This window comes from Vipera berus (genome assembly GCF_964194415.1).
Source record: "Vipera berus genome assembly, chromosome: 14".
Taxonomy (NCBI): Eukaryota; Metazoa; Chordata; class Lepidosauria; order Squamata; family Viperidae; genus Vipera; species Vipera berus.
The window spans coordinates 12,122,972-12,193,195 of NC_138217.1; the positions used below are offsets into that span (position 1 = coordinate 12,122,972).

General features: G+C 44.9%; 4 protein-coding genes across 5 annotated transcripts in view; 3 read left to right on the forward strand and 1 right to left on the reverse strand.

The window, feature by feature from the left end:
• Positions 1-2,003, forward strand: part of LOC308674405 (uncharacterized protein) — a gene marked incomplete at its 3' end in the record, with an annotated part of 13,147 nt that extends 11,144 nt beyond the window's left edge. The window contains exons 14-15 of the mRNA XM_081338833.1: positions 39-105; positions 1,704-2,003. Of these exons, the coding sequence (XP_081194959.1) occupies positions 39-105; positions 1,704-2,003 (367 nt within the window). The remainder of the gene's footprint in view (positions 1-38; positions 106-1,703) is intronic.
• Positions 2,004-4,164: 2,161 nt separating this feature from the next.
• Positions 4,165-8,667, forward strand: LOC308674626 (uncharacterized protein). The gene is made up of 4 exons (XM_081339272.1): positions 4,165-4,666; positions 5,413-5,539; positions 6,225-6,338; positions 6,838-8,667. The coding sequence occupies exons 1-4, from the start codon at positions 4,643-4,645 to the stop codon at positions 8,307-8,309; spliced, it is 1,737 nt and encodes a 578-aa protein (XP_081195398.1). The 5' UTR covers positions 4,165-4,642; the 3' UTR covers positions 8,310-8,667.
• A 14,308-nt stretch (positions 8,668-22,975) lies between these two features.
• On the forward strand, positions 22,976-24,258 carry LOC308674299 (apelin receptor-like). Its single transcript, XM_081338656.1, has one exon. It carries the CDS (start codon positions 22,990-22,992, stop codon positions 24,145-24,147), a length of 1,158 nt encoding a protein of 385 aa, XP_081194782.1. The 5' UTR covers positions 22,976-22,989; the 3' UTR covers positions 24,148-24,258.
• Positions 24,259-29,547: 5,289 nt separating this feature from the next.
• MORC2 (MORC family CW-type zinc finger 2) lies at positions 29,548-56,386 on the reverse strand. Of its 2 annotated transcripts, XM_081338685.1 has the most exons (26): positions 56,001-56,386; positions 53,102-53,155; positions 52,956-52,990; positions 51,533-51,601; positions 45,464-45,554; positions 44,856-44,964; positions 44,584-44,743; positions 44,349-44,460; positions 44,066-44,191; positions 42,097-42,176; positions 41,720-41,802; positions 40,587-40,672; positions 39,499-39,639; positions 38,769-38,923; positions 38,502-38,630; positions 37,906-38,011; positions 36,650-36,779; positions 35,613-35,687; positions 34,469-34,870; positions 34,002-34,151; positions 33,715-33,769; positions 33,135-33,276; positions 32,249-32,473; positions 31,166-31,259; positions 30,492-30,680; positions 29,548-29,943 (listed from the first exon to the last, which is right to left on the reverse strand). In XM_081338685.1, the coding sequence occupies exons 1-26, from the start codon at positions 56,063-56,065 to the stop codon at positions 29,875-29,877; spliced, it is 3,132 nt and encodes a 1,043-aa protein (XP_081194811.1). In that variant the 5' UTR covers positions 56,066-56,386; the 3' UTR covers positions 29,548-29,874. The 2 variants fall into 2 exon arrangements, with proteins under 2 accessions (XP_081194811.1, XP_081194812.1); XM_081338686.1 differs by lacking the exons at positions 52,956-52,990; positions 53,102-53,155 and having other exon boundaries at positions 56,001-56,384.
• Positions 56,387-70,224: the final 13,838 nt, after the last annotated feature.

Below are 70,224 nucleotides of genomic sequence, written 5' to 3' on the forward strand. Positions count from 1 at the left end.
TAAATTTGAATGTTCACAACTGCGCGTCTCCCTTCCAGATCTTTATCCAGCAATTTCTGCAAGAATCTGGCCACTCCTGGATCAGAAGGAAGACATTTCTCTACGGTAAAAGCGGGGAGGTTCCCCAAGAGGGGAGGGGGGGTTACAAAGTCTCCTGCCTTGCAAATACCCAGAGGGTTTGCAGAGGCCAAAATGGTTGGCCAAGGATGGGACAGACACATTTCCAGTTGCCAGAAGACCTCAAAGACCACTTGTATCAACCCTTCTGTGGCCAACTGCCCATCAGCCATGCTGGATTTGGAGATCTCTAAATTTCCAACCCAAACGGAAAAATGCCAAGTTGGTGATGTCCTGGAGCATGTCTCTAATCTGGAATTGGTAAAAAAAACACCGCTTCCGGGAAGATCAGCAACATCACGGGTGCTGGCTAATGGGCTAGGCTGCCTTCAAAGCCAACCAATCAGCAGGGAAATCCAGCTGGAAGTGAGGAAGGAAATAGGCTGCCAGGAATGAAGGGGTTAACCGAAAGAGGAGTGGGGGGGGGGAAGAGGCGATATTCTCAGCTGAGCAAAAGGAAAACTCTGGAGCCTGGATTGCCTTTGCCCAGACAATCCAATCAATCAATCAAAATAGAGACGGAAGGGACCTTTGGAGGTCTTCTAGTCCAGCCCCCTGCTCAGGCAGGAGACCCTATACCATTTGAGGTTCTTAAAAGCCTCCAGTGATGGAGCACCCACAACTTCTAAAGGCAAGCCGTTCCACTGGTTAATTGTTCTTAATTCCAGGTTGCTTCTCTCTTTGATTAATTTCCATCCATTGTTTCTCATCTTCCAAAGCCTTCTGGGGTTTTGGAGAATAAGTGGAACACCCACCCACGCCAGGCTCCTCTTTGCGGCAGCCTTAATCCCGGAGAGGCTGCCGCAAAGAGGACGCCACAAAAGCTTCTGCTAGAGAAAGGAGCACGCATAGGTTCATATCCTTCTGGTTATCACTCGCCCCACTTAAGTGGGGCAGAGTGAAGCACAGCCTAGTCCCTAGGATGCTTATTGAAATGTGCGATGCACACAACAATGGGAAGTCACAGCTACGAGTTCTTTAGCTGGTGGTGTTGGTCTTCCTATGCATCGAGTTCCTCCCAAGAAACTAAGATGTCATGACGTCTCAGCATAGTATATGTCTACGTACTACGTGCGTACGTAGGTACGGTATATTATATGCATATATGGTAGTTTATGTATGAAATGTACGTAGGTACAAAAATAAATATGTGTACTTGCAATAGTGGTGCATATGTATATGTATATAGAGAATGCGCATGTTTATCGTGCAATATATAATAAAGTGTAATTATTATTGTTCCTCTGCCCGAGTTGTCAAGACACACCCGGAAGTGTTGATGTTTTTTTCCCCCATGGGAAGGACTATCCTTCTTCATCTTCTTGCACAACCGCATAGCAGGATGGGAATCGGAGTACTTCCACATTCAGATTAGTGATCTATTATTTGGGGTTGTATGCCCAGGCTACCATCCCAACGCGGTAGGTAGGCAGGCTTCTGCTGAAACGGCAGGGACCCCATGTGGCCATCTAGTCCACCCCGACGGAACTGATCTATCTTCTCCTTGTATCGTCTGAAGTTGGATTTGCTCCCGAGGAGTTCCTTGGGGGGAAGTGCAGCGGGTGCCCTCATTTTTTTTTCCCTAGCCGCTCGCCGGGTGCAGGCTGCGCGTCAGCTTCCGCCTACGGTTGCGTGACATCCTGAAGCCCCAAACCAGCCGACCGAGTTTGAGCTTAAAGCAACCACCGGCGTTCTTCCCGGCCGGTTTCAATGGCTCAGTTCGCTTGCCCGAGTTCCTACGGTTCGCGGAGCTCGCCACTGACACCCGGGTCTCGCAGCCACAGCCTCTTTCCAAGCAGAGCCCAATAAAAGCCGCAATGACCCGGGACGTCAGCCGCTCAGCTCTTGGTCCCCCAACCGCGGGCTCCGCTCCTTCCGCCAGGTGAGCAGACCGCGGTGCGCTCCCTCGCGACCCTCCCTCGCCTTCCCACGGGAACCGCGCGTGGGGGATTCCCCCAGCCCGCCTGGCGAAACCCCGGGGGCCACTTGGCGGCAGCGACGGCCGATTCCTTCCTTCCTTCCTTCCTTCCTTCCTTCCTTCCTTCCTTCCTTCCTTCCTTCCTTCCTTCCTTCCTTCCCTCCCTCCCTCTCTCCCTCCCTCCCTCCCTCCCTCCTTCCTTCCCTCCCTCCCTCCCTCCCTCCTTCCTTCCTTCCCTCCCTCCCTCCCTCCCTCCCTCCCTCCCTCCTTCCTTCCTTCCTTCCTTCCCTCCCTCCCTCCCTCCCTCCCTTCCTTCCTTCCTTCCTTCCTTCCCCGAACCCTCCGCCTTCCCTAAAAGAAGCGAAAGACCCCCGCGCTTCCTTCCGAGACGCCGGGCGCGCGTGACTCCCGGGACCCCGGCCGTGGCGCGCGGCGCAGCCCGGCCTCAAAGCTCGGAGCCCCGCCGGCGATCCCGGGCCGCGCCGCCTTCCGAGCGAGCAGCCGGGCGCCGGGCGCGGCTCCTACCGGCTCCCCTTCGCCGGCGGCCAGGCGGGGGCGGTGTGCGGATCGCGCGCCTGCCTACCTGCGGCGAGGCAGGGGTTAAGGCCGGCGAGCCCTCCCCGCCGCCTTCGGCCTGCCCACCGCCGGGCAGGGAGGAGAGGCGGCCGCCGGTGCCCCGCGCAGGTGCCCAGCCGGGCAGGAGAGCCGGGCGCGGGGCTGCGCACCTCGGGTGGCGGGTAAGCGCCGCGCCGGCCGGCTTTCGTTCCCAGCTGGATCGGGCGCGGCGATTCTTCCCGGCGAGGATCGTGCGTGGGCAGCGCTTTCGCTCCGGGCGTGGCGCGTGGGGAGTTCTTCGGGGTCTCCGCGGGGCCGGGAAGCCGGAGGGGCAGGAGGGGAAGGGGTCGCGCGCATAATTTGAGCACATTGATAGCAACCCTCACAATTCGAACCCTTAAAACACACACACACACACATTTTTATTTTTGGAGAATTTTGTGGATCAAGTCGGAGCTGATGGTAAAGCAGAGAATCCAGGACTATCGATTGAAGCAACGGGGAGCAGAATTCCCACCGCTCTCCTTCCAGCGGTTTGCATCTGGACATGGTTTCTCTGCTCTTGCAGCAGTTGACGCTGGGCTGCTGAGGGACTAGGGCCTTAGCAAGCCCTGGTGGCTACGGTGTTTATTAAATGCCGCACAGAGGAAGGTGATGGAAACAGCCTGTTTTGGGGGTTTGGTTTTTTTTGCAACCGGGGATCTGGATTTTCTAAACATACCTTGGAAATGCATTGCATGATTGGAGGCTAAATAAATTCTTCTCTTCAGTTATAGAGGGGTGGAAGGAAGAAAAAAAAAGTTTCCAGGATCTTTTCGAATTGGCAAGGCATCCTCGGGGCTGAATCCTTCCATATTCGGCTGAAAGTTCTCTGCAGGAGAATTCTTCCCATATAGAAAACTAGCCTGGCAGAATGTGTCCTTGAGGAGCTAGGGCTCTAGGGGAGAGGAACTGGAGGAGCAGGGAGGCCCCCCTCTTCTAGAACCAGTAGGAGAGGGGAAACATTGGGCTCTCCAAAGGGGACTGTACTCATCCCACAGCGGAGGGGGTGGATTTGGGATGGCGTCACACCAGGCTGCAAGGTGGCAGGTGAGATATTTGCGGAAGAGGGAGGGGGGACGGTCCAGTCCTCACCTCCCCACCCCTGACTCCAGCACTTCATGTCATTATTGCAGCAATGGTGGCTGACCAGCTCTTGGGGAGAGAGAGAGACAGAAAAAAAACCCCTTCGGGAGCCAGAGGCTGTGGCTGATTTGCATGCTTAATCTATGCATTTGCTCATGGTATTTGCATAACATTTGCATGCATGAGGTTCCTTCCTCCCCCCCCCCAGCTTATGAGGGTTTTGAATGCTGTAGTATTTCCAGCTGGGATGTGTGTGTGTGTGTGTGTGTGTGTGTGTAGGACTTAGGCATATTCGGAAAAGGGAAATTTCTGAGACGGATGCCAAATTATTTCGATCACGTGACCACAGAGATGCTGCAGCGGTCGTTAAGGGTGAGAAAAACGGCCGCCCATTTCTTTTTTCCATGCTGTCGCAACTTGGAAGGGTCACTCAGGACTTCCTGTATGCTGTTTGAAGACGAATGATTGGTCCAATGCCTTCTTTAAAAAACCCAAGCGACGGAGCAGCCGCAACTTCTGGTGGCAAGCCGTTCCACCGGTTAATTGTTCTCCCGGCCAGGAAATTTAAAGCTAAGACCACCTTTACTGTCAACTCGTGTATCTCACGACGAAATGAAGGGCCGTCCACAGTGCGCACTACACCCAAGTCGAAACCGCGAGTCAAAACGTACATTATAAATGTCTCCTTCTGTCTCTTTTCCTCTCCTCTCCTTCACCCCCTTCCCCCCTCCCCCCGCCCGCTTCCTATAGCCGGTGACGGGTTTGCAATCCTCCTGGGAACCCCCCCTGTTTTTAAGCTGGCCTTTCCCACCCAAATTATGCCTAAGAGCGAAGGAGAAACCGTCCTGCATTGATCAGCTTGTCATATTGATTCTGACCCCCTTGGAAGAACGAAGGACCTGGACCAGCAAGGCCTCACCTTGAGACATGGCTGGAGGCCCCCCACGGCAGGTAAGTCTGTCCTCTGCTCCACCTGGCTTCTGTCCCACTTTGCCTCCTATGGGGCCGACTCTTCAGTGGAACAGGGAGGGAGGGGGGAGAAAGGTTGGTTAAACAATTGCTCCCCAACAAAGACAAGTTACCAACGCGGAAGGCTTTGGGCTTGAGAGGAGGAAGTAAAAAGGAGATTTTTAAATCACTGACCTCCACACACTAAACCATTCTAAATCCTTCCAAATCTTTCTTTTAAAAATTTTTTTAGTAGAAATTATGCCAGTTGGGGAATGAAATCAGGAAAAAAAACAACCCAGGGATGGCCGATGCTGTTATTTGCTTGGTGGCTCAGTGGGTTAGGATGCTGAGCCTGTCAATCAGAAGGTCGGCAGTTTGGCGGGTCGAATCCCGAGTGCCGCGTAACAGAGCGAGCGCCTGTTACTCGTCCCAGCTTCTGCCAACCTAGCAGTTCGAAAGCACGTAAAAATGCAAGTAGAAAAATAGGGACCAGTCCGGTGGGAAGGTAACAGCGTTCCGTGCTCCTTTGACGTCTAGTCATGCCGGCCACATGGCCACGGAGACGTCCTCGGACAAGCGCTGGCTCTTCGGCTTTGAAACGGAGATGAGCTCCGGCCCCTAGAGTTGGAAACGACTAGCACGCATGTGCAGGGGAACCTTTACCTTTACCTTTTAACCCACCCACCCACCCCCAAAGAGGAGGGAAACTGGGGCAGCCCTTGAGCATTCTGGGTCCCTTTTTTCAGGATCCAGTGACCTTTGAGGAGGTGGCCATCTACTTTTCCGCGAAAGAGTGGGAAACGCTGACTGACTGGCAGAGGAGCCTCTACTGGGACGTCATGAAGGACAACTTTGAGGCCCTGGTGTCTCTAGGTAGCTCTTTTTCATTGGGGGTGGGAGAGTGTGGGGGGGTTCCTGGTTAAAAACAACATGCATTCTTTGAAGGATGAACTTTTTCCTGACACTTCAAAGCACAGGTAGTTCTCGACATAGGAGAACCCCAAATTTACGAGACACTTGTTGAGCAAGCTTTGCCCCCATGCACGACTTTTCTCGCCACATTTCTTAAGTGAATCCCTGAGGTTGTTGAATGAGTCACGCGGTCGTTCAGTGAATCTGGCCTCCCCCATGGACTTTGCTTTTCAGGAGGTTGCCAAAGGGGATTCCCCCCCCCCGACCCTAGGGACGTTGCGACCGTCATAAATGCGAGTTGGTTGCCAAGCGTCTGAATTTGAATCACGTGACTAACGGGGGGGGGGGAGGCTGCAAAGATCGTAACTATGGAAAACGGTCATAAGTCACTTTTTTCAGTTTGCCGTTGTAACTTTGAGCAGTCACTAAATGAACTGCTGTAAGTCGAGGACCAACTGTAAATAGGAAAGGAAAGGAAATAACAAGATAATAAGAGATAGCAAAGCCAAATGTGCAGAAAGAAAAGGGAAAAGAAATTCAGAAAAAGATGATCTGGGCCTTGCTCCCTCCCACCACAGACACACACCAAGGAGGGCAGTGAAAGGGCAGGATTCGCCCCCACCTCTCTCTCTCTTTTGGCCCCCAGGTCTAGCTGTGCAGCCCCCCAGCGTCCTCCTGCAGATCGGAGGCCGGGAGAAGCTCTGTGCGGGGAGAGCGCAGTTCCCAAAGTCCAGAGAGGATTCAAAGGACAATTTTGGTGGTACGTCTGAAGCTGCAGATCCCTGAGGATGGTTCCCTTGCCTGGAGGCAGGAGGAGAAATCAAAATGGCGCTTCCAACCGTCTGCAGGGCTGGTTTTTTCAATTGCAGAGAAGTTGACGATTTCTGCGGTGGGAGTGTGAATAATTTGGGGGGGGGCAGGGAAGTGTTGGGGACCGCCAGCTCACAACGGCCTGGTAGAATCAAAGGAGGGGATCTTAGAGGTCACTTAGTTCAACCCCTGGCGATCTTTGACCGCCAAAGGAGAACTTGCCACATTGTGTTAGTAGGATGCCCCCTCCCCATCCCCCACCCCAGTGGCAACTGCAGCCTTGCAACTGGCCATCCCCAGGTGCTTTGTAACGCTCTCCCTTCCCGCGATGGCCATTTCGTGACAACTCCCCTTACTCGGAGTTTGTGCCGAAAGGCGCTCCAAATTACGCCATATTTTTTCTCTCGTACGTCTGCGTAATGCTTTTGTTCGGTCTCTTGTCCCCGCAGGTGGCCAGCCGACCATTAAAGAAGAGCCAGCCCTTGATGAAGGCGACACCGGGCCGCCGTGCTCTCCACCAGCCCGGAAGGGGAGCCAGCACCATGGGTCTCTCTGTGAGCAGTCCGGGTGGATGGGATGCTCCCTCGGGCCTGATTCTGAAGTAAACGGGGATGTGGGGCTCAAGCGGGAGAACCACAGCCTGGTGGGTGAGCAGCCTCTGCCGGTGGAATTTCAGGCTGCACCTCGAGGGGCTGGGGAAAGCGGTTTCCGGCCCCCGAGCGCCACTGCCCCCCAGCCAGGCACCCATGAGGAGATGCTGCTGATCTGCACCCGGTGCCAGAAGTGTTTTCCCGTCCATTCTGCTCTCCACATCGTGATGGTGGTGCCCCGTGGAGCATTGGGGCAGGTGTGCCCTGAATGTGAGCGCGGCCCTGTTAAGAGCCCCCCAACCCCTGCTGAACCCCTAAGCCGAGCCGGGATGTTGCCTTCCTGCTCCTGTGCACACTGCTCCATGCTGAGCGCCCGCCCGAGGGGGGTCCTCAAGGAGGAGAGGCCCTACAAGTGCGGGAAGTGTGACAAGACCTTCCGATACGCCCACGAGTACAGCTGGCACCAGAAGGTGCACGCCGGAGAAAAGACCTACCGGTGCAGCGACTGCGCCAAAGTCTTCCGGCACCAGCAGGAGCTGATGTGGCACCAGCGCACCCACACGGCCGAGTGGCCCCACAAATGTGGCGCCTGTGGGAAGAACTTCCGCTTCAAGCAAGAGCTGGCGTGGCACCTGAAGACCCACTCTGTGGAGCGCCCGTACAAGTGCCCCGAGTGCGAGAAGAGCTTCCGGTACAAGCAGGAGTTCATGTGGCACCAGCGGGCCCACGTGGGCGACCGGCCGTACAAGTGTCCGGAGTGCGAGAAGAGCTTCCGCTTCAAGCAGGAGTTCACCTGGCACCAGAGGAGCCACACTGGAGAGAAGACCTACCGGTGTCCCGGCTGCGAGAAGAGCTTCCGCTACAAGCAGGAGTTCGTCTGGCACCAACGGATTCACACCGGGGAGCAGCCGTACCCCTGCGCCTCCTGCAGCTCCACCTTCACTTGCCGGCAGGAGTACATGCGCCACCAGCGGCTGCACGACGGGGAGAAGCCCTACCAGTGTCCCCACTGTGAAAAGACTTTCCGCCGGGGCTCCACCCTCATCCGGCACCGGCGCGTCCACATGGGCGAAGGGCCCTTCAAATGCCCCCACTGCCAGCGGGCCTTTGGCCAGAGCGCCAATCTCCTCAAGCACCAGCGGACGCACGGCCTGAAGAGCCAGCCGCTGCAGGCCGCCTCAGAGTGGGCGCCCTGCCTGCAGGACACCGTGCCCAGCCTGCTCAGCCTGAAGACGGTCTCAGGGGGGCCCCTGCTCCTGCTCAACCTGCCGGACCCCAACCGTGGGAGGGATCTGGGGGCCAAGCCTGAGGCGTGGGAGCCTCAGATGTGACCTGAATCACGTGGTGGCATTTTGGGGCTGGCATCTCTTCAAGCGTGGGAATGTTGGCCTTGCTAAAGAGTTGGATTGAGTCCACCGTGCGTCAGACCTGCCCCAACTCAGGACCCCAGGAATGGAAGACCCTCGACTCCATTCGGTTGAAGTGATAGGGTTGTTTACTAGCATTTTTTCCCCTACCTTTTCCATCCACAGTCACGCAATCGGAGAATCTGGAGTGTATGATGGTAGGGGAAAAAACAATCATTTTTTCGCAAGATCTCATTTAGATCTTAACGAGCATTCTATTATTGTATTTATTTACAGAAAGCTTTTGTAAAAAAAAATAAAAATAAAAATAATGTTCCGACGACCTGCTCTGCATCCGGCTAAACAACTTTGGAGTTTTATATTTCATTATTGATTGATTGATTGCTTGGTTGATGGATGGATTGCAGTCCTTCTTTTTCTGTGATATACCTGCTGCCAGTTCAGGCCCGTGGTTTAGAGGATAATATCCAGGCCAACAATGGAAAATGCACAATCAGAATTTCGGCCTTCCTTATCGCTGAAATAATTGTCCAAATTTCAGAGTGACATTTTCTTTTCCTTAGGATGTTTAGGCTGCTTTTAGAACTGCAGAATGCAAGAGTTTGGAAGAGATCCTAAAGCATCCACAAAGTCCAGGGTTTCTCAGCTTTGGCAACTTTAATTCCTGCTTGAGCAGGGGGCTGGACTAGAAGACCTCCAAGGTCCCTTTCAGCTTCTATTCTATTCTATTCTATTCTATTCTATTCTATTCTATTCTATTCTATTCTATTCTATTCTATTCTATTCTATTCTATTCTATTCTATTCTATTCTATTCTATTCCAGTCTAGTCTAGTCTAGTCTAGTCTAGTCTATTCTATTCTGCTCTGTTCTATTCTATTCTATTCTATTCTATTCTGTTCTGCTCTAATTCTGTTTTGTTCTGTTCTGTTCTATTCTATTCTGCTCTAATTCTATTCTGTTCTGTTCTGCTCTAATTCTATTCTATTCTATTCTATTCTATTCTATTCTATTCTATTCTATTCTATTCTATTCTATTCTATTCTATTCTGCTCTAATTCTATTCTGTTCTATTCTGCTCTAATTCTATTCTATTCTGTTCTATTCTATTCTATTCTGCTCTAATTCTATTCTGTTCTATTCTGCTCTAATTCTATTCTATTCTGTTCTATTCTATTCTATTCTATTCTGCTCTAATTCTATTCTGTTCTGTTCTGCTCTAATTCTATTCTATTCTATTCTATTCTGTTCTGTTCTGTTCTGTTCTGTTCTATTCTATTCTATTCTGCTCTAATTCTATTCTGTTCTGTTCTGCTCTAATTCTATTCTATTCTATTCTATTCTATTCTATTCTATTCTATTCTATTCTATTCTATTCTATTCTATTCTATTCTATTCTATTCTATTCTATGATGCGGGGATTCCAATTCCCAGAATTTTGGGAGCATTGGATTATCCACCAGAAGGTGGCGCTAAGCCCTTCTTGACCAGAAGGAACCCTTGAAAGGAAGAATCTTCTGTTCCTTATCAGAGATGCAGAAGATCAAAGCTACTTTGGTGTATTTGCATGTTACAAATGCATGTTTCGCATTGCTGGAGCTGGGGTGAGTGAGCCCTCCGTATGATGCAACTGCAGTTTGTCACCCCTGATATATAGAGGTATTTTACACAGACACACACACAAACACACACCCCCCTAATACATACTCTTCTAGGGGTGCTCAGATTGGGAACTAAGAGCCCAGAGGGAGGCTGCAGAGAAATAAAAAGGGAGGGGGCCCGGAAACAATTGCCCATCTTCCCAACCATTAAATCAGTTTGAAAACATTCCTGGGAGATAAGGATTCAATTTTCAAGCTGCCCTCAAGCAGATGAAGGAAACCCTCCCTTGCAACGGCCTTAACTCATGGCGGGAAGGAAAACCTACCACGGTTCCTTAATAAGCATCCATGCAAAGAAAGTTCTCTGGGCACAAATGTTCCCATGGTCAGTTGCGGGGGGGGGGAGACATGGGGACGGCACCACAGTGGCCGAGGATAAAGCAATAGTCCAGGTGGAGCCAAGGAAGGGGCTGCAGGCCACCTCTTCAGTGACAAAACGTGCTCATTGTAACGAAAACTCAACTTTTCCAACATTGTGCGCCAACTTTTCAATTTTTTTATGACATGTCAGAGCTATTTCCAATTCTGGGTGGGGCGTTAAGGGGCTTCCTGTCTGACTTGCCCACTTAATGCTGACCCGGCTCCTTCCCAAAACTTTCTTCCTCCTGTTGTTAAGCTTCTGGGCGAGCAGTTTGGCCAAAGGCCGGTTCAGCCCTTCCTTTCCCGAACAAGCGGCCCATAGTAATCAGCAAGGGGAAGAAGGCTTCGATCAGAAGAGAGCTGGAAGGGAGCCTGGAGGTCTTCTAGTCCAGCCCCCCCCCGCCCAAGCAGGAGACTCTGTACCATTTCAGACAAGTGGCTGTCCAGTCTTTTCTTAAAAATCTCCAGTGATGAAGCAGCCTACAACTTCTTGTGGCGAGCTGTTCCACGGGTTAATTGCTCCTCTCACTGTCAGGAAGTTTCTCCTTAATTCCAGGTTGCTTCTCTCCTTGAAAAGTGAATGAAAGACTCCTTGCGGTACAGCAGAAAGCACATCCATTTTAGTTTCAATTATTTTTGTTAAAGAAGCGCACGGGGACTGCCACCTTTGCAGAACAAATCCTTCGCTTTCCTTACCAGATGCACAGACTCAAAATTCAATCAGGAAATGGTAATAAATTCACAATGAAGTGGTGGTGGTGGGGGGGGGGAAACTCACTGAAAATAGACGTCTGTCTGTATTATGAGTTTGATTTTCTTTATCACTTTTAAAATTAGAAACCTCAGTTACTGCAGGCTCGTGTTTTTCTCTTTTCTTTTCTTTTCTTTTCTTTTCTTTTCTTTTCTTTTCTTTTCTTTTCTTTTCTTTTCTTTTCTTTTCTTTTCTTTTTTCTTTTCCTACTTGGCCAAAGTTAACATCTGGCTCTGAAGATTAGAGGTTATAGTGCATCTTATTTGCTGCTCCAGCCTTCCCGCTTATTTTTACAATGAGACCTGGGTGTTGACTGGGCAGAAGGATCCAAAGGAAACCTGGGTTAAGTGTTTATGCAGGCCTATCCTTTCTTCACCCCCACCCCCCTGCCCCCGGCTACACAATGACAGGAAGCTCAGGGATGGATGTTTGCTTCAAGTATCTAATCTCTCTCTCCCCCCTCCTTCCTCAGTTGGGTCCATTACCCCACCCCCCAAAAAAGCTTGTGCTATCCTTGTGCTATCCCATTTTCTCTCCAAGCCCACCCACTGCCCCTCTTCACACTTGTCTAAGCATTAACATCTTAAAATTACTGGTTCTTTCTATTCCGTTCCTGCCCTCATCCAGAGAAGGACCATGGGGGATGATCAGAGAACTGTAAACCAGCCTCACAAGGTGATGGGAGAACATGGGATGGTCTGTCTTGAGGACTGTTGGCCAAGAGTCAAGCTGGTAGCCTTTCTTCCAGAGGATTTCTGCAGAATGTGGACAAGCTCTATCAAGCCATGAGCAACTTTGGGATTGCAACTTTCATCATCCCCAACAATGTGGCCAAAAGTCAAGGAAGATGAGTCTAGTCCTACATCATCCAGGGACTCTCCTATGTGACATCCTGATGGCATTTGGGAAGCTAATGAAGGCCTCGCTCAGTGTTTCTCGAGAAGAGGTGCAGAATTCAACTCCCAGAATTCCCCAGCCAGCTCTTCAAGTTGTCAAGGTTGGGAAACAACCTAGTCAGTCTCCACAGTTATGTGGCATCCCCCTCATCCTGTCCTAAGTGTGGAGACTAACTAGGTTAATGTTTCTCAACCTTTTACCTCTCCTGGTGGTGTTTTTTTAATTATAAACCCACCCCAAAACCTGTTAAGAGTTGGGTGACCACTAAGTTGCTTAAATATGCTCAAAGCAGCTGTAAAATACAATCGCATAGGTCCTTTATTCTCTAGGGTTGTTGTTGGGTTTTTTTTTTTGCATTTAACAGTGTTCCAAATAATTATAACTTGACAGTCAAAGGTGACATCTTTTAGCGTTTCCCGTACCTGATTTGCAATTATACCTATTATTGCAGTGATGGTAGGGAAGATACAATGCAGGGCTGTTGTTGCTTTAATTAAAAGTTTCTTCTCTAAAGCGCTTACTGTAGGTTGATTGCTCCCAATTGATTGTGACCGGAGGGGTTAGTGGATCTCTTCCTCCTGGCCACTTCATGGATTTTTCTTAATTAAGTTGTGTGGTCTTCTATTCTTGGGATGAATGGGGAAGCTTTAATTGCTACTTTTCTTTTTAGTTCGACTGGTACCATTTCACCATCTTGCTAGGAAAAAAATGCAAAGAATGCAAGAAAGAGAAGTTAAAAATAAAAATAAACAGTAATTAACGTTTCCTTCCTTGTGGGCTACCCAAACTGATTGGCGCAATTAAGAGAGACTTTAAGGTGCTATTCATCACAAACATCCACTTGTGATCCACAGGCAACAATGCAGCAAGAAGAGGAAAAAATTGATGAAGGGTTTGTAAGGCGCTTGAGTAAATAGAGGTTAGCCAGCAATTCTCTCCTGTGGAAGAGGGGGAAAATACTCCTCTCTGACACCTGTGGAATGGCTGCCTGTCCTTCCTGCATTCAGAGCATGGAGGAAAAAAACAACAACATAACTTAATGCATGAAACTGATTGATTTGTGCCATCAATCAGAGCTCTTAGTTCCTTGTCTGTCAGAACACACTTGGCTAATAATTCTATTCTATTCTAGTCTAGTCTAGTCTAGTCTAGTCTAATCTAATCCCATCACCATCCTCTTCTATTTTATTCTATTCTATTCTATTCTATTCTATTCTATTCTATTCTATTCTATTCTATTCTATTCTATTCTAGTCTAGTCTAGTCTAGTCTAGTCTAGTCTAGTCTAGTCTAGTCTAGTCTAATCCCATCACCATCCTCATCTATTCTATTCTATTCTAGTCTAGTCTAGTCTAGTCTAGTCTAGTCTAATCCCATCACCATCCTCATCTGTTCTAGTCTAGTCTAGTCTATTTCTATTCTATTCTGTTCTTCATTTTTCCTGTTCTATTCCTATTCTACTCTACTCTATTCATTACTCTATTCCATTCCATTCCATTCCATTCCATTCCATTCCACACAGGTGGATTTTGTCCAGGATGATCTGTCCCCAGCTTGGTCCTTCAGGACTTCCAATGGTGCCTCTATCATGGCTGTAATTGAGTTTCTCCAACTTTCTTTCCGTCATCTTCTTTTTTCCTTATCCAGCATAATAGACCTTTCAAGAGAATTGAGTCTTTGCATCGATCAGCTGATGGATCGTGTGCTACCAGGTTGGTAGTGGTATTAGTTGGTATTGTTCCTTAGTGACCAGGTAGGTGGACCTTGTTTCCTTTAATTCCAACAACAGGCTGGGAACTACCGGCCCAAGAAATCAACATTTCCCTGCAGACATGATTATTGGAGGGATTTCTACATTCCCAGGATCAGTCCTTTCTATGTTTGGCTTCTTCGCCACAGGGCACATCTGCCAAGATGCTGCTAAAAAAAGGAACGTCTTCTTCTCACGGACCAAATTCAGAAGGGAAAAACAGCCCTGGGAAGCTCCTGTAATACCATTCCCAACCCAAATTTGAAAGTTATTTTGGGGAGGGGGAAAGGATGCTGTGCGAGGCAGTCAGTGCTGATCTGCCTCACCAGGGTACCGCAGCTTGTTAGGGACCAGCCATCATGGGCCGTCCCTCAAACAGCCTGGGTTCACGCTGCACACTAAGCTATGATATGGCTACTTGTCGCTTAGCACAGCGATGGTGAACCTATGACCCCACAGGTTAAAGATGGCAAGCCATGATGGTGTTTAAAGTAACAATAAAGATTCTATTCTATTCTATTCTATTCTATTCTATTCTATTCTATTCTATTCTATTCTATTCTATTCTATTCTATTCTATTCTATTCTTCATCCTTATTCTATTCTATTCTATTCTATTCTATTCTATTCTATTCTATTCTATTCTATTCTATTCTATTCTATTCTATTCTATTCTATTCTATTCTATTCTAGTGTTATTCCATCTCATCTACTTGGGAACAACAGAGCCGAGAGCTTCACTTCTTCTATTCCTCTTGGGGGTTTTCAGATGTTTGGCCATCCTATCTTCCTCTTCCTCCTCCTCCACCATCCTCTTTTCCAGGCTTGTCTTCTTAAGGCTCACCCAGCCCAGCTTCCTCTACCCTCCTCCCTAAAAATCTGAATTTTTTTTCCCAACCCTGTTAACCTCCACGGTCCTTCTCTGAATCTTTTCTGCTTCTTTCTTAAAAGACGAATCCATAAACCAAGGCTTTGAATTTTGTGCGTGTCCTGCAAACCCAGCCTCTTTCTTGCTTTTGTGGTTACCGAAGGGAAAGGAGAAACGTATTCCTGGATCAGGCACGTTCAGCTGAGCGTGCTGTTGTGTGAGCTCAGCCACACGGATTTCTAAACTAGGATCGGGAGCTTCACATGTTGTGCGACTGCCAGCCCTGAGGGGTTTAAATAAATCATAGTACGTGAGATCATGGCTTAACGGGACTGCCTCTCTCCATTCTCTTTTCTCTGCTCCCATTGGGTTCCATAATTCCACAGCAATTTGCCCCAGGGAGAAAGATCTTGGAGGTCCACGGAGTAAAGAGTTCTGCTAAACATCATCACCGTTTGTGTATTTGGAATCAGCCGCTCCACCTTTGGAGACCTTACTGGAAGTTGGAACCAATTTGAAAAAGTGGCCTGTTCCATATCATGCTTGTCAGTTTTATATCTCGGAGTCTGGAGCTTGCAAATTTATCTGGCAGGATCTTTTAATTAGCAGTTGGCTTGTTTAAAAACACACACACACACACACACACACACACACACAAAACCTCTCCTGCAAAATAAACACATTTTTGATCTATTGAATTTCTCTCTTCACAGGACACGCTAGTCTTTCCCCCAAATAAACCTTGCGATGGCTGCCCCACCCCCACCCCCTTTCTACAGGAAGAGAATGGCTGCCTTGCACCACTCTCTCCATTTCAGCCTACTCCGTGTACTGTGTGAATCCGACCGAAGGGTAGTAAAGTGGAAAGAGGTGGGGTTGTGGTTTTTTTTTTTGAGCTTTTCAAAAACAAGTGCAAAGGTGTGTGATGTTTCTCTGGTTTTTTTTTTCAGTGTTTCAGTGAACAATGCATCCCCAAAGGGATCTTAGCTGCTGCTTTCCTCTTTTGCTGGAGCAGATGAGTAAATCTGAAGTCTTTGCAGAATAAAAAGGTAAAGGTAAAGGTTCCCCTGCACATGCGTGCTAGTCGTTTCCAACTCTAGGGGCCGGTGCTCATCTCCGTTTCAAAGCCGAAGAGCCAGTGCTTGTCTGAGGACGTCTCTGTGGTCATGTGGCTGGCATGACTAGACACCAAAGGCGCACGGAACGCTGTTACCTTCCCACTGTAGCGGTCCCTATTTTTCTACTTGCATTTTTACGTGCTTTCGAACTGCTAGGTTGGCAGAAGCTGGGATGCGTAACAGGCGCTCAGGCTAAATTGTCCTTCGTCCTTTCTCCCCTGTCCTACCGGTGGTCCCTGGGAAGAATTAAAAGCCTGACCTCAGCACCTTTACAAGGAAGAGAATGGAGTCCTCAGGCCAGTTGACTAAATTTATCTCTCTGCAGCTGGCCAAGGTGTGTGTGTGTGTGCTTGTTTTTATCCCAGCAAATGCTCCCTGATGCTGGTTTATATTCTCTGCTTCCTTCTTTGCTTTCCACAGAGAGTTGACTAATTGTGGTGCCTTCCTCCTCGTGCCTCATCTTGCTTTCTTCTCCAAAAGTCCTTCATCTCAGCAGGAAGGCAGGTTCCTGTTTGTGTCTGCCAGCCCAGGGAATGGGTGACCTCCTTGCTCTCGGCTCCTTGGTGACCCTGGCGGCGCTCCACCAGAGCAGCCTCCCTTATTTGCAAAACATCCCTTCCCAGGGAACAATAGCCTGGCCAGCCCTGGCCCACCAAGGCCTTCAGGATCAGGAGACGGGGGAGAAGAGAGGGTCAGTTGGGCCATGAAGTGTGTAGAGCATTCTTTGTCAACTTTGGGCAACATTAAGTTAGGTAGACCTCCACTCCCAGAATTCCCCAGCCAGTATGAGGAATAGAGTAGAGTAGAGTAGAGTAGAGTAGAGTAGAGTAGAATATGGGATATGGGATATAGTATATAGAATAGAATAGAATAGAATAGAATAGAATAGAATAGAATAGAATAGAATAGAATAGAATAGAGTAGAGTAGAGTAGAGTAGAGTAGAGTAGAGTAGAGTAGAGTAGAGTAGAATAGAATAGAATAGAATAGAATAGAATAGAATGTAAAATATACAATAGAATTGGAATATAACAGAACAGAGTAGAAATAATAGAATAGAATAGAATATAGAATATAGAATAGAGTGGAATATGGAGAATAGAATAGAATATAGAATATAGAATATAGAATAGAGTGGAATATGGAGAATAGAATAGAATAGAATAGAATAGAATAGAATAGAATAGAATAGAATAGAATAGAATAGAATAGAATAGAATAGAATAGAATAGAATAGTTGGAAGGGACCTTGGAGGTCTTCTAGTCCAACCCGCCCCCCCCCGCTCAGGCAGGAAACCCTATACCATTTCAGACAAATACATTAATATTATGGGAAAGTCAGTTCTGATCGGATGTTAGAAAAACTTTCCTAAAAGGGCATTTGCATTTTGGAACCCGCAACGCTGAGGCCACTTGGATGTATGCAAGTATGCAAGCGTTTCGAGATGCTATAATCTAGGGTCTGAGCTAAATTGGTCTCCATAACCTCAGTCACCCCTTCAAACTTTCGCATTCTGCTATGGATGTAGAGAAATCTCAGCCGTGTCTAAAGGCAGCTTGAACGCACCCATTAAAAGGCAGCTTTAAATCACGGTAATTCGGTAATTCGTAAGCTCAGCTGTCTGGGGCCCAGGCTCTAATGAGAAAGCATAGCCTTTTACCGAAGCAGCGTCTGTGCCAGGCCTCTGGATGCCTGTAAGCGGGCAGCTGTTACGTGGTTAAACTCTAGATCCCTACAAAAGGAGCCTTAATCTGGATCACCCTTTCCATGGACAGCCTCCGCACAAGACACCCAAACCAAGATTTTCACCAGGTCGAGCATCATAAAAACAGTGTGTGTGTGTGTGGGGGGGGGGAATGAATGGATGTCAGGCTGATTCCTCTTTCAAATCAGAGGGCCCCCCCAACCCACAAAGGAAAGCCACAAGATAAGGGGGGGGGAGATTGTATTTTGCAGAGTCACAGACTTCAAAGACGACCCTTTGAATCTTGCCGTTCACTTTCCCTTCCTGAAAGGAAAAGCCAGAAATAGCCCCCCCACCCCCCCACCCCATTCTTCCTGTTTACTATCCAAGATGGATGCAGTCAGGATTTTTCCCGGCTGCTTCAGGTTTGCGGCGTTTCAGGGCTCATCTCTCACATCTCCTCGCAAAGATGCTCTGAGGCTTTCTTTTTATGTCATGTTCCCACCGGGTTGAACCTCCTCCTCCTCCTCCTCCTCCTCCTCCTCCTCCTCTCCTGCCCAGCACTGCCACAGGGACCTTGGAGGTCTTCTAGTCCAACCCGCTGCTCGATGCATTCCAGCGAATTCATCCTAAAGAAACAAAACTTTGACAATCCTAGGGCAAACACTTAACCCATCCACCAACCAAGTAGAAATGGGAGCATTCCTAGAGGAATACACCTCCCCCCCACACCCCCAATTTTGTTTCTACCTCCAATTGGGTTTGAAGAGCCATCTCTTTTCCTTCAGGGAGAGGACATTAGCAGCAAGAATGGCAAAAAGCAAAACAAAACACGGCAGCTTCCACCTGAGTTAAGTGTTAATTAAAATCCGATCACCTTCCTGAATCGAGGCAAGGAACCTGCCTACCCTGGGGGTATTTGTAGAAATTAGAAGATCGTGTGAGGTGGGGGGGGGGTTTCTTCCCCCCTTTAGTGCCCATTGGGGAAAAAAGTAGTAAAATTGCCACACCTGGTTTACAGAGGGAGATTGCTATCAGGTGCTCTCATTGTTAGCTTCCGCAGGTATGAGCATGGTTTCCCTCGAGGGATGGATGGAGGATTCATTTTTGGCAGTACGTGGGGGTCCAAAGGGGCCCTTGGGCAGACAAAGCCGAGCTTGTAATTCCAGGTGTGGCTTACTAAGCTTTTATAAAACGGTACAGAATACTTTGCGTGGTTTTGATTCTATGCCTCTGCTTATGCAACCAAGGATGATTGTGTTATTCGCTTTTTAGGCGCTTTCCGCATGCTGCTGGCTCACGTCTAAGTGACTGTCCACCTAAAACTCCAAAACAGCTTTTTCTCTCTTTCTTTTTGATGGATGGAATATGCTGTCGGGGTCTTTCAGAATGGGGGTAGTCAGCAGGGGGCATAAGAGGTAAAAAAAGAAAGTCAAAAAGTCCATTGCATTCGCACAACGGATGACTTCAGTGGTGGGATTCAAATAGGTGAACAACCGGTTCCCTGTGTGGATGCAGCTTCTGGAAGTCCATTGGGCAAGAAAAAAAATAGCTACCGTTTTTTGCCGAACTGGTGCAAACTGACTGAATCCTAACACTGGGTGACCTGCTCTTTTTCTGTCATGCGTGGGGCTGAGGTTTTGATCGCGAAGAAGCCCTCAACAGTTTTTGGAGCATGAGAACTTCTGTGTTAGTAGTAACCTGTGGGCTTGGGGTATTTTTATGCAAAACTAAACTGAAGTCTGATGCTTCTTTGGCAAAGTGATGTTTCCAAGCAGGGGAGAGTTTTGGAAACTAAGGATGGGCACATGGGATACAAATCTAACTTTAAAGAATGTGAACTCTGGGTTTATTATCTGGCAGCAATTAAGAGTCCCGGTGCTACAGTGCAGGTCCTACTTCCCACTTTGGTCTCCCACTTGGCAGAAAGAATCAGAATTCTCCTTGCAGAAGTTCACACGCTCCAGCCCAGGAGCCTCAGCATCCCGGGGGAGTCCCAAGAAATGGGCCTCGCATCCTGAAGTGTGTGCTGGGGGTGGGGGATGGGGGGTGGCTGTCCGTTTTCCTTTCTCTCACAACAGGGATGTGCAACTGTTTTTTCAGGCCAGGAGTCACACTCCTCGTTGCCTTGCATCGCACAAGTCTGCCCTGTTCCTCAACCTTTGAGAGTGGTAATGCCTTTTCCGAATGGCAAAAGAAATTTAAACCTCTCATTTATCTTCTGTGAGTAGAACAGAACAGAACAGAACATAGAATGGAGTGGAGTGGAGTGGAGTGGAGTGGAGTGGAGTAGAGTAGAGTAGAGTAGAGTAGAGTAGAGTAGAGTAGAGTAGAGTAGAGTATGGAATAGAATAGAATAGAATAGAATAGAATAGAATAGAATAGAATAGAATAGAATAGAATAGAATAGAATAGAATAGAATAGAATAGAATAGAATAGAATAGAATAGAATAGAATAGGGAATGAATAGAATAGAATAGAATAGAGTAGAGTAGAGTAGAGTAGAGTAGAGTAGAGTAGAGTAGAATAGAATAGAATAGAATAGAATAGAATAGAATAGAATAGAATAGAATAGAATAGAGAATTAGAATAGGGAATTAGAATAGGGAATTAGAATAGAATAGAATAGAATAGAATAGAATAGAATAGAATAGAGAATTAGAATAGGGAATTAGAATAGGGAATTAGAATAGAATAGAATAGAATAGAATAGAATAGAATAGAATAGAATAAAATAGAATAGAATAGAATAGAATAGAATAGAATAGAATAGAATAGAATATGGAATAGAATAGAATAGAATAGAATAGAATAGAATAGGATAGGATAGGATAGGATAGGATAGGATAGGATAGGATAGGATAGGATAGGATAGGATAGGATAGAATAGAATAGAATAGAATAGAATAAGGAATTAGAATAGAATAGAATAGAATAGAATAGAATAGAATAGAATAGAATAGAATAGGATAGGATAGGATAGGATAGGATAGGATAGGATAGGATAGGATAGGATAGGATAGAATAGAATAGAATAGAATAGAATAGAATAGAATAATGGGAGTGGAGAATAGGAATAGAACAGCAGTTGCATTTATATCTCTTCGTTCAGTCTTGATGGATTCTTAGGAAAGGCTTAAGAGCTCAAGTGCCTGGCGGTTTACTGGACTACCCTTGTTTTGGGTTTAGCCTCTTTCAAATTTCCGGTGCTTCTTACTTGATTTTGGGAGAGCAATTTCATCCTCGGTGCCCCCATCCACTGCTGGAGTTTTTAAAATAGACAGGCTGGATTGTCAAATGGGGTGAAGGAGGCCAGTCCTCCCCTCGACCCTTTTCACCCTCCCTCCCTCCCACGGACAGATCCCAGAGCCAAGACGTCTCTGTTGCCATTTCAGCCATCACCCCCTTATCGCCTTCCTCCTTCGGGGAATGCAATTTGGCCAGCCTTGGAAAAACAGCAGGGAAGAGAAAGAAAAACAGCTGGGGGGGGGGGGGTCCAGGGGCAGCGAGGACCCTCAGCAAAGGGGAGAGAGGCTGACTGCAACGTTGAAGCTCTCCATTGGGAATGTAGGCACCCAGTTAAGCCCTAAAGTGTTTTAGGTAGTCCTCGACTCACAGCAGTTTATTTAGTGACGGCTCAAAGCTATGTCACTGAGAAAAAGGAACTTACGACCGTGTTTCACACTTGCGACCGTTGTAGCTTCCCCAGGGTCACCTGATCAGAATTCGGCTGCTTGGCAACCGACTCGTATTTACGATGGTTTGCAGCGTCCTGGGGTCACGTGATCGCCCTTTTGTGAGCTTCTGACAAGCCAAGTCAACGGAGGAAGCCAGATTCACTTAACGGCCGTGTTATTAAGAAACGCAACCATTCACTTAGCAACGGTGGCAAGAAAAGTCGTGAAACGGGGCAAACTCATTTCACGAACGTTTGACCCAGCAACATTAAAGTTTGGGCTCTGTCGTGGTCGTAATTTGAGGACAACTTGCATTTCAACACGGTGCAAAAAAAAAATTGGCTTTGCAACGCCTCCATTTTTGTGGTCTGGGGTTTCTCTGCCTGAGCAGAGGGTTGGACTGGAAAACCTCCTACACCCCAGTTATTCTAAATTCTAAATTCTTCCTTAACCAGCCCCACACTAAGCATCACAAGCGACGGTCCCTCTTCCTTCCTCACCACCACCACCCCCCCGCAGTCCCCAGCTTGCAGAGCAGGACGTAACTAGAGGACCGTCAGGCCTGCGCCTCGGTGTGCAGCTTTGTGGCAGCTTTGTGGCATCGTTCCATTTCTGCTGCCCTGCGAATGTGGGAAGTGGATTTATAGCTTCTTGTTGAGGGGTTCTCACAGGGAGGGGGGGTCCCAGCCCTGTTGCTGTGCCCTGGCGAATGAATGTGGCATCCGGTTTGGAAAATTCCCACACAGAGGCCAGCAAAAACCAACAGGAGCCTCCCTTGTGCCTTCTTAGGGGTCTCTGAATCCTCTTTTGTGTCTTGGGAGGTGTGCAGAGGCGGGGGGGGGGCGTTCGCACTGACAACTGACAACCCGGCAGCTCAAGGCCTAAAGGGGAGACCAACTTGGCTTGCAAAGATCTGAACGGCCACTTGAAGGCATCAAGTGAACGGCCACTTGAAGGCATTAGTGCTCATCTGGATTTATTTTATTTTTATTTTATTCTGCAGCCGGAGCAGGCAGCCAAAATCTTTTTGGTGTCTCCGGCCAGAACACCAAATGAACTCCCACCACCAAAAAAAAACAAAAAACAACAACCCAAAACCAAACCCTCAGCAGCCAAGAATTTTAAATTGAAGATTTGATCGGGACTTCCTGGCTCCTCTTTCCAAAAATTCCTTCTCTTGCACCTGCACAGCTCATTTGCATGCCCAGAGGCCCTGGCACAAAAGGGCTATTTTGGGGGTTCCGATTGCCCACCCCCCCAAAAAAAGCACCCAAACTCGCAGCAACTTGGAAAAAAAATATTAGTTGGTCTAATGGAGGTATTGCCCCCTCTGTGGATTTTTTTTAACCTTCCCTGCCAATCACCTGTTGTTTTTCCTTGTAGAAGAGAGAGCGGTGCAAGCCTAGGCAACTAAGGAGAAATTCCCTGACGATGAGAACAATTAACCAGTGGAACGACCTGCCTCCAGAAGTTGTGGATGCTCCATCGCTGGAGGCTTTGGAGAAAAGACCGGCCAGCCACTTGTCAGAAACGGTATGCAGAGTCTCCTGGCTGAGCAGGGGGTTGGACTAGACGACCTCCGAGGTCCCTTCCAACTCTGTGATTCGGTTATTCAGACGTGCCCGGTGCAAGGCGGGCTTCTTCCCTCGCTCGCATCGGGACGCGGGTGGGGGTGGCGGTGCGGCCGCCTCCCGTCGGGAAGGCGCTTCCATCCCTCCCTCCCTCCCTCCATCCCACCCACCCCCCACTCCCAGCCCCCCCCTCCTCCCCAGCGAAGGGCGGGGCCAGGCGCGGAGCCCTCTTTAAGCGCCCTGGGCGCGCCGGCAGCAAGCCTGGCTTGGCGGCCGTCGGAGGGACGGCAGCAGCAGCAGCAGCGGGATGGAGGATCCCGACTACGCCTACGACGAGGAGCCGGCGGGCAACTGGAGCGAGGCCGGGGGGCTGGGGGGCTGCTTCTGGGAAGAGGCCGAGACGGACTGGGAGCTCTCCTTCTCGTTGCTGCCCGTGCTCTACATGCTGGTCTTCGTGCTGGGGCTGTCGGGCAACGGGTTGGTGCTGCTCACCGTCTGGAGGGGCGCGCCGGCCAAACGGCGCCCGGCCGACGCCTACATCGGCAACCTGGCGCTGGCCGACCTGGCTTTCGTGGTGACGCTGCCGCTGTGGGCCGCCTACACGGCGCTGCGCTTCCACTGGCCCTTCGGCTCGGCGCTCTGCAAGCTCAGCAGCTACCTGGTGCTCCTCAACATGTTCGCCTCGGCTTTCTGCCTGGGCTGCCTGGGCTTCGAGCGCTACCTGGCCATCGTGCACGCCTTGCCGCGCTCGGCCGGCCGGCCGGCTTCTTCTTCCTCGGCCCCGTCGCGGCCGCGGGCCTCCACGCTGCTCTCGCTGGCCGCCGTCTGGCTGCTGGCCGGCTTGCTGGCGCTGCCCGCCTTGCTGCTGCGCCGGACGCGGCTGAGCCCCCGCGACGGCGGCAACGGCTCGGCGCTGGAGTGCGACATGGATTTCAGCGCCTGGGCCGGCAGCGCCGAGGAGGCAGCCCGTTGGCTGGCGGCGCTGAGCCTGGCCACGACGGCGCTGGGCTTTGTGCTGCCGCTGCTGCTGCTGACGCTCTGCTACTGCTGCATCGGCGCCGCCGTCCGCCGCCACTTCCGACGGCGCGCCCGGCAGGAGGAGAGCCGGCAGGGCCGGCGGCCGCTGCGCATCATCGTGACGCTGGTGGCCGTCTTCGCCCTGTGCTGGCTGCCTTTCCACCTGCTCAAAAGCCTCTACGTGCTGGCCTGGGTGGGCGCGCTGAGCCTGCCCTGCGCCTGGCTGGAGCTGATCCTGCGCCTGCACCCCTACACCACCTGCCTGGCCTACGTCAACAGCTGCCTGAACCCTTTCCTCTACGCCTTCTTCGACGGCCGCTTCCGCGCCCAGTGCCTGCTGCTGCTCGGCCTCCGACGGCCCCGCCGCGGCCCCGCCGGCTCCGTCTCGTCCACGCTCAGCGGCCAGACGCAGAAGTCGGAGCTGCCCTCCACGGGCACCAAGGTGTAGAGGACGGGACGGACCGCGCCAGGATCGCCGAGCCGGCGCCCGCCTGGCCCGCCCCGTCTTAAGACTTTCCCTTGCCTGGCTTCGGACTGCTTTTCTCTCGCCACCCGGGGACTCACCGTTTCGGGGCAGGTCCTTGCGGTGGAAACTCCCTTGTACCCAATAAAGGCTTCTCTTTCTTCGGGGGGGAGGAAAAAAAATGAGAGTCGGTTCTTTTCTAGCTGTTTCGGGCTGGCGCGGAGTTTTTTTTAAAAAAGCGGGACGGGTGAAGTTCCTCCAGTGGGGGAGAAAGGGTGAATGCCTGAAGCGAAGGGATTTTTCCCTGCAGAGAGGCGACGCCAAGCTGGATTCAGAATAAGAGAGTTGGAAAGGGACCTTGGAGGTCTTCTAGTCCAACCCCCTGCTCCAGCAGGAAACCCTCTGCCGTTCCAGACCAATTTTCTCTCCTTGGTTAGTTTCCATCCGTGGCTTCTTCTCCTCCCTTCAGGCGCTTTGGAGAAGATCTTGACTCCCTCTTCTTTGGGGCAGCCCCTCAGATATTGGAACACTGTTATCATGTCACTCCTAGGATACGGGGCCCGGAGCGTCCGTCTCCCCCTTCCCCATGAAGCCCCCGGCTCGGTGATCCCCCCATGGCTGGGAAGCGTTGGTGGTTAGGGTGGGTGGGGGGCTGCTTGGAAGGGGCACGCTGCACCCCATGACATCTGCAAGCATCCTTGGTGTCATTTCTGAACATGCACAGAGTGCTTCCCCCTTAGAAGCCGCCGCTGGCTTTTCTGGGCTTGGAAAGGAGATAAGCGCTGCCCCCTTATTTATTTTTTCATTTATTTTTTTTAATCCCATTTATATCCCGCCCTTCTCCGAAGACTCAGGGTGGCTTACAATCTAAAGCACAAATCAATGTGCTTAGCAATAGCCTTCATTCTATGTATATGCCTGCTTATTAGGGCTTTCACACACACCCCAAGCGGCATTATTACAGTCAGCTTATTGCCCCCAACAATCTGGGTCCTCATTTTACCTACCTCGGAAGGATGGAAGGCTGAGTCAACCTTGCTTTATATTCCACTAAGCTGGCATAGAGAACATCCTACAATTTCTACCCCAACAGGGTGAATAGACTTCAGCGTGAGCCTTTGCTTTTTAGCCCTGCCTGCTCTAACAGTTAGGCTGCATTGTCTCTTGGCTAACTAAAACTCTGCTCTTTTTGCTTCCCATCAGAAAGGGAGGGGGGGAGAGGGGAGGCAGCAAAACAGGAGGGCAATCCCTCACTGGGGGAAATTGTTTTTTTTAAAGAGCCCATCTAAACACAAAACAGAATTTAGGGAGCGAGAAGCAAGCGAGACTTGCAAGCCGGTCCCCTAAACGGCGTCTTTGAATTTGGCAACAAAATGGAGACCTCAGGCACCCTGAATTTTTGGAGCAAAGACGATCAAAAACGAAAAAGGATCCGAAGAGAAAGAGCAGGGACTGTCAAAGTCCAACAAATGGAAGCAGAGCAAAACAGCAGCACAAAATGGCAAATGTTGTCATCCCCAAAGAAGGGGCTTTTAAAGCTAAATTTCAGAACAGCTTTATTCGCTTTAGCCTTTTCCTGCATTGTTCCTCCCCCCCCACACACACACACCTTTGTACGTTCTGAGTGCTTATAAGGTCTTTTTGATTCTTTAACCCCAAACCAAACATGGGGGGGAGAGGGGGGAAACAGACAGAGGGCCTTTAAATCTATGCAATAACTACAGTCTGGAAGAGAGAGAGAGAGAGAGAGAGAGAGAGAGAGAGAGGGAGGGAGGGAGGGAGGGGGAGAGAGAGAGAGAGAGAGGGAGAGAGAGAGAGAGAGAGAGCAGCTTTCAGCAATGCTGAAAGAGACAGAACATCAGAGTTGGAAGGGACCTTGGAGGTCATCTAGTCCAACCCCATTGCTCAAGCAGGAGACCCTATGCCATCTCGGACAAGTGGCTGTCCAATCTCTTCTCAAAAGCCTCCAGTGATGGAGCGCTCACGATTTCTGGAGGCAAAGCTGTTCCACTGGTTAATTGTCCTCACTGCCAGGAAGTTTCTCCTTAATTCCAGGTGGCTTCTCTCCTTCAGAAGTGAACTGAAGGCTCCTTGCAGTACAGAAGAAAGGACATCAAATGTAGTTTCAATCCTGCCCTTAAAAAGAGGCTTAAAAAAAAACACCCAGGTCTAATTCCCCCAAAGTTCCTAATTTCTAAGAACTTGCTCCTTCAAAGGGTGCTGATCTTGAGGAGGAAAGGATAAATATGTGTCAGAAAAGGAAATGAAGGAAAATTAAGTTAATTTTCCTTCATTCCCTTATCTGACACACACACACACACACACACACATACATATTGGATCCCAACTTCCAGATTTCCTGGTCATGGGTCTTGCTAGTTAGGCAATTCTGGGAGTACGACATACACGCATCTAGAGATGGTTTGGTTGGGAAAGGGCCTTGTATGACAAACCTCCATCGGGCTGTTCCTAGATCTGCTGGATCTAAATTCTCACGCCACACCCCCGCTCTCCCCCCCCCTCTGCCTGAGAAATACAGCTGTCGTCCAAGTGGGATTGTTTTGCATGCCACTGACTGAAGGCTTCTGCTATCATTCCACCTCACACTTTTGAGGTTTGACCTGCGCTCCCAAGCAGCTCTTTGGGGAAAGAAGAGCAGCTGAGATAAAGAGGTGTGGGAGCATGGCTCTGACATGAGCAAGGGAAACGGGGAGGCTGGGAGAGCCCTCCGGAAAGCCCCGCACAAAGCCGCCCTGTTCTGCGCCGCTGCTGGGAAGCTGCCCTAGTCCCACATCTGCAAGCCCCTCTCCCCAAGGCAGCCAAGATGGGATGCCAGGACCAAGAGACAAGATGACAAGGATTCAGTGTCCCAAGGCAACGGAAAACTTGGCAACCTTCGGGGTTCGGCCCCAGATGTGACCTGCATGTGCCCGGTTCCACTGCTTCCCCCCTCCCATCCCCCGCCGCCCTTGGCAGGAGGAAGAGGAGCAACAGCTGAGGTTTTCTCATCTCGTGAAGGGAAAAGGGGCCTTGTAGACAGTAAGCAAGGACTAGAAAGAGAATGCAGCCCTCTCTCCTACATGACACACCGGTGTGTGTGTGTGCCAGGGGGTAGGCACCCTTCAACCTGCCTTGGAGACTGTCCGGGGAACGGGGTGCCATGTGGACAGGGGGTACCTCCCATAAAAACCGCTGCTGAGATCGGGGGTCCTGGGCAAGCTGGCAGGTCAGACAATGAATCATCTCAGCTGCCCAACTTTTCACGAAGGTTCTTTCACCACCAGCCAGGCGCTGATCTAAGCAGCTGCACCCTCCGTCACAAAAGGGGTACAGTGATAAGGGTGGTGGGAAGGGAGTGAGTGGGGGAAGGGACGTCTTAGCAGCTGGGAGAGGACTTGGGGAGATTCAGCCACCGAGGGGTGGAGAAACACACCAGAAGCGTCTCCTGGATCCACCTACAGAAGCCAATCGATTGCACCAGGCTCCCGATGGGAAGGCCTACAAGGAGATTTTAAAAAACGACAAGCTCTCTAGACGCCTGGGATCACAGCCCCCAATTCCTAGTCATTAGTCGGTCTCCTTGAAGAGAAGCCCTGGCTACTCCCCCATTCTAGAGATGGACCAACTTTTCGTTAACAAGAGTCTACAACCGATGGGAGTCGCCCTTTTTGTGCCGTGGGCAGGCCCGTCACTCAGGGGGAGGAATTTTATCAGGTTTTTGGATTCCATTCAGGGGATTTGTCTTTTTTCTTTAAAACGTTATGTTAGTGCAGAGCATATTTTAAGAGCGTACCTACCACCCATCTCAAAATTAGCTGGAAAAAAAGAGTTCCTGGTTTTCAGCAACTCTTCCAAAGGGGCTGAAGGAAGGCAGAGAAGAATTTCGGGAATCAACTGTGTGCAAATCTAGAATGTAGGCTGCCCTAGAACCCAAGAGCTTAATCAGAACGCTTCGTACGGCATGCACATAGATTCGAGAGAGCAAGGCTTTTGATGGCGGCCACATCAGAAATGGCACGTTACATTTCCTTTGTCCAGCGTGAGATCTTGGGCTTAAAAACCCGCTTGTTAACTGGTCTCTTTGTGTGTCGAGCTAGCCCATAAAACTGTGCATCCTTTTTCCATAAAATTAACCTTCAGCTACTTCAAAACCCCGTTCTCCCAATTTTGCATTAAGCGCAGGTCGGAAAGAACCCCAAAACATCAAAGAGCGTGACCAAATGACTCTGAAGGAAATGGCTGCCTGAAAATTAAGTTTCTGCACCATTCTATATTAAAAAAAAGAGTCATTTCCCTTGTTTTGGATGGGCCCGCTGGGAGATACTATATGTTGCTGCTATCTTAACAGCTTATTTTTCTGTGTCTCTTAGATGCTTCTAGCAGCTGCAGGCTCCGTGGCGACTTTGCAGTCCTTGAACATTTGCTGGATACTCCTCTGAGACGCAGCCTCTTTTCCTGTTTGTGGCTGATCTTTCTGTTTTTTTTAAAGGCAGCAGCAAAAGTCCAGACTACATTCAAAAAAAAAATCCCCTGCGTTTTATTCAGCTTGGGTGTTATAGTTTCAAGTCAGCTGTGCTTGCCTGCAAATAGCCTCCTTGTCAAGAGATTTTGTTGGAAAATAGCTTGAAGAAGAAAGGCGGGTGTGTGTGTGTGTGTGTGTTATTTATGGAATTCATTGCGTCCTGGAAGAGTGCCCACCTCCTTCTGAAAGTGCCTTAAGTCTACACAATGATCTATGCAACAATTCAACAACCCATTTGCCTTTGGCCTGAAGTGACACCCAAGGCAGAACCCACGTTGGCTTCAAACGCAATTCAGCCGCCTGTAAATTGAGATTGGAGCTGTCTGAACTGGGGGACGAGGGGGGACCAAAAGAAAAGCTTCAGGGGTGTGTTCACTTGTCTGGCTTCCCTTCAGTCCACAGACTAAAGAAGCAATAACAAACAATTTTTAGCTTCCGGGTTTTTTTTAAAATCTCCAGCAAGTTTATCCCCAGCTTCTTAAGACGAAGAACACTCGGTGGGCTCCAGATGAAAAGTGCAAAAGGGGCGGGGGGAGGTTGTGTGTCAGTGGCCAAATTTATGAAGACTTCCAAATGGGATAAGTGCAAAGTAGGAGGGGAGCCACAAACCTGGTGCTCTGATCCACGATACCCCCTGCTGTCAGAAAAATGCTTTTCTCCAATTATGCGAACAATTCTGTTACACCTTTGGAGCCCACCTGCTTTATGTCAATTTTCTCCTCCTCCTCCTCAAAAGAGAGGCCCCAGCAACAGACTAGCCCTGGTGGGTGTCTCTTACCAGCTCCAGCACCATCCCTTCAAACGGAACAGTGTTTCTTATAAACTTTTATCAAAATCCGGAATGAATCCATCCGTACTACAAATAAAAGCTTGCTCCATGAAGAGTTATATTTTATTGGGGGTGGGCTGGGGGTGGGTTTAGGTTTGTCTTTTTTTTATAACAAATATCTATAAACAAAAGGTTAGAAACCTTAACAGTAACAGTTGCTAATTTCATTATATAAAAGAGGGGAAAAAACGAACATGTTCAACACCGACGTACTCAACAAGGAACACAAGTCTCTAAAACCACGGCTTCAGCTCTGTCCATCAGCCTGTGCTGCTTGTTCTACACCTATTGGAGACCCAATGGACCCAGTAACCGCATTGCTGTCTGATTTCACGCTTTTGCTGGTCTGGAGCTGGGCCCATCAATCTCCTCTAGCGATGAGGTCCTCAATATAAGCATCCAGTTCGTCGTCTGAATTGAAATCAATATCCTGAAAACAGCAGAAAAAAACTTTCAGCCCACATAATGTTATCTCTCACGAACAAAAGGCGCAAGCAGTGACTCTTAGTAATTTCAAAAACACAATAAAGAATTTGGTAGACGACGCCACCCTGAGAATCCAAGCCAGGGGTCTTCAAACCTGGCCCTTTGATGACTTGTGGACTTCAACTCCCAGAATTCCTCACGCGTGCCTGGCTGAGGAATTCTGGGAGTTGAAGTCCACAAGTCATCAAAGGGCCAGGCTTGAAGACACCCCACCCCCCCCGATCTAAGCTGATATTTGTAACGGAAGTTGGAGAGTTGCTCATTTGCAATGTTTTAAGACTGTAATTCTTTTGTTAACTCCTGATTACTGTCTGTAATTACTGGATACATCTGAGAAAAGGCGATTCAAAGCAGCTGTGATCCATGCGCAAAACCTCTGCGGGTCTTTGACCGTAATAAAGATTTGATTTGAGAGCTCTGGGATGGGCTGGTTTTGCACATCTTGAGAAAGAGCTCAAAAACATCCAGGCTGTTACCTGAGGCCACACTTACTTCTTGCACTTTCTGGAGCAGAGCGACAATGTTTGTCCTCAGCTTCTGGAGCTTCTCATTCGTCTCTCTGACCTTCTGCTCTAGGTGGTGAACTTTCTCCTCGTAGGCTTGGATCTGACCGTTTGCACGGGTCTGATAGGAGTTGCACAGGTTCTGCAGACCCACCTCGTATTGTTTAAAGTACTCTTTCTGTGGAAACGGAGACACGGAGAACATCCCAAGGTTATAAGGAAACAAGGCAAAAAGGGTTCAATTTGCTCCAGGCAAGAAGAGAAAGACACTAATTATTGTACTTCCAATCAAACCAGCCCTGATTATTATTATTATTATTATTATTATTATTATTATTATTATTATTATTATTATTATTGCATCATGTTGAGTAACAAACAGGTGGAGATTATGTAGAATTTTGGGGAGAGGGAAGTGTACCATTTAATTACATTCTATAAATTAACAAACAAATTTTAATGCAGGGATTCTAACTTCTTCTTTTTTGCTATTTTGCACCTGTTTTAGGAGCAGAGTTCACAAACATTAAAGGAGAGGGCGATGGAGGCGATACCAAACTTCTGATTCCAAAAATCTACGTCTCGTTAAAAAGAACCCGGTATATATCTGGGGAGGTAATTGGTTGTAGCACGTGCATTTTATCAGCTGAACAGAGGACTCACCAAAGGGAATGCCACCAACTCCTGCGAGCTCATGGAAGTCAAATCCTTCTTGGAAATGGGGAAACTGGGGGGCAAGAAATAACGCAAGCAATTCCTATTGAAGCAAAGAGAAGACAGGCAAGTGCAAAGCAGAAGTCATTTGTCAGTTTGTCAGAATGTCATTTGCAGTTGACAACCCGCACGCACACATGCACACACGCACACACACACACACACACAAACACACACAAAAGCATAGAAAACGGTACTGGGCATAGAATTCAAACATGAATATTTAGCTCGTCTTCCTTTTTTATTGAAAGGAGGTTTCTAGACATATTAAGCAAAAGCCCTGTCGACAAATCTTTTAACGCTGGGAAAGATGGAAAGAGGACAACGCAGCCAAGTACATAAGAGATCCGATCGGTGTATACAGTGGCGAAGGGTGTGCCGCTGGAAGACCTTAAGGGCCAAGATGGGGAAAGGCTATCTTTGAGATGGGTCCATTTAGGTGGTTGCTGAGTTGACACCAACTCGATGGCACATAATCAGTCAATCAATCAAAATATGCATTCAGCATTTAGTGGGGGGTACTTGGTGCTCTGAGATGGCTTATTTTCCTGCAGACCCAAACTAGGTAACATCACCAGCGCTAGTAAGGAGTGGGCTTTGCGGTCGGTTTATATTCTTGCCCTATCAGTGTTGGTGGGGGGTGGTCTTAAAGAGGTTCTTAAGAGGTTGGGGCTGCTTGCTGCTGGCGTCTTTGGCAGTTATCGGGGTATATTGTTTACGTGGCTGTCGTCGTGTCAACCGCGAGCTACAAATATTCTCCTTTTACGAACGTGTTTAGTGTCTTGCTCTTCCGCAGGAACAGAATACATTACCCTGAGTTAAGTCGAAGAAGTTGGCCGATCCAAATGATTGCAACATTAAACGGGGATACAGCACCCACCCACACACACACACTGGCCTCTGTTCCAGTAATGAAATCTGAAAGGCTGCTTAATGTTCATTCGGAAACGCAAAGTGAGAAGGTGGACGTATCTGCTCGAGGGCCAAATTAGGACCACCGCGAGAACTGGCTTCACAACACTGAACACTCACCGTAGGGACTGGGCTAACAAGTCCGCATTCTCTTGTCTGTTGTCGGTGGTGTCCGGCTCCGTTTGGCCACCGTCAGAGGTAGAGGGCTCAGAAGGAATATCCAACTGCAGCTCCAGCTGTTCTTCCTGGTCCTGTTGCTGCTGCTGCTGCTGCTGCACAGCTGGACGTTGGTGTTCCGGCGAGGGGGCCCTCATCAAACGAACTTCCTCGCTGCCTTTCTCTACCCTGAACGAAGCAACGGGCACATCACAAGTCGTTTGCCACTCTCAAAAGTTTCCCCCCAAACTGCCTCTTGTTTTTTTTCCCCCCCGACAAAGAGCTAAAACAATTAAAACACTAAACACAACTCTTTACGGTCCACACTGTGCCAAGTGAAAGACTTTTAGGCCATAATGTTGCCAGAACGCATAGGTTTCTCCATTTTGCTCATGCGATGATGATGTGGTGCTTTTTAACGCCAAGCGTCATTCCGTACGCCAGTCTAAAAGCGGTTCTGAGATTGGCTGAAATTGTTAACTGTGTGTGTGTGGGGGGGTCGGCATGATGATGAGATACTCCAATCAGACTGACCGGGGGGTGGGGGGTGTGTGTGGATAATTCTGGATCTCGTCCTTGAGAAATACTTCTCTTGATTCGCGCGGAGAGCCTCTTAGGTTCAAGAGAAGGCTACTTTGTCCAAACTGAACTCGAAACACCGCACAGCCTATAGGCGACATGAGCCAGCGAAGACCCAATGTTGTCGTCAAGGAAGGACAAAGGAAGCCCAGGGCCATCTGACCTGCTTCCAAGCAAGTGGCTCCATCCTGACCATGGTGCAAAACCTCGAATGCCTCAGCCTCCCGAAGACCCTCCCTTATTGCTCCAGAATCTGTACGTTAAAAATTACCATCGGTCCCTTGGGGTAACATCAGTTGGGACGTAATCAAATTTCACCTTCCAACGGACCGTCTGCTTGCCCACCTCGACGGTTGTAATTCGGCCCGTGAACCACTCCTTGTTTACTCGGACCTCCACGTGCTGCCCTTTATCTGAGAGAAGCGAGAGGCGGCTCAAAGACCAGCAAACAGCCCTGGCTGACAAATGGGCAGGATTCTGACCCTCTCTACATTCTTGCACTAAATGGCTGCCGCAACAGAAAGTGGAAGTTCAAAACATGCAATCTTTTTTTTTAATGTCCTACAACTGCTATCGGTGTCAGGGCACTTCCTTTAATGCACTGTACATGAGACTGAGGGGTTGGGTAATGGAATTCGCAGGGCAAAGCTCACTGGGCCGCCAAGGATAAGGAAGGGATGCCAGGAGCTAAAATTCAGCAGCCTCTGGAAAACCACAGGCTCCCCGCCCCTCGCTTAGCGATCCTGTTAGCAGACAGAGGTGAAGAAGAGTTTTCCCGTGGCGGATATAATCTTGGGGTGATTTATCTCTCTTTAAAAACACTGCAGGTGCAAGACAGCCAGCCAAAGTACCTTTTTGTGCTCTTCTCATTTCTGCTAACTCCTCTTCTCCCGCGCTGTCCGTCAGCTGAAAAGCAGGGAGAAGCCAAATACATCCGAAAATCAGTAACCGTCACCATGTACTTTACATACCAAAAATTCAGAATACCACCCAGAACAGAAGTATAGTTTCTCGAGGACCGGATGCTGGGCACTCCCGCAACGCATCTCCACCTGGTATCTACAGAGAGGTGGGACAGTCACAGAAATTTCTAGCCAGAGGGTTCCAGTCCTACTTCCAACCGGACCGGCTGACTTACTTCTACGACCACCTCACTCGAGTCTTTCTTCTCTTCCTTCACTGTCACAGGCTTGCCTGGCTTCCTCTTCTCTTTTCTCAGTCCAGCCTCCTCCTCCTCCTCCGTGTCTTCCTCCACCGCGCTAATGCTTCTCTTCCGGGAACCGGAAGCCTGCGGAGATGAGAGATTGTCTCACATATCTTAACGGTCAACGTTTGTTTTTTTTTCTGCTTCCAAGCAGCCGCCGAGTTTAGGAGTAATTCAATAAGGTTAAGGATGGCAGGATAGTGTAGTGGGCTTTTTGGATACTTTTCAGATCGTCATTCCTTTAAAAATTAATCAGAATCGTTTTGGTGAGGGTTCTGGGATGTTCTGGAAACAAGAGGCAGTGGGCGTTCATCGTACAAAGGAAGCAACAATCCCACCTACGCTCCCCACCCCCCTAACCTCGCAGTTTTATTTTTATTTTTAGGAAAAAAAGTTTTCACCTGGGCAGGCTTGATTAAGGCGGGTTTCTTTGGTGGAAGCAGCACCTTTAAGTGTTTCGGACTGGGGGGTCTGTGTTGGCTTCTGGCATTCTGAACAGGCCCAGAGGACATCTTTCCAATCGATGCAGCCTTGGAGAGAGGCATCACAAAGGGGGACGGGGGACACTTCCGAGAAGCTTCCAAGTGGTGCTGTAACCTGGAAAGGTTGGACTCTTCCTGATGCGCCATGTTCTGTGGCCTGGAGCAGCTGATGGCTGGTTGGGGTGGGTGGCCCTTCTTCTGAGAGTTGAGGGGCCTGGAAGGAGATGGAGGAACGGGAGGCCTACGTGCAGCAGCGTTCTTGATCACATCGGGCAGCGGAGGAGATCGTGGCCGCTGGGGTTTGCTGAACAGGTCCACGTTCTGCCGGGACATGATGAAAAGACAGGTAGTCCTCAACTTTAATGACTTTTTAGTGACCACCCAAGGTTAAGATTGAGGTGAGTGTGTGGTACTTGCAACTGGTCAAGCGTTCTGGCCGTTGTAACATGCTCCAGGGCCATGTGAGCAAGATTCAGGTATTTGGCAACTGCTTTGTACTTATAACAGTTGAAGAGTCCTCCTGTGGTCGCCATTTGCAACCTTCCCTGCTGGCTTCCCACAGGCAAAATCAATGGGGAAGCCGGTGGAGAAGGTCCCAAGTCACTCCTGCCGTTTTTTTCCCCCCGAGGAGCCCCACTAGGGAGTACGAGACCTCTACTACCTACTCTGTAGCCACTGCCTCCACCCACGCTCTGCAGTGCCCATCAAAGGCTCCACGGGCCTGCCCGCCCTCCGTAACGCCTGTAGCTCTTAGCAGCCCACCTGTGCTTCATAGTACCAGCCCACAGCATCTTTATCCCCGCAGTAACTATGCACTCCTCTGTACACTGTAGCACTATCTGTCATGCTCTTTGTCTGGAAATCCTGCCTCTTCCTGCAGGGTTCCGGGGTTACAATGGCAACCGGATCCGCTCTCACTAAACCACAAAGAAGTGGCCTTGTATTGTGCAACCAAGTTACTTAGCGATGAAAATTCCAGTTCCAATCGCCATTTCGACTGGATGACTTCTGGTATAAGAGAAGAGAAGAATTCCAGAAACAGCAGTGGCTGGAGGGCACTTACCTCTAGCACAGGCTGGGCGGTGACTTCCAGAGGCAGCTTCTTCAGATCAGCATAAGAACGCACTGGGGTAGTTTTCTGGACAGAGCAATTGGAACAAAGTATTCATTTATTTATTTTACCCGCCTTTATTATTTTAACTCAAGGCTGCAGAAATATAGAATACTCCTGCCTCCTCTTTTTTTTTCTCCTCCTCCACAACAACAAGCCCTGTGGGTGGGTTGAGCAAAGACGGATCGGTTCCAGCCAACTTTCCTGCTTAAAAGTGGGACTAGAACTCCTGGTTTCTAGCTTGGGACCTTAACCACTAGACCAGCAGTCTTCAAACTTGGCCCTTGGATGACTTGTGGACTTCAACTCCCAGAATTCCTGGGTTTCTAGCTTGGGACCTTAACCACCAGACCAGGGGTCTTCAAACTTGGCCCTTGGATGACTTGTGGACTTCAACTCCCAGAATTCCTGGCTTTCTAGCCTGGGACCTTAACCACTAGACCAGCAGTTTTCAAACTTGGCCCTTGGATGACTTGTGGACTTCAACTCCCAGAATTCCTGGCTTTCTAGCCTGGGACCTTAACCACCAGACCAGGGGTCTTCAAACTTGGCCCTTGGATGACTTGTGGACTTCAACTCCCAGAATTCCTGGCTTTCTAGCCTGGGACCTTAACCACCAGACCAGGGGTCTTCAAACTTGGCCCTTGGGTCTTCAAACGTGGCCCTTTGATGACTTGTGGACTTCAACTCCCAGAATTCCTCAGCCAGGCACGCTGGGAGTTGAAGTCCACAAGTCATCCAAAGGCCAAGTTGGAAGACCCCTGCACTAGACCAAAGTGGTTCTCTAAAGTACTCTCTTATATAGGTGCATATGTTTCTGAATTAGTGCAGAATGAAAAGGTGTGTAGTAGCATTTGTAGTAGTGTGGGTGTATGGACGACTTTGGGCTCTTGACAGGGAACGTCTGCAAATTATTTGGCAGAGTGAAGCCCCTGACATGACGGGAGACCAGACCGACGAAGGCTATCTAGCCCAGCATGCAGACTGACCTGCAAGGCCTCCAGTTTCTCCTGCTGCTGGCGAATTTTATCGGTCAGCTCTTTTTGCTTATCTTCCTGCGTCTTCTCTTTTCTCAAGAGTCTGAGGGGGACCTTTTGCTTCTGCTCAGGAGCTTCACACCTGTCAGAGGAAGGGGGGGGGGAAAGCAAAAGAAAGCTCGGCAGTGTGAAGAAAAAGCACGCATGGGTTTGAGCTACGTTAGCAATGCTGAGATGAAGATTCACACCAATGGGCTGCTTTGAACAAACAGGGCACGCTGCTTATCGGAATCGGAATTCTCTTATCGCAGTAGCCTTCAAACTACAGATATACCCAAGAAGCCCTTCCTAATGTGAAAAATCAGCATAGATCCCATTAATAGGTTTCCTGTGTTAATTTTGCAATAATGCATTTAATACAACGGAAACAAAAGCTAAATCTTGACGACTCTCATAGAACTTGGGCTTCCGGGGAACACAGGTTGAATACCGTGCCTCTATTATTATCGTCCGTGGATTTGCATCAGGATCGTCGCTTGCACTTTGTAACTATTTTACCAAAATCTCTCTCGGATTCCTTCCTTCTGTCTCAAGAGTTCCTTGGGCAAGCAGAGATAGTAGTGCAAACTAGCCTCCTAGTTATTCTCCCAATGTACTATACGTAGTTATGAGGATTGCCATACAATACATCCATCCATCCATCACAGGTATAATCATCATTTGGCTGGATTCATGTTCTGAGCATCAGGGATTAGCACAACTAACCTTCACCAGGCAATCACCAGGAATCAATACAAATGATTTAAAGGCAAACCCTAACCGCCCCCCCCAAAAAAACCCCCACAAAGAACCACAGCTAGTAGATAAATTGTACGACTTGTTAGAATGTTTATAGAGAGAGATGTGGTGCACTCCATGGTATGGCCTAGCTCAGGTGTAGGCAACCTCGGCTCTTTTATGACTCATGGACTTCAACTCCCAGAATTCCTGAGTCAGCATAGCTGACTCAGGAATTCTGGGAGTTGAACTCCATGAGTCATAAAAGAGCCGAGGTTGCCTACCCCTGGCCTAGCTGTAAGATTGAGCTAATTTCTTCTCTTCCTTTATTTCTTAAACTCTTTGACTTGCTTTTTTTTTTGTTCCTTCTGAGCGTTATTCTCTCTCTCTTGATTCTGTTTAATAGGAGAATAAGAAGCATTATTCAACTTACCTGGTGCCCTGTTGTAAAGGCAATTTATGATGTAAAGTGCTTTCTGATTCTTACCCACCTGTCTTGTTCAAGATCTGGGTTCATGGCACATATCCAGGTATCTGGGTATTCTTGCTCCACAGAGCTGAGCTGGAACGGGAGCGTCCGCCACTTCAAACACACATCTGTCATACGAGGACATAACATACAATTGGCATGCTGAAAAGTCTGCTGAATGTAAGACACCTGTACACAGATCTCTCAGCTAAGGTACTGAGAATGCAATAATTGCCAACTGTTGTATACATTTTTAGCCTGGAGGACACGGACTTTTCTCCTTCATGGACTTGCCCACTACTGTTGTGCAAAGAGGATGTAACACCAACGGTCCCTGCCCGGAGTTCGATCCTGACCGGCTGAAGGCCGACTCTGCCTTCCATCCTTCCGAGATCGGTAAAATGAGGAACCAGATTGTTTTGGGGGGGGGGGGGGGGGACGGCAGCAGGCCGACTCTGTAAACCGCTTAGAGGGAGCTGTAAAAACGCTGTGAAGCGGTATATAAGTCTAAGTGCTATTCCTATCGCTATTTTTGCCATTTGGGTGTGACAGCTGGCTTTTGCTCAACAGAGCTGCTTTTGGACCCCAGAATACAGGAAACTTCAATTCACCACTTACCACATTGAATAGTAGTTGGGATCTCCATGGCTCTCCGCCGTTTGTAACGCAATTCGTTTGATGGAGGCTGGTTCCAGTTTGCAGATAGGTAGCCAAAATCATCCCAAAACTTGCTAATGCCTTTCTGAGCTGGATGTTTTTTTTTAATTTAAATAATAAAAAAGTCTCTTTACAAATGAACAAATTTATCTGTGTCCATAGAGTTTCTTTCCCTTTATTCTTCCTCCTTCCCTGCCCCCCCCCCAGATTCTCCCCATAACTTCTTACCAATCTCAATATCCTTCCAATATTGAGCCAAGTGTTCTCCCATCGCTTTCAACAAGTGCCGATATTCTTTTGCGTCTGCAAAATCCTGCTTGTTGTGTGTCGGCTCCAAAACAAGATAGGGCACATCCACTACGCCAACCACTCCGCCACATGCCCTATGGAGAAGAAACGGGGGGGGTCACATTTGGTGGCAACAATCCGACAGCCTGATGTCAGAGAAGGAATACGGGAAAGATGGATCCCCACTAAAACAAATAGGGAAATTCATTGGGAGTAGCCGGACCTGAATTACAGGTGGTCTCAACTTACAAACACAAGTGAGCCCAAAACCTCCACCGCTAAGCGAGACAGTTGTTAAGAGAGTTTTGCTCCATTTTACGGCTTTTCTGTTACAATTTACAAGTGTAACTAGTGACGGATAAAGCCAATATTGGCTTCTTGAGTTCTTCAGCCAATATCACCCATTTGCATTTAAAATCCAAAAAGCTTGAAGTGAATTGGTGTGCTGTAGCTGAGAATAGCCACTGCAAGGGGACGTATTTTCCTGCTAGTTCCAAAAATCTACCCAAACTTCTAAGCACTGGTTCGAATGGGACTGAAAAAAAGGATTTTTATTACGAAGAGTGTCTCTCTGTCCTGTATTACGCAGAAATAAGGAGAGATGGTCCCACTTTGTCTAAAAAGAGGTCTTCTGTTATAAAGGTATGGGGAGGTCTCCATGGGAACTCACATGCCGCCTTCCAGCTGTGGGCCCACCTTCTCATACATCTTAATCAATCGACTGCAGTTGTAGACAAACATCCCGTCCAGATGGCGCTGCTCTATGTTCACGCCAAAAATGAAGTTCAGTTCTTTTGGCTCTTTTAGTGCTCTGCAAAGCAGGTGATCAAGTCAAAGAAAATCTGTGGATGTTTATCTGGGGAACAGTGATTACAGCACTAAAAGAAGACTCGCAAGATCGCAGTTCCAATTCCTGCTCTTTTATGAAGTGAGGTTCAGCCAGTCTCTCAACTACCTTGTAGGGATAAAAGCAGGAGTAGGACTGGGAGAATATACAAAAGCACCCATGCAGCATCGGTCTTAAAACGACCATGCCTTCATGGATCATGGGGCCGCCCTCGGGGGTTTTTTTTCTGGGCCCTGCAATCGTGTTCAATAGCGTATCAATAAATATTTCAATTCTATACCCAAGCAGCGTTTCTCAAAAACACTGAATTAATTCATTTAATACAAAATTTCCAAAACAACATCTGTACACCCACAAAAATAAGCTTACTTTCATAACCTAGCTAAATTCAATTCACAAAATGTAGTATTTGGAAGTGAATGACCTTGGGAGATAATCTAATCCACCCCCTTGCCTTTTCAACAATCCACTACTACATCACCGCCAACAGGTGGCCATCCAGCCAAAGTTTTGATGCCTCCAGTGGCTGTTCAGTCTCATAAAGCATTCTATTCCATTGCTGAAGAGCTTTTCCTGATAGGAAATTTTCCTAGTGCCCAATCAAAATTTACCTTTTAAGGGCACTTAAATACAATTTAAGCCCTCTGCTTCTTGTCCTGTCTTCTGCATAAAATCTAACAATTCACCCCTTTAAATATTTGACAGCTATCTCCAATCTTTTCTTTTCCAGGCTCAGCATACAGGCTCAACAGGTTTCCTGCTGCTAAGCAAGAAAGTTGCTGAGTTTTGCCACATTTTACAGTTGTTAAGTGAAGCAAAGAATATAAATAAAATGAAGATATTTTCACTTCTTTAATGGACCACTTATATGAAAGAGAAAAAAGCAACACGAAGGAATCATTATCACTCACCGTTGTTTTGCCTCCCTGATCCTCTTTTTAACATCTGCCTCTTTGCGCACTGTTATTGCTACGTCTTGAGCCTGGCGCAGCATAACCTACAGATATATATATATATATATATATATAAGGTAAAGGTAAAGGTTCCCCCGCACATGCGTGCTAGTCGTTTCCGACTCTAGGGGCCGGTGCTCATCTCCGTTTCAAAGCCGAAGAGCCAGCGCTTGTCCGAGGACGTCTCCATGGTCATGTGGCTGGCATGACTAGACGCCAAAGGCGCACGGAACGCTGTTATCTTCCCACCGTAGCGGTCCCTGTTTTTCTACTTGCATTTTTACATGCTTTCAAACTGCTAGGTTGGCAGAAGCTGGGATGAGTAACAGGCGCTCACTCTGTTACGCGGCACTCGGGATTCGACCCACCAAACTGCCGACCTTCTGATCGACAAGCTCAGCGTCCTAACATACATACATACGTACATACGTGCATATATATACACACACACATACATACATACATACATACATATATATATATATATATATATATATATATATATATATATATATATATAAACCTCAACTTAAGCAGTGAAGTAATATAATTGTCTGCTTAATATTCATGTCCTTATAACAACAGCTTGCTCAAGGCCTTAAGCTCTGATAAGAGCAGCGGGGCTGAGTACCATTGTCTGTTCAGACTATAGCTGCAATTCAGAAAATCCAGTGAAACATATTTGTTCCACCAATTTCAGGGGGGAAAAAATCACACATCTGGAACCAACAAGCGTTTAAGCATGCACAATTTTGTGGAAATAAATAAGTGTCTTATGCAAGCTAAATGACTTCTGCTGAAGTTTCAGAATCTTAAGCGCTCTCTTCCTGCTTCGGACGTGCAACATTTTTTTTCCAAATAGTAAGAGAGGCAATTATATAATGGTCATACGTGTGCACATATGTACACCTACATTACTATGGCTCATCAGAATAGATATACCAGCAAGTTGGATAGTGAACCTTTAACCTTTGTCTTCCCAAACTACGAAGCACAGCCAGCGAATTCCTTTGTTGAGCTCAAGAATATTTCTCTGAATCTCTTCTGGGATACCGAAATTTCACATTAGTAGTCAAATAAAGTGTATTTACCCTGGACTCCCAACTCAGGTCTCCTCCCAGCCGTAGTTCCAAAGCTCGAGCTTTGCTTTCTGCTTCTCGTGCCTTCTCTTCCACTGTAAGAGAAATTAATCTTCAAAGAAAATGTACACAGGTAGCCTTCAAAGCTAGGATGGAGCAGATTTACAGCCATTTCCTATCGGCTCCCAGAACGTGTAGGAAACTTCCAAAAGTTGCACCGCCTTCGGAAAACCAGTGCAGCTTCCTAAAAGCAACACAGCTTGGCGAGCCATATGTGGGAACACAGTGCCGTTTGCATGCAGTATTTGCGTGCAAAACATGTACACTTGGTTTAATGAAGCCGTTCACGCTGCAATGGATTTCCCATTCCTTCCCTTTCGGGGACTCACCAATCCGAGCCATATGCTCCGCTTTCTTCACTTCTTGTTCCGCTCGAGTCTTGAAGCGCTTGGATGTATACTTGTACATCCTACAAGAAGTTGCAAGAAGAGGGAGAGGAAAAAAGAGAGGGAATGTATTAATACCATCATAATCCTGGGAATTCTATAAGGCTTCCATTTCTTTGGGATATATAAAATAAAGCAGCTGTCCAATTTCTTAAAATGTATGCCCAGCTGAGATTGTATCAGTTCTCATTCAGTTAAATAAATCAGGCATCATGCGATTATAACATGCTCTTTTATGTCCACATTCTCCACTAACTCGGCTTGTTGGAAGCTGGTTGGGAAGCACGCAAAAGATGGTGGTCCATCCTGAAATGCTCCACTTGCCTCCGCTCCGGGCTAGTAAAACAGGATAAGAGTGGCCAGCAGTACAAGTAATTCTTACTTTCTGATGTTAATCCTGAAATAACACATAAGATTGCCCACTTTTGTGTGGTGGTATATAAAATTAGACAATGAATTATTAAGAGCAATTGAACTTGAGTAGGGAATGGCTTTGCCTCAGCGTTACCCACTGGTCATTTTTTTATGTCGGCTACTGTACTATATTTTCCTCAGATCTGGGTTTGTTCCCAGACTTGTAGTATGTTTGTCGAGCCCATCATATTTTTTTTGCTGTTATAATTTCTTTTATACTAGGTTCTCATGTTTCACTTTTGGAGTGGGTAGCCATAATAAAATTTAAGTTATAACCCTTTCTTCTTATTTTAAAGTTTCAACCATCATGGATAGAAGACAGCTCCGGCTTGGCTTCAGGGTACCTTGGGGCCCTCTTCTCTTAAATCTAGCAGGGTAACCTTTGAACTCTTAATATTGCTGGGAGAATTAAACAAGTTGGCAACAGAAATTCCACATCAATTCATCATTTTCAACTGATATCTTCCTTGTGATGCACCCTTGTCATTGTCCGTCATCTATTTGCTAAGTAATCTATCTCAAGAATTCACAGAGGAGCGGAGTAGTAGAAATTACACATAGAAGACTACTTCATTGCAAGCGTTGCTTTGATTCGGGAACGTGCGTCCCAACTTTTTTGCAAAAAGGTATGGAGGCTATCAGGTCTCATTAGTATAGGTTCCTCTTAAGCAAAGAGGAAATTGACTTTCTCCAGAAACAGCTAGCCCTAACCCAATCATTCCTGACCACGAGTGCCTCCTTTGAGAGACTGCCAATCCATGGGGTCTTCAGCCTTGGAAACAAAATGCGGCGGTCTTGAAGTTGAGAGAGTTATGCAAATAGAAAATGACTGCAAAGCTTGGAAGCATTGTTGTATGTAAAAGTCATGACTGTAGAGATCTAAAATGGAACACTGTCTGCCTCGAGGGAAATAAAGTGTGGAATTAATGGAGAACAACAAAATAATCATTTTCAAAGACCACACAAGAGCAGAGTCCTCCAGCCCATTTTCCAGGAGGGTCATGAGAGTCCAGAGATATCTGAAGATGCCTCTTTTAGTACGGGGTGGGGGTGTGACACACCCGCAGGGTAAAGATTGGCATTTGTTTGAATTTTTGACAGGCTACGCCCAAAAGGTTTGCCATCACTGGTACAGTTGGATTTGCTTGAGTTGGCTTTCAAAAGCAAAAGGGGATTCCAATTTTTAAATAGCACACACACAAGTGCCCAAATACAAACTGCATAACTGTCAGTAATATTAAAAGGAATACGAAGAGAAGAAATGATACAACAAGAAAACAGAGATGGTTATGTTACATCATGAGATGGAAATGTTTTGGAAAAAATACAAGCTAAATTTGAAATAGGTTGTGACGAGGGGAGCCGAGACGAGGTCTGAAAGATTGGCAAAACCAAAAGGAGGTTTCAACTGGACATTCATCTGAAAAATTGAGTTTTCTTTGATATCTGCTCAAGACAAAAATGGCTGGCTATAAAAGAACTTGACTATGCGTCATACCTAGGCTTGTATAAGCAGCAGGAGAGGCGTTTAGTTTGTACTTTGTGGCCATGGATGAAAATACGCATTCTGGGATCAATGTAGAGCACAGCAGTGTATGCACGGAAAGAACGGCGTTCTGGCTTCCTGAAACAGAACATAGGCTTATAGATCATAGCACATAAACCTAAAAATGTTCTCTATCATACTAAATTCATCATCTGCAGACTGAGTGATTAACAGCATGCAAATTATATTATCCTTGATTAAAAACAGAATAGATTGCCAACTCTATCAAACCTACGTTCCCTCTGGTGGAGTTTCAGCCATCTGGATATCTCGCGGATCAGAGGTCACATCTAGCTCAGGTTCACCATTATCCATCAATTTGAGATTGAAGACAATCACCAAGGTCCCTGAAGTAACAGACACAGTGTTAGTAACTCTCTCGTGTGAGCATTCTTCCTTTGAATAGATAGCCACATGCACTGGGTCTCTCGGGAAAAGAATACTATCCTTAAGTACGCGGAATACACTACCTTTCTCTCCAAGAATCTTGTCAAACTGTTGCATCACCTCTTGCTCTGATTTGAAAGGAGAATACTTGTAAATCAATTCCGTCTCAATGGAAAACTTTTCCATGTTGTCTGTCAAAGGCTCTCTGGTGCGGACATTCCAGGCAGGCAGTGGAACAATCACCTGCAATTTTTAAAAAAACCCAAAACCCAAAACCCGCTTTAGAATAATTTTATTTTGATGGTCTTCCAAAAATGGTGCGTTCTCTATTTTATTAAGGCAAATGCTTGCAAACCTCATCAATGCCTTCCTCTTCGTGAAATGTGCGAGACAAGAAGAGACACGTCATAGTGTTTTCCTTCTTCGTAAAGAGGATGAAATCCTTGCCAATCCGCATGGATCCTCTGCAGAAAGATTTCAGTTTACGGAATATACTGAGTGGTACTCAAAATCAATCCTTTCATGGTATACTGAAAACCACAAGGCAGGGAACAAGCTTACTTTGTTTAATTAACTGAAAATCCTGTTACCTCCGGAGATGGCTAAACTAAACATTCAGGAAAGTGCAGTTTCTTCAAAACAATGAAATCTATTTGGAATCCAAGTACAGATTATAAAGACATCAGGTCTTTCAATTTAACTGAAGATCTTTGGATGCAGATACTCTTTCCATTGTGCTTTGGGACAATGTAGTTTGGAAGACTTACCAACGGTCTTTGTTATTAAGTAATAACTTATTAAGAAATAAGCTTTAAGCTTCTGAAAACAGAGAGGCACGTAGCTGCTAATTTTCACTCTTGACAAAATGCTTCTGATTAGGCCTTCGTAAGTAACTTTTTCTTTTTCTTTTTAGCATTTTAATGAAACAAAAAGTATTTGGGAGACTAGACTCCGTATACCTACGATTTTAAGCCATTTCCATATTGTCCAATCTGTGTGGATTCTGGTGACCGTTTAGCAGATTTACCAAACTGAATCACACTTGCAGCGTCATCTGAAAGTAATACAACAAAATGAGGAAGAAAAAAAAACAACCTCAAGAATACATATATTTCTAGCTCCTTCCCTAAAGCTCCAGATAAAAGAATTCTTCCAGGTAGGTTTCAATTTTCACAATCTCTGTTCAGGAGGAGGTATGTGAAAAGGTAGAACAGATTCACAAAGTCACTTGGGAAGTTTCTCGTCTTCGGATGATGATAAACTCCAAACCAATCGTCAATAATAACAAAGATATAATTGCTAGGCATTTATATTATATGGTAAAGTGGATGTAGTTGCAAAAAAAATATTGTTTGATGTCCAGCCACATAACATGTCCACAATTAAAGAGATCGTGGATTTTGAAAATATTAAAGTATCTTTCATCATATTAGTGTTATGTAATTCTTGCTTCATAGAACCTAACTACCTACCATAGGTCATAATTTTAACAACATTTTTTGTTGAATAAACCAGGGTATAAGACGTACTATAATTTCTGTATGAATCAAAAACTCCAAGCTAACTATCCAATAATCGGTATTTAAACTGGAGGTAAACACTGCTAACATTGGAAGTTCCCGCTTTGTCAACTGATGAAAATGCAGCCATTTTCTCTATTCCTTTAACATGCTTTTCCTTACTTTAAAAATTAAGTGCAGCAGAAAGGGGGGGGGGGAGAATTGGAACGTAAGCTCAACTAGCCATAGCCATAACATAACGCTGTGGTGGGAACCCAAGGACAAGCTGATAACATTTTGGCAGGCTGTAGAGCTAAGGAGAAAGCCCACACTTTAAGCTAATTGAGGAATGTGATTTATGACTGTTTATTGTGGGTGGGAATTGCACTTTGTTACTTTGTAACAGGGGGAAGGGAATTTAGTTTTGGGGTTCAACTATGTAGTGCCGATACTTTGTTTCCCGAATAAAAAGTTTCTTCAAGGTAAACAATGCCTCAAAGTTCTTTTGAAGGGTTTCATCTGTTGGAATCATGACACTAGTAGCCACTGATAACACTCCACGAATTTCTCTCATCCCATTTTAAAATCAACTTGTTGATCAAGGCTTATTTCAACACATGGAACAATTTCTGTAACAGTCTGCTCATTATTTCCTGCTCACCTAATTATTTTACAGGTAGTCCTCTGCTACCGGCTGCTTGTTTAGCAACCCTTCAAAGTTATGAAGAAACTGAACATATCAGATTTATGAACCACAGTCCTCTTACGTTGTGGCTATCATAGCATTCCCAGAGTCACGATTGCAGTTTAGATGCTTGGCAACTGGTGCACGTGTACAATGGTCCTGTGGTCCTGCAACCTCATGACTGCTATTTGTAATGTTTGCCAGTTTTTGACAAAGCCAATGGGGAAGCCGGAAGGAAATTGCAAGCTGCAGTCAACGCATTTAACAACTGTGGTGATTCACTTAACAACTGCAGCTGAAAAGTACATCATAAATTGATCACATGTTTCTCTTTATGACTATGTAGTTTAGTGACAGAGTTGCTGGTCCCAATTGTGGTTGATAAGTGAAGACTACCTTATATAGCCTTCAAGTTCTGATACAAAGAAAAGATGGTATCAAAGAACATATTTCAAGAAAACAAGTTTCAGCCAATATCAATGGCAATTCACAATGCCACAAACCAGGTAGAAAGTAAAAAAAAACAGGTCTAGTAAAAGTTTGCCCTTTCCAAGGCATAGGACTGTCAACAGTTATCACGTGTACAGCTTTTACAAGACATCCAATTGTAGCTGTATTTTCCACTCTTTGGGCACTTGTGATATGAAACTGTACGAAAAATCCAAGATAACAAGGAAGATGGATCAGGCAAACATAATAGGCAGACTCAAGGCACTCAGGTGAACAAATCAGTACCCAGGGCTTTGACAGTTTGAAAGTTATGTTGACTAATTTGCCGAACATTTTTCCTTTTGCCAAATGGCTCTAGTAGACTGACATGTCTTTCATTACTGGCAAATCCCATTCAGGCAGCAGTTAATTAACAGTCTTAGAGAGCCATCCTTTTTCTCCCAAAAGAACACTGGGGCGACAATGTACGATTTTGCTGGCTGGATGAAACCCCTGGCCAAGTTCTTGTCAATAAAAGCTCTGAGCTCTTCCAACTCCCCTGGTGTCATCGAGTAAAGTCTAAGCTTCAGTAGTTTGGTCCTGGGTAAGATCTTGATCACAAAGTCTGTGGTCGATGTGGGGGGGGGAGTATGTTAGACTCCCATTCACCTCCCATTTAGAAGGTATGCCACTAATTGCTTCTTTCCACTCTTCGGTTGAAGCCAGGCTTTCCCCTTTCACTTTCTTAATGAGAGGCATGTGGTTACTTAGTTTCACTTCCTTTGGGGCTTCCTGCTCTGGGTTTTGCCGGAGAATTTTTAATACATTTCACTTTCAGTCTATGGACAGGTTCCTGGAGGGTCACTTACCATAGGGTCATCTTCTTTTCCGCTGCTGCTGTCTTGCTCCAGCTTCGGGCCTTTGATCAGAGTCCCTCACCATCGCTGGTCGATGGGGTTGAACTCTACAATCTCAACCCCTCTTAGTGATCCCTCTCAGCATTTAAATGTCACTTTAGTTTTCTTGGGAGCTTCACGGGTGGCAACTGATGTTTGGCACTGGGAAGGACAATGGCTTGGTGGCCATCTTTGCCATACTGGAAACATTCCATATTGTGAAGCCTAGGGCTGCCTCCCCTTTTCCATCCAGAATGAATCCTTCCTCTTTGGGGTGTAAGGATTTTGTTGCTCCCAGCCAGCACGTTCGTGAAACGTTGCAAAGTCAATCACCTCATCAACCAACTTGTACCACTGGCAGAGGGTTCTAGGTGCTCCTCATGACAGACAGATGTAGAAGATCGCATGGTTTAATCTTTCTCGGAAGTCTTCAATCAGTATTGCCTGGGGCCATCTACTAGTCAACTGGCTGGGCTCTGTAATTCTTGGATGTAGGCTGCAACGGACCTCTTCCCTTGCCTGAGCCATTTTATTCAGATCATTGCCTTTTGTTGTCCAGGGTTTCCTTGAACCTCTGCCTTAGGGCCAGCATGAAGTTGTCGAAGTGGTGTAGCTCCTCAGCATTTTTTGAGAGGTCTCCAAACTTTGAGCATTACGACCTTCTAAAATAACACATGAGTATGTGGAAGCTTCCATCATACAACCATGATCCCTTACAATTTTAAACAATAAAACTTTTTTAATAAAAATATGCAAAAATAAGTGAATGAATAGGTAAATGATAATAAGCTTATTTTTGTATAATTCCTGAAATCTGGTTTTTACTTCGAAGATAACCACTCTCGTTCACCAAAATCAAGGCAAACAAGGGTATTTGCTTTAAATCAGCTTCTCTTAAACTATAACAGATTTTTAAAAATGGCAGGTTTTCTCTCTCCCAGCACTACTGTTCTCAGGTAACAAACATAGTTTGCCTACCTTTTCTTTCAGGCTGGTGCTTGGTGTTTGTAAACCCCTCTCTAACTTTTGCAATAAATTCCTTGCAGTCTCACAGCAGTTTTTTCCCCTTCAGTTGTAATTTCTTTTAAATGATTGAAGGAAGTTTAACATGGATGGCTGAAGCTTGAACAAAAGTCTTTTGCTCTCCAGGCATAATATTGCCTCATTTGAAAGATAAGCATTGTATTTTGAACACATAGGCTTCATATATGGCTTGGACTGGTTTGTGTTCAGCATACGTTTGTATGAAATTGGTAAACTCATTGAAAAAAGACCTTATGTGAACTCCCAGTATATTGAGAATTAACACTTTATGGCAAAATTATCCTTCACGTCAAGTGTGACTCCTGGTGATTTCACAAATATGTCTACCTAGTTTTCTTGAGACAATTGTGAAAGTGAATCATCATTGCTTTCTTCCAGGATGCTGTTTTGGCTTTCCAGTCCACGCAACAACCCTGGACTTCCCTGGAGTTCTCCCATCCAGCCACTACTCAGTGTTGATTATGTTTAGTTTCCAAGTAGAGATAATATCAGTCAAATATTGTCTCCAACTGATAGTTCATCCTTTGAGAGGTCCTTAGTGCCCTCTGAGCTTGTTTTCTTGCAGATGTTTCATTATCCAAACTAGGTTAATATCATCAATGCTAGTAAGGAGAGTTGTTTGCTGTCAGTTTATATTCTGGTGGCTTGCCGTCAGTGTTGGTGGGGTGATCTTAGAAATTCTTTGGTTGGGCTGTTTATTATTGGCTCTTTGGCAGTTTCTTGACTGGGTTATTGCTTACTTGATCGTTAGTCTGATTTCAATCTTAATCTATGATGATCTGGGTGTTAATTGCTGGAGAGATGCTTGGGTCTTTTTGTTCCTTTTTGGGCTGGCTGATTGTCTCTTTTGCATATAGATGTTGTTAATGTCTGCGTGTCTATTGATGCCTAATTTGTCGGAGTATCAGGCTTCTAGAAATTCCCTGGTGTTTTTGGACTTGGCTTGGTCTAGGATTGTCACATTTTCTCAATTGAAACTTCTAACAGCTAGTTGGTGTTCATGGATGCGTTCTGCCAGTCTTCTGCCTATTTGTCCTACATAGTGGTTGTTGCAGTTCTTACAAAGTATGTTGTAGATCAGAGGCCCCCAACCTTTTAGGCATCAGGGACCGGTTCTGTGGGGAGAAGTTTTTCCACGGACCGTAGGGGGTGTAGTTTCGTGTGCTGCCTGTATCCCATGGATAGGGCTTTGCTTGTTTGCACAGCCCTGTTTCCGACATGTCACGGCCCAGTGCTGGTCCACAGACCGGGGACCTCTGTCGTAGATGATTCCTGCTTTTTCTTCTAGGGTTGCTGGGTTTTTTGATTTGCTTAAGATGTTTTGAAGTGCTTTAGTCAGCTTGTGTGCTATGCTGATTCCATGTGGTTATAGTAGTCTCTTGGTGGTTTCTGAGATATTCTTGATGTATAGCAGTATAATTCTTTTTAAGGTTTGTCAGGGACTTTTTGATAAAAGTTGTGTGGATATCCATTTTGTTGCAATAGGTTGTATAGATGCTCCATTTCCTTTTTCTGCTGTTCCGGGTTGCTGCAATGCATTTGGGCTCGTCTAAATAAAGTCTTTACGTAGCTTCTCTTGTGAGGGGTTAGGTTGTTGCTTTGCTAATGATTAGTGGTTTTTCTGTACACTTGCATAGTTTGCCATTGGGGTCTCTGCTGATCAGGTTGTCCAGGAAGGGTACCGAGTTGTTGTTTTCTTCTTCTCTAGTAAACTGGATTCCTTTAAAAATGTTATTGGTGGTTCTGTGAGTGTTCTCTAATTGGTCATTTTTTATTATGAAGATATTGTCTATATATCTGATCCATATTTTTGGTTGTGGAAGTGTTATGGCTTCTAGATGTTGCATGACGACCTCCACTATGGCAAACTGTTTTCATTTGTCAGAAAATGAATATAAAAATACCATCTTCTGTATCTTACTGTCTGTTTTCTGCTGTCCCTGGAAAAATCTAAGAGTTCAAGCTCATGATACACAGTCCTTAAAACGTGATGCTTCCTAAAATCATTCACAGAAAGAAACTAATCATCTGGAGAAACCTGTCTCATAAATATTGCTAATTTAAGTCACATAAGTATTTTCTTATAAATTTTCTGGAATATTCAACTTCAGACTATTTAATAATAAAGATTTATTGTATGAATACACAAATTCATATCAAATTATCACTAATATGACAAGTTAAAAAGTATAAAGTTTAAGTGTGTGATTTGTGTGCAGATGTACAGGATTACCAAGTTACAATTTTTCATAAAAGCACCATACTTGAAATTTCAATTGAATCACCTTTGAAATGGACCTTCAGAGCATACTAATCAACAGATCTTAAAATACATTTTTATCATTCTGCCTTTGCTGACTTCACAAATATTCTAACAAACGTTGGTAAAACATAATGGATAATTCATACCTGATCTACTGTAATGTCAATTTCAAATATTCTCTCCTCCCCCCCCCCCTCTCTCTCTTTCTTTACTTACTTGGGTCCATTCCAGCTCCATCATCCAAAAAGCACAGCATGAATCCACCTCGAAGGTCTTCACGATTCTCTATGAGAACAGAACACTTAGAGTGACGGGTCTAAAATCCTTTTATATTAGGAATAAAAACTGCCATGGCCAGGATTCAGTACTTAAACCTGTTCCTGATTTCATCCTGTATTTTCAAGCAAGACCAAAGGGAGTTCCATGTTTGGAAACAAAGAGGTCGCGATCAGGAAATCATCCATTAGCATTGCACTATGCAACTTCATCCCTTCTCAGCTCCATGCTGGTGAGATCTTCTCATCATAATTGCATGTGACTGAAGGAATATCTGCTGTAATAAGCAGATCTATAAAAGCCAACTAGTGCCACACTGGGAAACAGATGAAAATTTAGAAATATATGGAACAAAAGAATATTAGAAGCTCTCTTAAATTCAATGAAATAATTGGAATTAGATAACTACCGGCAGCTTTTAGGCTTATTTAATATGTAATGTTGGGAAAGAACATAATGATGTCAGCTGCATCACCTATGGTATATATGTACCAGTTAGCATTTTGATAAAGGTCACATGGAAGTTCTTCCTCATGCCAGAACAGTAATATATGAATGAGGGAGATGAATAAATACAACTGTAGACACACTATTACATAGGATATTAATTTCAACTCTGTAAATATGATTTTATAAGCCACAAAGTCTTATTTTATAAATTTATCAATTATAAACATAACAATTTAATCATTCAGAGCAATAGTCTTGTAGCACAAAAGCTGCACATTATATTATTCTTTATTACTTTGGAACAAAAACATTTTGTTATTATCTACTGTTCTTTCTCATTCGCTCAGAGTCAGTTTAAATAACACATAAAGGTTCCCCTGTCCAGTCATGTCCCACTCTAGGGGGCAGTGCTCATCTCCATTTCTTAGCTGAGGGAACCAGTGTTGTCTGAAGACATTTCCATGGTCATGTGGCCAGCATGACTACAGGTGGTCCTCAACTTATGACAATTGAGCCAAAATTTCTGTTGGTAAGTAAGACATTTTAAAGTGAGTTTTGAGCTACAATTTTAATTGCAACTTACTTTGTCCAATACAAGTAACTTTAGGCATATTCTTATATGAATTGCTTTGACCCATGTTAAAATATTAGCAAAGCCAATGATCAAACTATTTATCATACACTGTATCATATTTCATTGGTACAACAGCTTCAAGAACTAATGAAATGAATGAGTTCAAATGCTTTATGTAAGGGGCCGGGAATAAAATCAGTGAACAGAACAATCATTTAATCCTTTCCTAGTTATCATTAAATATGTACATATTCTTTGTGTTCCACCCATTCCAGTTTCCAATCTACCTTCTGTGTTCTATGAATATCTGGCAAGTTGTAATGAAAAACTTTAACTTACCAGTAAAGATATCTATTCTTGTGGCATTTGCGTCTCTATAAAACAGCAATAAGGAATTGGTTTTAGTAGAGGATGAGCTATCACACACTGAATAATGCAAGAAAACAAAATTTAAACCTAGTAAGTTATTGTTTTATGAACATTACCTTGCATTATCTACAAGCTCAGCAAGGGCTCCAAACAAGAATTCGTGTGTGGTTCTGCAATGCCAAACAGAATCGGTAAAAATCTAGGAAGCTGTGTACATATACATTATTGACCTAATTTATAACAGTTTCTTAAATAGGCCCAGAAAATTACATAAAATTGTCCCTCATAACAGAACAAATTCCTAAAATTAACTAGGATGGCAGCATATTTTGTACTTGCTCAAAAGAAGACAAGATATTGCAAGAGTACAATTTCAACAATTATAAATTAAACAATCAAGAAAAGAGACCTTTTTCAAAGTGATTCAAATGTGTAAAACTATTAATAATTCAATCTGAAATTGTTCTTGATATATGTAGCATTAAGAGATCACTTTTCTATAAAAGCGGATTTCCTAATTTCATAATGTTTGTAGGAAATTCTGAATCCTTTTGGTGACGCAAAGGTTCAGAAATACATGTTAATAACTATTCCTAACCCAGAAAATTAAAGAAAATTTTATATTTGCACTTGTAACAATTCAATGCTAATCCATTAGGTAGAATCCCATTTTACTATTCTTAACCACTAATAATAAATCCTCAAAGTAGCATCTACATTAACTATAAATGGAATAGTAGTAACTTTTAAAACCACTTTTACTACTTTTGAGTTCCTAAGACTTTAATAAGGCAATGGGGTACAAAGTCCTATCTTAGGCCCAGTACTTTTCAATATCTTCATAAATGACCTAGATGAGGGAATAGAAGGGGAACTCATCAAATTTGAGATGACAATAAGCTGGCAGGAATAGTCAATACCGAATAATCTTGTTTAAATTTAAATAAAAGTTTGAAGTCAAACACTGTACTTGTTATTTTCCTCACTATAGCTATAATCCAAGTTTGTTCTCAAAGACAACTGAAACATAGTACACATAGTCCTTGACATACCGCTACAATTGAGCCCAAAATGTTCACTGCTAAGCAAAAGTTGAGTTTTCCCCATTTTATAACCTTTCTTGCCAGTTAAATGAATTGCTGCAGTTAAGTAACATGGTTGTTAAAGTGAATCTAGCTTCCCAATTTTGCTTCAGAAGGTTGCAAGAAGTGATCACATGACCTAGTTGCCAGGCGGCTGATTTTTGATCACATGACCATGGAGCTGCTGCATAACGGGTCTTAAGTCACTTTTCTCAGAGCCATTGTAACCTTGAATGGTCACTAAAAAAATGGTTGTAAGTCGAAGACTAATCCAGTTTCTCCTGGTTCTGAATATCAACACTTTTAATGTTAGCCTTTAAACTGCTCAGGGACCATTCTGCAAGACTAATCAGTTGTACAATTTCAGCAATTTCTACATTATACTAAAATCAAAACATTTCAAATATCCTATAAATAAGGAAACCACGTCCTGATTTTAACATGCCAATTCTGCCAGATTTCAAGCATGACAATTTGAGATTCTGTATGAAAATTAAGTGAAAAACATACTGCCTCATGTTGCTCCATGATCATATGTGAACATCCTTGCTTAGAACAGAGAACAAGGCCATGGACCTATATCACATTATCATAGCTTCCCAGATTGGAAGTCACTTTTCTTCTTTAGCCAAAATTTTAAAAATTCAATCCAACCTTATATTTATCAGTTTTTGCCATGGAAAGTGACAAATCTATGTATCAAAGATTCCAGAGATTCCTATTATCGTAATTGCATCTTGACTGAAACAAGGAGATTCTAGGAATATACCATTGTCATAAGTAAGATCTAAGCAAATTAGCTCCTTCATGAATAGAACTGCAAGATGTCACAAGCTTCACATTCAATAATCATCTCTGCATCTTTCCCATCAGGACTGTCACGTTTGCTTAGAATTTTTTACTGCGCAATAGGCAATATTTCTCTTTTCTGCAAAAGAAATCCAACAAAACTGTAGCTAAAGAATTCATGCTTCTTTCACATGCATCCCAAATACACATCATATATGCTGTTCTTTTTAGAACTATTTTATTATTAGTCCATTCTATGCCGCATTCTGTAGTTTCTGTACCACCAAATTGTGGGAAGTTTTTGTCACACCTTGGCATCCATTGTCTCTTAAATGCTTTCTTGACATGTATTCAGAAGCTGGTGTATCTTCTTGTTGATACAAGTACTCTAACTAAAAACAAGATGTAGATATTCGGCTGTGGAGTAGTGTAGCTTTTTGCAGTGTAATATTACCAAGAACCTTCAGCCATTTATAAATCAAGTCAATCTCAAATGGCAGCAGTTAGATTTCTGTGCAAGTCAGTCTCTTCACTCTTCGTTATTTGTGTTCTTGTGGATTAAAATCTTCGGTCAAATTCTCTAACTTCATCTTTAGAATAGGATACTAAATTAGTAACCCATTTCTCATTCCAATATAGTGAAAATACTTACCTACTTCTTGTTATTTAAAAGCTATGCTTCCTGATGGATCAGCGATCATAGGCTTGCTTACTGAATATCTTTACGGAATTGTCCATACTTTTTTGCTATCAAAACCTTGTTAGGCAGAATAGCTTATGGTTATGTTGATTTCAGAGATTGCATCAACCTTGTTGCTCAATTCCATATATTGCTTCATTATTGCATCACCTTTTCAAATCCTTTTTTCGTTCCTTGAACAAAAAGCACTTTTAAAAGGTCCAAAAGAATTCCTCGGGATCCAGTGAACCCTGGACTGGAGAGCAACTTCAGCTAGCTGATTCGTGTCAAAAATTCCAAGCAGCTTTTCATGCATTTTCTGATGGCCCACGAGGATGATTAGCTTCTACCCAATGAGGTGGAGTTTTTTTGGATTAGTGCAGTAGTTATTACCAAGGTCCAAGGAAGAAGAAATCTCTTAATGCTACATTTGGTAACCCACAGCCTTCTTCCCTTCCTACTCACGAGTTAGTGTGCAGATATTCGAAAGTGAGCTGGGCGCGTTGCAGGCTGCTGTAGTTGGAGGCCATGCTGGTGACAGGCGCCCCTCCCCCCAACCCCCTTCCTCTGAGGGAAAAAGCGGGACACGCCTGCCTTCTCTCAGAAACTACCTCTGCTCGACTCAAGCCCAGCGCCTTCCAGCCCAGAGCCACATTCTTCGCTCATCTCGGTGCTCCCGTTCGTTGACCCCCTCCCCCACTCTCCGACCGTTATCTTCTGTTTCAAAGGCAGTGCTGTCCAATCCAACCCCCTCCCGCCTCAATTCTCCACTGCCGTCGGCGCCCCCTTTCTCTTTCTCCTCACGCTGAGGGAAATGACCAACTAGGGTACCCCCCTCTCGCTGCCCCTCATCCGCTCCGATCTCACACCCGCAGCGATACTCCTTCCCCTTACACAATGCGGCAAGGAGAAGAAAGGGGAGGAGACTCCGACAACGCCCTTCGACGGCGATTGGGCGAGAGCCGATCACGTGGCCAGCACCGATGGGGCCACCGCCGGGCGAGGGGCGTTGCCCTGCTTCGCGAGAGGCGGCCGGACGAGGCGGGGGAGTGGCGCCTTTACCCTCTCTTTCCCCTCCCCCGCCTTTTATTTCTAACACAGATGACCGTTTAAATCGGGGGAGGGGAGTAGGAGGGTGGAACTGACGCAAGCGCGTGAGGAGTTCGCTCTCGCTTCCCCCTGCTGCAGCCTGCTGAGGGGAGAGTGGCGGTTGCAGCTTCTCGTTCTTCCTTACCAAGGCGGGCACGCGCATGCCTCTCCTCCACCTTCCTCACTGCCTGAAGAAGAAGAAGGAGCCATTTTCCTCAGAAAGCGAGGTGTTTTTTCAGGGAAGATGGCGGGGTGTTCTTTCGATGTGGGTGCACCACTCCCTCGCCAGCCGGCTTCCTAGTATTTTATTTTTTCCCCGTGATTTTTTCCAGGAATTCATTTTGGTGCAAATCAGCCTGTTCGCACCAGTTTGGCAGAATCGGTAGCTATTTTTTTTTGTTGCACAGGCCCAGAATGGACTTCCAGAAGCAGCATCCACGCAGAGAACCGGTTGTTCACATATTTGAATCCCACCACTGAAATGATCTATCTTACTGAAGTGCTGTTTTTTATGTTCTCTCTCTCTCTCTCTCTCTCTCTCTCTCTCTCTCTCTCTCTCTCTCTCTCTCTCTCTCTCTCTCTCTCTTTGTGTGTGTATGTGTGTGTTTACTGTCTGTCAGCACCTCAGAGAGCTCCTCCCCCAGGCTCTTTGGTGATAATTACCGCGGTTCTCTTTCCGAACAGAAAAGCGGTTGTTTTGAGCTGTCGGCAAATCTTTGCATTGTAACAAACTGGTTTTGGGTTCTGTGATAGTAGCACAATATTGTATGCATTTTGTATATGTGTGCGTGGGAAATTATGATAACATTTTTTTTTTAAAAAATTGCCAATTCTTTCTTGCCAGCTGAGTTTGTTGGATCACAAAATTGGAATTCCCCAGAGGGGTGTCAAACTGCTGGCCCACAGGCCAGATGCGTTATGCGAAAGCTGTGCCCACCCCATTGCCAGCAATGGCAAAACTGTCCCAATATGTTGTGTGACATCACATGACGTCGCGAGTTTGACATGAAGCTCACTAAATTAGAGAGTTCAGTATGTCATTACAGGAATTTGTGTTTAGAATATTTTTAATATCAATGTTACACCATTTGCATTGTTAACACATTGTAATGGGATTGTGACGCAATGATAAATCACAGTGGAAATTACATCCATTGGCAGTCTGATGCATTCAAGGTCAAATCAAGCAAAATTTCAGTGTATAACTTACGGTACACAGGTACCGATTGCTACCAATTAAGATGGGAGAGTAAAAAAGAAAAGTAATAATTGACACTGCTCATTAGTTCCTTATTTTCATGACTGCATGAGGCAGCCTTTTTTATTTGTATGACCTCTTCTGATCCCCATTACATTGTGTTTTGTTACTTTATAGGTGATAAAATGTCAATTGGGTTTTAGCCAGCAAAAAACATGAAGGTAGTTGGTCTCGGATCTGTGGTTCTTATTTTTCCATTTTTCTTCATTCTTAAACTGGGGGGGGAAAAAACCCTCCAGAACACAACAACTGATGTCATCTTTTTAATAAAGCCCTTCAGGAATTTTATGTTTTCATATTATGGAAGAAATGGTCCTATTTGTGCATGTTTTTGTGTTCCATGTTTAAGTCATGCAATTCGGGTAACTTAGAAGAAGGTGAGTTTCAAGTGACTGAATCTTGAAGAAAACACGAGAAAGAACACTGAAACATCAAATCAGTTTATTAAAATGTAATCTTTTAAACTGATTATTCATATCTTTATTGAATTTATTGTTAAAACTTTGGATATAAGAAAGATTGAAATTTAATATGCTGCCATGCAGTAATTATGGAGAAACAGGGAATGCGTATTTGCTCATTAGAGTTGAACAGGTTTGCAAGTTACTGAATAGTCACAATTGTGAGCACTTTTAGGAAGATTCTGATGTGTATTTGAGAGCTTTTTTAGTAATAACCATACCTATTTTATTTTTTTATGAAGCAAACTAATGCATATATCACAAGAAAAGAGTGAATATGATCATAGTTTTGGAATACATTTTATTTAGGATATTGAATTTTATTAGGATATTGAACATTGATTATTGTGCAACATGGAATGATTTTAGGACGTATTCAGATATGTAGACAATACTTTGACCATAATTAAAAAGGACCAATTAGAGAACATTGACAAAGCCATCAACTTGAAAGAAATCCAGTTTACCAGAGAAGAAGAAAAGAACAACTCACAACCCTTTCTGGACATCCTGATTAGCAAGACCACAGTGGCAAACTAGAGACACAAATGTATCGAAAAACCACTCACAGCAACCAAGTGCTCCACCCCCAAAGCAACCCAACCTCCCACAAGTGAAGCTGTGTAGGAACTTTATTTAGATGAGCACAAACTCACTACAGTAATCCTGAACAGCAGAAAAAGGAAATGGAGCATCTATACAACATCTTCCAACAAAATGGATATTCATTCAACTTTATTAAAAAGTGCCTGACCACTCAACCCAACACAAGCCCTAAAAAGAATTAACACTGGCATACATCAAGAACATTTTCAGAAACCATCAACCACTTATTAGCACTGATGATGTTACCTAGTTTGGATTATAAAATATCTGCAAGAAAACTAACTCGGAGAGCACCAAGGACTTCTCATTTCAACCCTATTTTCTTTTAAAAGATGGGCAAGTTTACATGCATCCCATAAGAGGCTTTTGGTTTGCAAAACAACTTTGAGAATTAAATTACTCTACAAAATATCTAGTTAAAAACATAGCAATAGCACTTATTCTGCTTCACATTGCTTAACAGCCCTCTCTAAGCAGTTTACAAAGTCAGCATATTGCCCCCAACAATCTCAGTCCTCATTTTATGGACCTCAGAAGAAGGAAGGCTGAGTCAACCTTGAAGCAATGAGAATCGAACTGCTGGCAATCAGCAGTAAGCAAAATTATCCTGCAATACTGCAGTCTAACCACTGCATTCCATCATATAACTGGAAAAGTACCATATTCAACGTGAATAATATGACTATTATAAATTGAAATTTAATAGTGGAATAATAGCTATTAAAGGAGGAAAGTGCAATCAACAAAACACATTACCAAAATTCTCCATTGAGATGTTTAAATTTGGAGAAAAATAGCTAAAGAGTTGACCAGAATGCAAAATAATGGGGTGAATAAAGAATGAAGATAAAGTAATTCTATGGAATTCTAGATGTGTTCTGCCAAACGTCAACACTTAACAAAACTAAATGAGGTAGAATGGCAGTTACAGAGTGAAGTAGTAAAATGAAAAGCCACTTTCGGAGGATTAAACTCTACAGCTGTTTGAGATGAGACAGAAGATTTTTCAATTTCAATATTCACCTTTGTCAGTTATTTCTGGGATTGGTAGAATAGCAGTTACAGAGTGAAGTAGTAAAATGAAAAGCCACTTTCAGAGGATTAAATTCTACAGCTGTTTGAGATGAGACAGAAGATTTTTCAATTTCAATATTCACCTTTGTCAGTTCGTTATTTGTGGGATCAGAGGCAATTTATGGTTAATGTAAGCTTTAAAAATCTTCAACAATTACTATGTCCTGACGGATCTTCCCATTATAATAACTTATTTTCCAAAACACCTCCAAATCCAGTACGTTATAGCTGAGCAGGACCTCAGAATGCCTTCTGTACTTTCAAGCCTCTATTTTGGGCTGAACTGCTTAAGAGGAGAGAGAATATTAAATATGCTGCCTTGAGATTCTGGAAGAGAGACATGATATAAATATAATTTAAAAAAAATCATGGAAAGAGTAAGGATTGACGGAAACTGAGAGAGAAAACTGCAATTTCAACCATCCAGTGTTCAGAAGTACAATTATCCCTATCTTTCTCTTGTGAGCGTAATAAAGAAAATCCAGCTTCCCCTCAGCTTTTATCAAATTGAGACATTTTATTGCCCTAAGGCAGACATATCAAACTCGCAGCGTCACATGATGTCACGCAACGTATTAGAACTTTTTCCCCATTGCTGGCAATGTGGTGGGCATGGTTTCCTCGTGATGCATCCGACCTGCGGGCTGGCAGTTTGACACCCCTGTTCTAAGGAAACAAAAAGAACAAAGCTAAGATGGCATTCTTCCTATCACAATGCAAATCTGACTGGACGCAATTGAGTCTTGAATTGGCAAGATAATTTTTTACAGCACTTGAGCTGAAGCTAAGGAGTATTGCATAAGTTCTGCCCTTCAAAGCCTGGCTGCCCTTTAACATTTGCAGCTTTAGTTAACTGCCTAAAAGTAGAGCTGCCCTTGATTTGCCCTCTGTTTTCTTATATCAAGACTCACTCATTCAGGTGATGACTGAAAATGGAGACATAAAATGAAAATGTTTCCTGTGCTGCTGTTGATTTTCTTCTGTGCATAAGAAAAAGATAAAGTTTATAGGTGTCCATCTGTTTTGAGATTCATGCATTACCAGAAAAGTTGCCCTTTTGCTCTTGGTCACTAATCCTAGCAAACAGACGATTAATACCAGCCACTTGTATTGCCTGCCAAGTTAATTTCCCCATTTAGGGTCTGGGAGAAATCTTATAATTCTATTCTTCAGTGACTCAGGGGTTTGGTATATTGGAATATAAGCATTTCAGTCTTACGTGTTTATAAAATGTTTTGTTTAAAAGCACAGTTGACCAGTTTTCCAAGAACTTAAGTAATTTGTTCCAGTGGGGAAAATCTGGTAGGAGTTTTTTGCCTAGAGATTTTACATAAGCTGCCTTAAAAAATGCCTAGAACTAGAAATAGGTATTTGTATCACTCTACAAAGAAAGATATGTCCATTGTGATTAACAAGTAAGGTCCTAGTCTTCAGGTATCTTATTTCAGCACTAGTTGGAGTGATTTGAGTAGTTGTAAAAGGTAGTCAACCTTGTCCATTACAGGTAGTCCTCAACTGATGACCACAATTGAGTCCAGAATTTCTGTTGCTAAGTTGAACATTTGTTAAATGAATTTTGCCCCATTTTACAACCTTTCTTGCCACAGTTAAGTGAATCACTGCAGTTGTTAAGTTAGTGACACAGTTCTCAAACGAATCTGGCTTCTCCCTTAACTTTGCTTGTAAGAAGGTTGCAAAAGGTGATCCTGTGACCCCAGAACACTGCAACCATCATAAATATGACTCGGTTGCCAAGCATCTGAATTTTGATCACAAGATCACAGGGATATTGCAACAGTTGTAAGTGTGAAAAACATTCATAAGTCACTTTTTTTAGTACCGATGTAACTTTGAACAGTCACTGTGAATTGTTGTCAGTCGAAGACTACTTGTATGCGACAAACCCCCCTACACTACGTGGACTCCAGCATTTCTCAGTAGCCCATGTAAGAGACAGATTGTTCCTAGTTAACATCTATTGCTATTCAAGGTATCAGAAGAGTATCAGGTTTGGGACAGGTCAGGGAGCTGCACAGTACTGCACTGCACATGGGGCTGCTCTTGAAAATGTGTGGAAAGCTGCCATTAACTCGAATTTTAGCAGTTGAACTTTTCATCAAGATGGCATCCTGATAACATTATCGCTTGATGTTTCAATAACTTTAGCTACCAGTTCTTTTACAAGTCCTATTTAAAGGATTCTTGAACCACAAGCCCTTCATTGGGACAAGATAGCTGTCTTTCAGTACTTGAAGAGGTGCGGCTGAGAAGAGGGGGCTGACCTAGCCAGAGAAGGATAGAGAGCAATTCCTTGAAGATGGGCTCCATCCAGCACGAGGCTGAAAACTCAGAAGGTAAAACCTCTGGTCCCAGTGACCAACCCAGATTGGATTCTGCAACATTATCCTGGGACACATATACTTGCATTCATTCTATATAAGCACTGCATGAGGATGCCCAGGAATGCAATCAATCCAAGCAGCAGCTTTCTTTGGGTTCTGTACTGGATAGTTACATGGTTGAGATCTACGTGCTTTTTTCCATTAGAAACCTTGATTCCGGAAATTGGAAATTAATGACCTCTTTTTTTTATTTTGCTGCCAAGGAATTTCTTTGTTTTGCTAATGTGGCTAAGGACCCGGACATTTCCAATCTCCCAGGTGCACGCACCATCAGATGCTTGCTAACACCATCACTGCCACTTTGTCACCTTCTCAAAAGCAGTTGGAACAATGGAAGCAGCAATAAAGTTCGCCCTTGGCACAAGGCCGGGCAATTAAGTGCTGCTGCATTGTGGGAAGAGGAGGCCGTTGATGGTTGTCAAATCTTCCCTGCACCGAGAGACCAAACTTGGCCATCTGCATTCCTACTACGCCTGCATTCTCCAGGATAACTGGATTTTCAAGCTTCAGATTTATGAGTTTCAAGATACAGTCCTTCAGGAAGATAGATAAGGATGTGAGAAAGGAAGCTTGAGAAGGAAGACAATGTTCTAGCAGCAAAAACAGCAGACATGAATAAGTACACCATGGATGGGTTTTGCTCACCAGAGATTGGAAGCCAAAAAGTTTGCCTGGACAGAAGCAGCCAGAGAGGACTTACTGATTCTTTCTACTCTAAATCTCATCTTTGTACGGTGCACAAGAAGGAGAAACAGCCCAATCACTTTTGTCGTTTTGTCAAAGGACGAAAATGTAATAATATTAGTGTTCTTTTGAAAAAGTTAATAAATGGCTAGATTCATAAGAAAACACTGTTTCCTTGATTGTGGTTTATTGAATCAAACTCAATGTATGGTATATACCCATTTACAAGTTGCTGATTGCATTCATGCAACATTCTAAGGTATAGTTTCATTAGCCACAATTGACTGAAGAAACATAAAATATAGAATAACAGAATTGGAAGGGACCTCAAAGGTCTTCTAGTCCAACTGCAGTGTAAACCCTGAAATAAATTCAGCTTCATTTAAACACAGTATAAAGAGCGTTTGAAAGGAGGAAAAATATTTCTGCCCTCTTCCTTTACATTTTGTGTTAATGATACGTTTATGGAGTAAATGCATTTTTGAATCCACCAAACCAGACACATTGGTGGAAGAAAGCCTGATCTGAATAGAGGAAGCAACAAAATTAAGAAAAAGCTAGGCAATGCCCTCCCCACTCTCCTGCCCTTTTTTTCCCTTCTAAAATATTTTATTTTTGGGGGGGAGAGGGGAAGGAAATCCAGGTGTATATAAGCAGGTAAAGTATGGCTCAGCTCTTAATCTAACGTAACTACCGTATTCCTGATCTGGCACCTTCTGAATGCTTTGCAACTATAGTTCTGGGAGTCTATGGAGATTCAGTCATCCGGGTCATGGTTGTCCCAAAGTGCTTTTTCAAGAGGTAACTGGACTTTCTTGTTTTTCCTTGAAGACATTTTGCTTCTCACTCAAGAAGCTTCTTCAGCTAGAAAGGAGTAATTGAGGAGTTTACGTCCTTTTATTTTCAACAGCAATGAGGCTTCGGGATTGCGCTTTGCAAGGGAGCCACTAGGTGGCATTCTTCCTTCTGGAGAATTGGAACATTCTTCTACATTTGCTAAAAGAAGCTACCCCCATACCTTGATGGAAAAATGATTGGGGAAAACATGGTGAAGGAAAATGGAGATTAAGGACAAAGATTTGTTCTAGAAAGAAACTTTCCTGATTCATCGGACAACATTTTTTTTATTTATACAGCCTGAGTCATGCCAGTTTTAAATCATTAACAAACTGTCCATTTGTTTTAGAGCTCTGTTCAAGGTACCAGACCTTACAGTGAAAGTGCTAAATGGTTTAGGTCCCTAATAGCTATAGTTGTGTTTGTTCTCTCACCTCCAGGTCTGCTCAGGCTGTTTGGAAGAGGACTTCTTTGTCATGCAAATAAAAAACAAAGACTTTCAAATGAGCAAGTCCTGCCTGAAGATGTTGGCTTGGCCTCTATATTTTAACTTTCTAAAGATTGCAAGCAAAAGTCTTCTTTGTTTACCTAGGCATTTTTAACTTCTTGTAAATTTTAATTGCTCTGTTGATCTTATCTCCTGCTTTACAGTATTGCTCATCATCTCAACCCTTGGCTGACCTCCTCTGAGCTCAAAAGCTAAATAAGGTCTAACCAGAGTAGTCTCACATGGGAGATCTCCTCTCCAGTGTAGGCAATGCTCTGCCACTGCTTATCAATTAATGCAGTTAATTCCAGTGAAATTTCTGCTCTCCCACAATGAAAATGGATTTGGACAGTTCTCCTCCTCTTTTAAAAGTTGCATAAGTAACTTCCAGATGGATAAAATGGAAAACGGAAGCATTTCCAAGCTGCACAGATGACGTGGATGTGAAAATTGGTGACCCGGTGGTAAGCGCAGGGCAGTGGAGCTTCTCTGGACAAGGAGAAGCCAAGAGATACCCATGTGTGCTCCAGAAGCAGCTCCTTTTGAGAAGATCTGTAGTACCCTGCAAGGGTCCTCATCACTGGTGGGATTCAGCCAGTTCGCACCCCTTCGGCCAAATCGGTAGCTAATTTTTTGTTACCCAGGCCCAGAATGGACTTCTGGAAGCCGCATCCACACAGAGAACTGGTTGTTCACCTATTTGAATCTCACCACTGGTCCTCATGTATGAACAGCAGGCTCCAAGGAAGAAACAATGACCTCACAGCCTCAGCAGTGCCTGTTTAAGGACACTGCCTTTGCCCAAATCCTCAAATCCTTTCCAAAGCACGATGTGACCTAAAGCTACAAAGATCTTCCAAGCAAGAGAGCAACAATACCAGCCGATGAGTATTCCTTCAACCAGGATTATGGATTAAGATTAAAAAAAGAAAGGCAAGGATTTAAAAATAATAAAAAGCAAAAAGCTGCTTAGGATTTTCAAGTAAGAAAGTTTAAAATGAACTAAGGGGCCAGTTGAATTTAAAAGTATTTTTGAAACAATATATATACCTGGGTGGGAAAGAAGAGTGCTTAGATTTGCCACAGAACAGAAATGGTTAGCTTTGTTAAGCAAAGAGATACCATAGCTGAAGGTTGTGAAAGACCCTCTGACTGCAGAACTACAGACTGAGTCCAAAGAAATAAGGATGCAGAGAAGGGAGAGGGGATCTCCTGTTTTACTCCTGGTTGCACAAGGGAGAAGAGTATGCTTAAAGCAAATGAAAGAGAAGGGGTTTGCATCAGAGATACTTTGGGATGTTTGAGGACTTAGAGAAAATGTGACTTGTCAAAAAGAGATTTGGGTTTTTTGGAAGAGAAGATGGAAAAATGTCTACACATTGAAAAAAGTTGAATAAAGAATTGGAAGAGTCTTGCAGATGAGCAGGGAGGCTATACAAATTAAAAAGATGGAATAAAAAATATCTGAAGAATCTGCAATACAAATGAATGGGACAAAAACATTAAGCCAAAAAATCAAAAAAGACTTTGACAGTGTGATGCTATTGGGTTCAAAAGAGAAAGAAATTATGAGAACAATCGAGAAAATAGCAGAGAGTAGTTGAAACCTTAAAAAATCAATGTGTGAGGAAGAAATGAAAAATCAAGAAATGTAAGAAGTATATCTGCATCTTGTTCAGAAGAATACAATAGACCAGGTTCTACAATAACATCTCAAAACTAAACTGAGATTACTAATCCTGAATACTGCGTAAAAGATAAGAATATAACATAACCTGTTTGATCAATTATAAGAGAATGAATACTTTTATAAAATATTGGAATCTCTTTATGGACTTTTTGCTGAACATGAATAGAAATGAGTTGATTTTTGGACTTGCCCCTTGAAAAAGTTTGGGTAAGAGAAGAAGTTAATTATGTATGTAATTTTAACGTAAGAGAAATGATCTTAAGTTTCTATGCAATTGCTATAACAAATATCAGAAATCACCACTTTCAATTTTTTCTTTTTTAATCTGCCCCTTTTTTAAAAAATTTCAATTTCTATACTTATGTTTATCTTTGATCTGTTCAAAAATCTTGAACAGAAATTATACAAAATTGTTTTGCATCAGCCTGGTCCGTGCCTCAGATTCTCAGTAACAATTCTGCTATCCCAAGACGGTGAGCATTTGAGTTTATATTAGCCATCATCTCCCCTCTGCTTACAGAGATGTTTCATTAATAACACTCAAGGCACTAAGTAAGGCAAAGATTACAAATAAATGACGCTCTTAGCTTGCCAGCTAATGAGTCACCTGACAGTTTATTGGACACAAATAGCTGGAAGATCTTTTATTATTTTTTCCCCTCTAATATCTTAGGATAGCTGTTTGCTGCTACTATATCATAGTCTGCTAAAATTTGCTTCATGAAAATTTGATGCAGCTTGATGCCATCCAATAGGTCTGGATAGCAAGGAGAGGAGAGGAGAGGATGGGAGAAGATGAGAGAATAACAGAATAACCGAGTTGGAAGGGACCTTGGAGGTCATCTAGTCCAACCCCCTGCCCAGGCAGGAAACCCTATACCATTTCAGACAAATGGCTGTCCAGTCTCTTCTTAAAAGCCTCCAGTGTTCTGAAGGCAAACCATGACAAGTTAGGAAATTTCTCCTTAGTTCTAGGTTAGTAGGCAAAGTGTGTCAACTTTGCTGTATGGATGAATGGCACGATTAAGTGATAACTTTTTGTAAATTGAATAGATTTGTTCCACAGTTCTTCCCATTGCTTCGTTTGGAGATTGTATCACTGAAGAGAAGCCAGCCTTTGGATGATGCTGGTAATCAAGAAATCAAAAACTGGGGGAATTGTTTGAAAAGTGGCATCTCTACAAAAGCTTTCTGAGCAGATCACTATAATGGCTTAGCAGCTGCCCTTTGGACTAAATGGGAATGATCACAGATGGCTTCCCGTTTACAGGAAGTAAAAGATGTTGTTCCAACCAGGCAATGTTTACATCCTTATTTGAATTTGGTGCCTTTGCAACCTCACAACATTCTTTGCATAAGTGCTTGATGATGTACATCTAGTCACACTTTGCTTTTCAATTGACAGCCTGAACCTTCTTTCCTTCCCCTCTGATTTGGTCTTTTCTCATATTCTCTCTCATTCCTCCTATGAATGCTTATAGGCTGAAATAAAAGGGGGGGAAAAGAATGACATTTTATTTATTTATTTATTTTAATTCCATTTATATCCCGCCCTTCTCTGAAGACTCAGGGCGGCTTACAAGCTTAGCAGTAGCCTTCATTCTATGTATATGCCTGCTTATTAGGGCTTTCTCACACACACACCCAAGCGGCATTATTACAAAGTCAGCTTATTTCCCCCAACAATCTGGGTCCTCATTTTACCTACCTCGGAAGGATGGAAGGCTGAGTCAACCTTGAGCCTGGTGGGACTCGAACCTGCACTAATTGCAGGCAGCTGGTGTTACTTAAGGAGGCATTAGCCCACTGCTCCACCAAGGCTCTTTTCATAGGTGTGCGCTACAGGCTATTCAAGCAGAAGAAATAAACGAGCTTTTCCCCAATCATTTTACTAATAATGTGTTCAGGAAACAAACCACCATAGTAATGGGGGACTTTAGCTACCCTGACAACAACTGGGAGACAAACTCTGCACCAAATGGGAGATCAAACAGGTCCTGAAGAACACAGCAGACAACTTTGCCGTTCAAAAGTTAGAGGAGAGAACTAGAGCCATACTACTCTTCCTAATAGGAATGAAATGATAAGAGGAGGTTGAATTGTGAGAACTTTGAGGGGGAGTGAGCATACCATATTGGAATTCAACATAATGCAGGCACAAACAATAAAATGAAGTCAAATCAGTGTCGTTTTTCCCTCTAAATCCGAAGCCATCTGTGATCATGCACACTTAGTCCCAAGGGTAGCTGCTGCCATTATTATGATCTGCTCAGAAAACTTTTGTGGAGATGCCCGTTTTCAGACAACACCAGCTCAACGTTGACTCAGTCTTCCATCCTTCTGAGGTCGGTAAAATGAGGACCCAAATTATTTGGGGACGATGTGCTGACTCCGTAAACCGCCTAGAGAGGGCTGTAAAGCAATAGGAGTCTCAGTGCTGTTGCTTGCTTTTATTTAGCTGTCCACGTCTTCCACTTGAGAAGCGACTTTCACCGTTTCCCTGTTAAGCAATCCTTCAAACCCTCCAAATATGTTCAATCTTAACGGGGAAACTCAACTGCTTATGCTGGCTAACCTGAATGTAGGGTTTAATGTGTATGGGAATCTAGGATCGATGTCCTAGTCATGAGAAATGATCGGGGTCAAGTGGGGCAGCCTTTCCAGAGCTTTCTTAACCATTCTGAGACATCCCCACTTTGCCCCACACTGGAGTCAGCAAGGAAAAGGGGTGGGCAATTCTACATCTCAGCCAGGCTGGTCCCTGTGTCCAGGGGAGATATCGCGATTCAGGTTTACACCCAAATTTGGGGCTTTGTGCAAAGCACGGCCCAGGGGAGCAAAATTCCCAGGCCATGTTTCATGTTTGCTTTTCGTTCCAGAAACAACTTTTCTCTTTAACCACACACGTTTCCTTTCTGTCCAAATCTACAACAGAGAAACAACTTATCTGAAATGCTGGGTTAGCCTTCGGTGCATAATGGGGTGGTGGGCGAGACCTGATCTGAACTTTGGGCGAGGCCAAAGATCAAACCAGCTTGGATCGTTCTAACAGTTGGAAAGACTCACACACCCACACACCCACTCCCCGGGATTGTGACTTGGCACAGCAGACGGAGAACGATGGAAGCAGCTTTTAATATAAATGTTTGGATGGAAAGCTGCCTGGGCTGTTTTAAGATGGTCAGGAAGCAGTCCAGCCAAGTGAAATACAAGAGGCATCTTTCCCAGAGTTGGTTGTAAACAGGGACCCAATCCAGAGTGATGCTGAATGCGCCATGCACTAAAAACCGTACTACTCGGTCTGGCCTAGTGCAAAAAACAACAACAACAACACCAGGATATCATCTACTAAAGCAGCATTTCTCAACCTCGGTCATTTGTAGATGTGTGAATTTCAACTCCCAGAATTCCCCAGCCAACTTAGCATGCCTGCATATATTTAAACGAGAAACACTAAAGCAAGAACGAGAAAGCAAAAGCAGAATAGTTAGTCCTCAGCTCGTGAGGTTGGGGTTCTGAGGATCTACTTTTCTGCAACTTATAACCCAGGTTCAAACTTCCGACCCTTCGGTCCCTTCGATAATTATGCAACTGATCTTTGGGTGCTCACAACTTCCACTGTTAAATAAAACCACCTGCCTGCCCAGACTTTCGTTCAGCTCCCCCAAAGGGGGTGATCCTTCCAGGCAACTTTTTCTGATTTGGAAGTAGGGACAGCCAAGAGGCTGCAAGGGGATGGGGAATTCATGAGCGCCAATAGCTGTGATTGCACGGCCAACTTGACGCAGGAAAGTGTCTTCTGCAAGTGTGTGAAAAATGGCTCACTTTTTCCAGTGTCATTGTAGTTTTGGACAGTCACTAAATGAACTGTTGTAAGTTGAGGACATTTGCTGAATAAAAAAATACATTATTAGCCTGGGGTCCAAAGCCCAAGCTAATAAGCAAAGGCTCTGGGGAGAAAGACCTACAACTATCTTTTTGCCATTGTCTGGAAGAAATTTACCGTTGATTACTGAAGCAAACCAGCAAACATACAGAATGTTCTAATGGCTCAGCTAAGAACGGAGACTGTTAAAGGATGAATCACACGGAGGGGGGGGG

What these genes read in the sequence shown, in the direction of transcription:
- MORC2 (XM_081338685.1), bottom strand. Translation starts at nt 56,065, where the DNA reads ATGGCCTCCAACTACAGCAGCCTGCAACGCGCCCAGCTCACTTTCGAA. An exon ending in TATGGAAATGGCTTAAAATC is followed by an intron (nt 44,965 to 45,463) that starts GTAGGTATACGG and finishes ATCTTTCTGCAG; the next exon opens with AGGATCCATGCGGATTGGCA. An exon ending in TGCTCCAGAAAGTGCAAGAA is followed by an intron (nt 29,944 to 30,491) that starts GTAAGTGTGGCC and finishes TGCTGTTTTCAG; the next exon opens with GATATTGATTTCAATTCAGA.
- LOC308674299 (XM_081338656.1), top strand. Translation starts at nt 22,990, where the DNA reads ATGGAGGATCCCGACTACGCCTACGACGAGGAGCCGGCGGGCAACTGG.
- LOC308674626 (XM_081339272.1), top strand. Translation starts at nt 4,643, where the DNA reads ATGGCTGGAGGCCCCCCACGGCAG. An exon ending in TGAGGCCCTGGTGTCTCTAG is followed by an intron (nt 5,540 to 6,224) that starts GTAGCTCTTTTT and finishes TTTGGCCCCCAG; the next exon opens with GTCTAGCTGTGCAGCCCCCC. An exon ending in TTCAAAGGACAATTTTGGTG is followed by an intron (nt 6,339 to 6,837) that starts GTACGTCTGAAG and finishes TTGTCCCCGCAG; the next exon opens with GTGGCCAGCCGACCATTAAA.